Source organism: Salvelinus fontinalis, chromosome 32 (genome assembly GCF_029448725.1).
Source record: "Salvelinus fontinalis isolate EN_2023a chromosome 32, ASM2944872v1, whole genome shotgun sequence".
NCBI lineage: Eukaryota > Metazoa > Chordata > Actinopteri > Salmoniformes > Salmonidae > Salvelinus > Salvelinus fontinalis.
In genome coordinates this window covers 36,869,652-36,936,663 of record NC_074696.1, presented here as the reverse complement: position 1 = coordinate 36,936,663, position 67,012 = coordinate 36,869,652, and the positions used below count along the sequence as shown (strand labels likewise).

The window sequence follows — 67,012 nt, the reverse complement described above, 5'->3', positions numbered from 1 at the left end:
TCACTTTTATTGAAGTAATTGTCTATTAAAGTATCTTTATTTTTACTCAAATATGATAATAGGGTACTTTTTCCACTGCTGCATAGATGTTTGTTTATGCTGTTGTCAAGCACACCTCCTCTTCCGTCTAGGTTTTATTTGTACTTTAGGCTACTGAAACTCACACGTAGTTTGTTAACAAGCATAACCTGTCACGTTTACTACTGCTCCCCCTCTCTGGCACAACGTCGCCAGTTGTCTCATCATTACGCACACCTGTCACCATTGTTACACGCACCTGCGCCTAATGACACTCACCTGTACTCCATCACCTTCCTGATTACCTCCCCTATATCTGTCACTCCCCTTGGGTCTTTCCTCAGGCATTATTGACTCTGTTTCTGTTTGTACTCTACTCGTGTTTCTTGTTTTGTTCTATGTTCATTAATTAAAAAAATTCACTCCCTCTACTTGTTTCCCGATTATTAGCGTACACGTTTCATAACCAGTCCATGACAATCATTTCCAATGAAATAGAGATTTGTTTATTTGGTTGAACATAGTCAATCAATCAATCACATTTATTTATAAAGCCCTTTTTACATTGGCAGATGTCAGAGTGCAATATAGAAACACAGCCTAAAACCCCAAACAGAAAGCAATGCATTTGTAGAAGCCCGGTGGCTAGGAAAAACTTCCTAGAAAGGAAGGAACCTAGGAAGAAACCTAGAGATCTGAGGGGTGACCAGTCCTCTTCTGGCTGTGCCAGGTGGGATAGTACATGGCCATTAAGTCCAGATTGTTTTGAAGATTTTCAAATGTTCACAGTTACTCACTTCTGCTGAACTGACAGTCACAGAATACCCCATCTACACACATACACTAATTTGCATGACCCCTAAAAATTAGGCTGCAAGACATTCAAATGTGTAGACACATTATAGTATGTTATTGTTTTGGTCATATGTTATGCTAGATGTATGGTGTCATCAATAGAGTAAATCCTGTCTTCTGTTGTTACAAGAACTCACAACAGAAATCATCCCAGATACAGTATGTGCAATGAGGAATACAATTGGCTTGATTCAATATGAATTCCCTAAAACCAGAAGGGAGGACAGAGCTTGAAACACATTTTTGGAACTCTTTGGAAACTATTTTGTGATCTTTATCCAGCTAGCAAGTTTCTTGGGATGCTGTGTCATATCAGTCCAACCTGTGTAGAAGCTATAGGCGAGAGTCCACTCCAACTCAGCGATCCTCCTGGCTACAGACACATTAAACGGGCTCTGAAAATGGAGGCCTAAAATAAATTTGTGTGCCGATCACTTTGAACTCTGTCCCTGTGAATCTTGGCAGGAAGTGACTATCATTGGTGTAAAATGACCGTTTTTGGTCCTTCTCCCAGCCTGCACTGTTGGAGAGAACAGAGGGGCAGAATGGCTCTCTGGGTCACTTCAACATGGCAAGAGATTTAAAGAGATTGAACCCAGTGAACTTACTATTTCCTAGAGACGCATCCCTCTTTTATTTGGCTCTATAAACTCAAAAGAGCAAATGGAAGTTTCACATTTCATGTGGTTATGGCATTGCTGCATCAAGCATGAACAACGGTCAGTAAGGGGCGAATCCTAACTTCCACTCTGGTGAAATGTTCACTTAGTCTCCTATTGATATCAATGCATATGTTATTTACACTTTAATTAAACATTTTGTACTGCGGGTTTATATTTTTTAATACATACCTTTTTTCGCATTATGAAAAGCTACATTTGAATATTTTACTTGTTCAAATGGTAAGCATTGGACTAGAGATTCACATCCTGGTATAATGAAACTAAAATCTGACTGGTACACAATCTATCGATAACAAATCATGTTCATTGAACCATCAAACTACACTAAGACATTTCATCAAAGATACATAAATAGTTTTCCTTATTTATTTATTCCATAAATGATGGGATATAGCTAAAAAGATACATCTGGGATTGAGTTGTCAAATCTCAGGATTAAATTTTGTCCGTCGCGTATTTTAGCCCCCCCGCTCTCCCTTTTCGTATATCTGTAGCTACAACACAATGTTAAATGCTTTTGTCCCTCATCTTCTTGCTCTGAACAGTGTTTCTGGCCAATCACAAAAGGTGTCAAACGGGGGCATTGGACTTGGTCTGCCATGTTCTCCCATGGCTGACTTTAATCCTATTACTGTCAGCCATGACGCATAGATCACGGCCTTTCATCCTTCCCCATTAGGGTCTATGGGCTGTGCTGTTGACTAGGGGGTGTTGGTGTAGCTTTAATTACATTGTAAGCTATTCACCCCATCCGTGTGTCATAACGTGTTATCCTCTGATTCAGTTATAACCCGCCGTTTGGATTGTAGGGCTGAATGGGTTTCGCTTTTGGGGCGGTGGGGCATTTTCAATCTGTTTCTCATCATGTTAGTTTTGACAATTTTAACGTTTCAAACTTGGGACTTGAGTTCTGTAACATTTTGAACATTTGAATGTTTAGATTGGCATGATAACGGAACTGCAGATTTAAAAGCAGTTGATATGAAATGAATGAATCTAAAGGCCTGTGGAGGAATGGAGTTGCAGGCTGTCTAGTCGTGGTGGCTTGGTGTTGAAGCCAGTTCCTTACAGTTCATGTCTTCTAGGTTGGAAATAGCTTTTTGCTACATTGAACAATTGTGATACATTGGCCGCATTCTTTCCTATTGGATTTCCTATTGGATTTTTTATTCAAAAGGAACCGGAATTAAATATTTGCAAATAGTCAATTGTTTTCCCTGAGTTTCACTTATCTAGGCAAAGCGTTAGCACACATACAGCCTTCCGCGGCTCTCAATAGCCACATTTGCGTGGACATTGACCAGAGCTATGCATGATTAGATACCAGTGGATATTGGGCCTAATGCAGGGAGCCTCCTATAGAGTCCGGACAGTGGGCACCCTCACCCTCCTCGCCCCCCTTCTCTTGACCTTTTATCTCACCGCTCAGTTCAATGTTAACATCCAGCAGTGTCCAGTTGGCCAGCTCCAGCTCAAAATCGTTCCTTCCCTCTTTTCTCACCCTCGCCTCCTCTTGTGTGTTGTCCAGCTGGCTGTGACCTATGACCCGGACAACCTCACTCCTGACCCTTGGACTCGTTCCCACGCCACACCCTTTTGTGTGGACCGCGCCATGGCAACGCCTCGGTCACTGCTGCCACGGTAACAGATGGACAGGGCCCTTGGAAATAACTTCATTCGAGCCGCGGACAATCTGCCCAGGGGTACCCCACAAACACCCCAAAGCCCCCCACACACTCCCTCCACCCATGCACCCACAATCGTTTGATTAATTCCGCTGCGGTACTTCTGGTTATGCTATTTAATAAAGTCATTACCATGGCAATCTCAGATTTATCCTGACATGTGCGCTGAAAATTTTCATAGAAATAAAAAGAGCACGTCGTCTATTCAGTAAGCCGCAAAAGGCACGAACATGATACACAAATATCCTATTTCACAGTGCTGGTATTTATGGTAGGGAGTGGGAGTGGTAACTAACTTCATCAGCTAACTTCATAATTATTAGCTAAACCACTTTTATTAGTCCTATTGTTTCTCTCACATTCTGCAAAGGGTAGTTTTAAGGAGAGATGTAAAGAGACAGATTGGAGCAATAGGAATTTGTATGCTACTCCAGAACAAATGGAAAGAACAATAGTAGCAATAACATACCCAATAAGGTGCTTGCAGGACATTTTGTGAAAATTACTTATCACTAATTACATTTTTTGACTTGACCAATTAAGCTGGGGCAAAGGTGTTAAATAAAACAGGGATTGTGTTTAATTGTGTTGAATGGGCCTGTGACCATGTTGGTGTTGTGTTGTCAAAACACACACTTGTCCTTTAATGGAGCAGTCTGATCCTCAATGCCGTTTCACCTCCCACTCAGAGTAAACAAACAAACACACAAAATGGCTCCTATTGAAACTCCCGAATACTCCCAAATGCATCATATTTCACAAATCTGTACAATTAAGTTTGAAAAGGTAAATCTCATAGGCTGCATCTACACAGGCAGCCTAATTCAGATTTTTTCTCTTTTAGAGCTGATCTGATTGGTCATAAGACCAATTAATGACAAGAAGATCAGAATTGGGATGCCTGTATGAACGCAGCCGTATAGGCCTACATGAAAACAACAACACTATTAAAAACAAAATGATCTCCCAGTCTTATAAGAACAGTTGTATTTTTTATTTATTTTTCTAGCACTTTTATACAGGGAGAGGTTAGTTGGAAATTCAGCATAAGATTCAAAAGTGGGAGACGTTTTCAGCTCAGCCCAACAGACTGACTGATCAAGAGGCGCCAACGGCGACCCCAAAAGACAGACCATTGAAGCGAAATCACACAAGCGCAACCATTTATTCAATTTTGGATTTTGTATCCCTCTGTCCGGCATCTGCATCACTATCTTTCCCTCTCATTCCACCCCTCCCTGCACCCGCCACCCACTTCTCCCCCTCTGCCTCTCGCCCAGTTCATTGTACCAAAGGAGATTTTCTTCATTGAGGCCCAGTCTCTTAGGTAACCCCAGTGCTGCATGAAATGAAGAGAGAGAGAGAGAGAAAAAGAGAGAGAGGGGGAGTGAAGGAAATTGAAAGACAGAAGGAGGAACAGGCAGAAAGGGTCGGAGAACGCAAGAGAGAAGGATGCAGGAGCAGAGAAGGCAAGCGTTAAGATGCTAAAGTAGGACAGTGTGTCAGATATTGAACGCAACGCAGCTAAAACAAGAACACATTTGAGGGAAGAAGATAAAAAATATTTCAGGATGAATTTCTACACCTTTGAGCAGCAGGGTTTTTATTGGTTATAACGTGCCAATGTTTTTAGGCCTCAACTAAGTCTAGTTGCTTTTTTTTTGTCTTTAAGGTACTCAACATAGCTTGAATACATCGGTACACTTTAATTGTTGTGCCAATGTGAATGCAACCATGGTTGAGGTGGTCTATAGTGACCTGTTATGATACAAGAGCAGTAGTTAAGGTTGAATTCAGAGCTAGAGGTTGTATCTGTGGCACGGAGCCATGTCGTAGACCAGATGCAGCAGTTGGACTCTCGTTGGATTCCTTGCCGGGACAGTGGAACAACTTCACTGCTGCTCAACAGATTACTACCACTTTGAAGAAACTTCTCAAGATGAATGGGTAAAAATGGGTGACTAGCTTTTATTTTCCAGTCGTGGCTGATATTCAGGAAGGGAAATAAACTTTATTGAACCTTCTAAACATCCTCTGTGGGAAGAAATGTACTAAGTACTGTAAAAATCAAGATTTAGTTTTTGATATTTAAAAGAGGTTAATTTAACCCGTTTTTAAGCGAACCACTTTTTTTCTGTAATCAAATATTTCAGTTAAAGGGCATTTTCTGAATTCAAAAGAAAAACAAGTCTTCATTAGACTTTTAAATATTACTTTTTATAGTATCTACTCAATAGTATCTACTCAAACAAATAACTGTTAACTTTAACTTTAAGATATGGATATGAAATACTTTATTTCTCTTTGTGGGGCGTGCAGGGCTGCTCGTCAGTTGTGAGCAGCACATGGAGCATCAATGAATGGCTGAGGCCTTTTGAAAGCGGCCCATATTATTCGTTTTGACACAGCTCATATAGGAAGACAAATGTTGCATAGAGCAATTCAGTTTTGGGGGCTACTTTTGTTTCAACTTCTCACTTTTGTTTCCAGCTCTTACCTTGGCTGCTCATGTGTTAACACTCGGCTGCACTAAGTTATCATAGGGAGCTTTTGTCTCTTTGATCCGTGTGACCATGGGGAGCCCTTTTGTATGGGTCACATTGCTGCTGCCTTGGGGTGCTGCCCTGCAAAGTGACCCTGCGTTCATCATTGTGTCATGAACACACAGAAAGGGTGGTTGAGTTAGGGTTTCAGAGGCCTTCATTTCCCTATACGTTTCTCTGTACCCTATGTCTATCCAAACGTCTGCCCATCCATCCCTGCTATGTGCTGACCCAGGGGGTCCGGAGCTGATTGTCCAAACGCAATTCTTGTGTCTGCCTCCCTGAAACCAGGAGTTGTGGATGGACATCACGCCCCTGACCTCCAGAAATCTCCAGTAATGCAGACATGGAAGGGACAGAAGGAAACGTGTGGGTATAAATGGTCACCTTTACCACACTGGGCTTTTTCCCCAAAATTATTTGTACTTCTACTATTCTCCAGCTTCTCAACGTGGCTCACGGTGGCGGTTAAGAGCCAGAACAAGAGGTTGAGTCTACTTGGAGGCTGAAGTCATTAGAGGGAGAAATGAATAGCATTTATAATGTTAAGTACTGTTGAATGTGTCCGGTTTACACTTCAGTCCCTGTTTTCTAGGTTGCTTTTTCTTTCAAAGCTATTCAGAAAAGGTCTCACAAGATGCACACTTCTAGCAGGAAAGGGGAGAGAGTGAGAGAAAATTAGATTGAATGAATGAAGTGAGGTGTGTGTGTGTGTTTGCATTTGCCTGTGTTTGGCAGAGTTCAAGGGTTAGGCTACGGAATAATAGGGAAAACGAAAGCCAAAGTAAAGCACTGTAAAGGATTTGGAGATTGTAGGGAGAGACGGGGCTTGGGGCGAGAGACTGGGATTATCAGGGAAGGAGGGATTTGGGAAGAGAAAGAAGGAGGAGAAAAGGGCAATAGGACATTTTTGGAGGGAAAGACAAGAGAACAAGGAAGAGAGAAATGTGTAAAGTACGAAGGGCCCGAACTGAGCGCAGAGAGAAAGGGAAGTACAAAATAAGTTGAGAAAAAAATTGCCCGGGAGGAAGTTCGAGCGAGACTCGGGAAATAGCTATAGAAAGGAAAGAGAAAGAGAGAGGGTGGAGAAAAGAGAGAGACAGAGAGATCAAGAGGGAGGCAGCAGTAATATGCTAATGGGCTGGGTGAATGCACAACAGGCCCACTGACCAGGCTAATCACGGGTGGACACACACTGGGGCTAATCCTTCACGCAGCTCCCTCGCACACACCTCCGTGCACACACTGATCACACACTACTGAACACACACACACAACGCACCCACACATACACTAGTTGCACTGACCCACACAAATAACATAATTTGATGCTAATAATAGCAAAATAGCAAAAAGTCACAGGAACATATATGCACAATGCACTCTCACTCTCACCTTCACACACAAACACTTGTTCAGACAATATCACCATGGTTATTTAGCTCTCTGAAGCCATGATTGGACTCTGTGGGCAGAATGTGTCCTCTGATGGGGTTTCTACCACTCGTTTTGTTAGGGTTTTCTCTTTACTCGGAGCTGGAGTCAATGAAGCTACTAATATTTACTGAAGAGATTGGCTGCCATCTGTGTGTCTAACCCAGACTGAAGGAGTGGAGGTTTTGAGTGAGCACAGGGAAGTGATTCCAAACAATTCCTGTAATAAATGCTGTGTACATGTTTATTAGCTATCATGTAACGTGTTATATCATGTCTTTCACTTAAATAAAAAACGTTCAAATTAGTTGATGTGACTTTTCCCGTTTTTTTCTCTCAAGGTGATTAGTAGCTGTATATGAATGGAAACTCAATGCTTTATATTAAGTAACTGTCTTTGTTATCCATCTCAAGAGTTGAGTTTAAAACAACAAAAAAATGTCACAGATATAACCTGACAAAGGTTAAGATTTAGGTATTGTATTGTATTGTATTGTATCTTGTATTGTATCTTGAGCGCTCAGTTGGTTACCCAGGGTAAGAACAAGTTACCCCTCAAGTCGAGTGGGGCTTAGAGGGGAGCAGTGGAGACAGCTGGTGGTTGATATTAGAGCAGCACCTTGGGGCAACCTAGCCCTACACTGACATATATATGATCATGTCTCAGCTAAGCTAGGCTAATGCTAACTGTGCTCTGGCCAACTCTTATGTCTGGCAGCAATGACAACAACAACAATAGGAGTGTAGCCATAACAATAGCATCACCAATGGAAACTTAACACTCATTTAATTAGATTTGGATGGGGATTAAAGTTCCCTCAAGTCCATACCAGTCCCATCATATCTGGAAAACAAAAAACTGACCTGAGGTCAACGTCTCTACGGTCAACTTCAGTTAGTGCCACCCGGAAACATCGATACCCTAAACCTTACCATAACTATAACCCTAACCTTAACCCTTAACTTTTTAAAACATTAAATGTTTTAGATTTCAACTACATTTTAAACATTTTAACTTTCAATTTCAATGGGGTAACATCAGAGTTGGACATCCCAAGGACCCCACTTGGACTTTTCAGTCAACTTCACCCTACTCTATACCCTGGGCTACTCTCTCCTCTCCCGGTCCGGCTACAGCTCTAGACTTCAGAGAAACCATCTCCAAGTTCACCCCTTCCACTGGCTTCGGCCTCTTGGTGGTCTAAAACACAGCACCAAAAGTCAGTCATATAAAAATCACAGGTACAATACAATCCAACTGATTCATTCAGTGATTAAACCAAGACTTGCCTTCTAAAATACACATTTTGTTCACCTGACTTGTCACTTTTTAATGTCTTTACCTTGATGTACAGATAGGTGGTGGAGTTGGCTGTCACCGACAGTAGAAAGCTGTCAGAGGAGAGACTGCAACAGAAAGACATTTCATTAGGGGATTGTTAATCATCAGATTCGTCTGTGGAAAATCTGTTAATGTCAAAGTTATAAGTACGGTTCGTTTTCAGTTACCTGTGACAGTGAGGGAGAGGAGCTCACTCTCAGAAGAGAAGTCATGTAAAATACAGTACATCTCATGAACACAGCTGTAGTTCCCTTGGTGGAAGTCATCTGCAGCAGGGAAGAGGAAGGCAGCAGAGTGATAGACAGCTGGCTAGGTCTGGGTTGTTTTGGAGTCAGGGTACGTGAGGAGGAAGGAGACACCCGGGTGCTGTGGCTGAGTGGAGCAGGTGATGGTGAAGCTGTGGCCCCTGAACACCTCTAGAGTCCTTTGGTGGCCCCTGGAGACCCGTCCCATTGAGATGGTCATGGAGATATCAGGCTTAAGCGGGAGATCTATAAAAATAAAACACAAAAATAAAAACCTCTTTAAAGGGGCAATCAGCAGTTGCTACATCCGTGTTTTGACTTATAAGTTAATGCTATGTACCCATTGATTCTTGAAGAATATAACTTATAAACGCCTTGGAGTCACCAAAGTTGGCCCTGTGCCTCTTCCACAGTCCCTGAGCGCAGGATCAGGTCCATTACAGTACACTTCATCCATTGTTCATTTTCTGTTTGTTCTGTCTTCAATTTTCACACACCGATTCCCATTCCCATGATTACATGTTCCTTATTTAATCCTCTGTTTTCCCCCCATGTTTTTGTGCGTGATTATTGGTTGTACTCGTTTCGTTTGGTATGTCATTGTATTATCACATCGTGATTGATATAATTGTTTGAGTAAAGTACTGAATACTCATCCTTGTTGTCCTGCGCCTGACCCTACCTACATTTATCACGGAGAGACCTTACAGTTATAAATAATGGACATTTTTGTAGGAGTTAATTTCGTTTGGATAAATCAAGTCTGAAATTTCAAAGTGGAAATTAAAAAACTTTAGAAGCCTTTTAAAAACTCAAATACACAAATACAATACAAGTTTGCAGGAAAATTCTCAGCAACAAAAGAGTGATCAAATTAAGATCCTACATCTGTAGGAATCAAGAGTAACAAGAGAAAGGACATCATTTCTTCATCAGTTTAGATGAGATTCGATGTTAGTGCTGGAATGAATAACAGAACTCTTGCCATTCTTTCTTTATTCTCTACATCATGGCAAGCATTCAGGGTCATAACCTTTAATATTTATCCATTATGTATTCATCTATAATGAGTGATGCAGCGGTACATGAAACAGCAAAGACAATAAGGACTAATTAAGATGGGTTTATGAATTCAATTAATTTCAAGTTCATGTTGATATTGCAATAGTGAGTTTCAGAATGTCTGATATGCACTGTTTTATATTTTATGTCCCTGATGGGTTGCCATAGATGACTGTTGGGTATGAAGTTGCAGGTGAAATGAAAACACACCAGTGGTGGAATTATGATCCAATAGGAGATGAAAGAACTACAATGTCATCAGCCACCAGAGGGAACTGGGTAGCTTATGTTAAAATAGAAAGTGCAAGTAAATGTTCTTGATTATTGAGATGTTTTAATGAAGATACAGATGAATAAATCACAATATAGCTTGTTTATAGTTAAAAACAAATATCTGAATGTTAAATGTACAGTTGTGGCCAAAAGTTTTGAGAATGACACAAATATAAATTTTCACAAAGTCTGCTGCCTCAGTTTGTATGATGGTAATTTGCATATACTCCAGAATGTTATGAAGAGTGATCAGATGAATTGCAAGTAATTGCAAAGTCCCTCTTTGCCATGCAAATGAACTGAATCCCCCCAAAAACATTTCCACTGCATTTCAGCCCTGCCACAAAAGGACCAGCTGACATCATGTCAGTGATTCTCTCGTTAACACAGGTGTGAGTGTTGACGAGGACAAGTCTGGAGATCACTCTGTCATGCTGATTGAGTTTGAATAACAGACTGGAACCTTAAAAAGGAGGGTGGTGCTTGGAATCATTGTTCTTCCTCTGTCAACCATGGTCACCATGCAAGGAAAAACGTGCCGTCATCATTGCTTTGCACAAAAAGGGCTTCACAGGAAAGCATATTGCCGCCAGTAAGATTGCACCTAAATCAACCATTTATCGGATCATCAAGAACTTCAAGGAGAGCGGTTCAATTGTTGTGAAGATAGCTTCAGGTCACCCAGGAAAGTCCAGTAAGCACCAGGACCGTCTCCTAAAGTTGATTCAGCTGCGGGATCGGGGCACCACCAGTACAGAGCTTGCTCAGGAATGGCAGCAGGCAGGTGTGAGTGCATCTGCACGCACAGTGAGGCGAAGACTTTTGGAGGATGGCCTGGTGTCAAGAAGGGCAGCAAAGAAACCACTTCTCTCCAGGAAAAACATCAGGGACAGACTGATATTCTGCAAAAGGTACAGGGACTGGACTGCTGAGGACTGGGGTAAAGTCATTTTCTCTGATGAATCCCCTTTCCAATTGTTTGGGGCATCCAGAAAAAAGCTTGTCCGGAGAAGACAAGGTGAGCGCTACCATCAGTCCTGTGTCATGCCAACAGTAAAGCATCCTAAGACCATTCATGTGTGGGGTTGCTTCTCAGCCAAGGGAGTGGGCTCACTAACAATTTTGCCTAAGAATACAGCCATGAATAAAGAATGGTCCCAACACATCCTCCGAGAGCAATTTCTCCCAACCATCCAGGAACAGTTTGGTGACGAACAATGCCTTTTCCAGCATGATGGAGCACCTTGCCATAAGGCAAAAGTGATAACTAAGTGCCTCGGGGAACAAAACATCGACATTTTGGGTCCATGGCCAGTCAACTCCCCAGACCTTAATCCCATTGATCCCTCTTAATCCTCAAGAGGCGGGTGGACAAACAAAACCCCACAAATTCTGACAAACTCCAAGCATTGATTATGCAAGTATGGGCTGCCATCAGTCAGGATGTGGCCCAGAAGTTAATTGACAGCATGCCAGGTCGTATTGCAGAGGTCTTGAAAAAGAAGGGTCAACACTGCAAATATTGACTCTTTGCATCAACTTTATGTAATTGTCAATAAAAGCCTTTGACACTTATGTAATGCTTGTAATTATACTTCAGTATTCCATAGTAACATCTGACAAAAATATCTAAAGACACTGAAGCAGCAAACTTTGTGGAAATTAATACTTGTGTCATTCTCAAAACTTTTTGCCACGACTGTAGGCCTCACTAATGCTTACATAGCCTACACCAGTTCACTTGTTTTTTACCAGTAGGCTGGTCATTCAAATCCTGTCTATGACATGGGTCTGGCTGGTCTGCCATGTTTGAACTATAATGAGGGTTGTAGTTGTGTGTTTGCTTTTTCATACACGTCTGATTAGTGATGACAGAAACTGTGCCTTACAAGCCCTGCTGGTGACTGGCCTAAGGGGTCAAAGGTCATGTAACTAGATGAGAGGAGACCAGAGAGGACTACAGTATAGCCTCAGCATGTGACCAGGGTGCATGTTCTCTGTTTGGCTCCTGATTGAAGCTCCTCAAAGCTCATTGACAACAATATGAATCACAAAGACACATTTAGTATGTTAGCAACCATTTATTTCTGAAAATCAACTATATATACAGATTTATGATTGTAATCCACCTAAGAATTCTATACTAAACCACACAAAAGATTTTAAAAATCACCTCCAACGTTTCTGCTCACTTTCCTACTCATTGGCCTGATAGCAAAAACATACTGGCACTCAGGCTACATCCAATGTGTCTGTTACAAAACTGAAAATCTGAGAAAATAATTTGTACACCAATGTTAATAATTAAACAGGTATACGGTGATGTAGTGGAGCATTACTGAACACCATGGAGTATGTATCACAAAACCCCGGGACACATTTTTGGGGGGATAAAAATGTGGCATCATTTTAGTTGTATCACTAGTTTTACATTGATGTTAACACTTTTCAGGTTTCCATCTTTTTATTTGTATACCTGTGTAGCAGAAAGATCATCCTAAAGCTCTGAAGTTTTTAATATTGTCTATTATTAAGACAGTAGTGATACTCCTTATTCCAGGATGTTGACAGCATGGCACAACATAGCTTTAGCCCTTAGTTTGTAACATCTAACAACTTCAGTGTTACAGGTTAGCAAAAGTCAAAACCCCTTTTCCAGAATAATTTTCAGAACTTGTCATTTCTGTTCAAAAAGTGGGAGACATCATTACATCGGCATAGAGAAGACACGTCTTGATATTGATATTTACAGTATGTAAATTAGAATGAAACAAAAACAGAAATATAGAAAAACAACATTAATGAACCAATAGAAACAGATTTAGGTATAAATTACACAAATTAATTTGTCAGTAAAAAGCCATCAAACTATACAGAACAAAAATATAAACGCAACATGCAACAATTTCAAAGATTTTACTGAGTTACAGTTCATATAAGGAAATCAGTCAATTGAAATTAAATTCATTAGGCCCATTCATTAGATATGAATTTCTTGCACAGATATTGTGCATTCGGAAAGTATTCAGACCCGTTGACTTTTCCACATTTTTACATTTGTTACATTACAGCCTTATTCAAAAATTTGTTAAATCGTTTTTTCTCTGATCAATCTACAAACAATACCCCGTAATGACAAAGCTGTCACGACTTCCACCGAAGTCGGCACCTCTCCTTGTTTGGGCGGCGTTCGGCGGTCGACGTCACCGGCTTTCTAGCCATCGCCGCTCCAATTTTCTATTACCCATTTGTTTTGTCTTTTTCCCTGCACACCTGGTTTAAATTCCCAATCACACTGCATGTATTTATTCCTCTGTTCCCCCTCATGTCTTTGTGTGTGATTGTTTCATGTAGTGCTTGTTGCACGTTTGTTCTGGTGCACGTCAGGTTTTTGTCCCCATATTTTGACATATTTATTAAACTGCTAAGGCTATGCCTAATTGCTGCTATCCTGCGTCTGACTTCACTGCCAGCAGTTTTCGCATTCGCTACAGAATCACACACCAACCATGGAGTCAGCAGGATCAGGTACCCCGGTCAGAGGAGTCGAGGAACGTGTCCAGGAACACTCGGCCATGATCCAACGTCTCGGTGCCATGATGGATCGCGTTGTCCAGACCATGGACCGCTGGGAGAGACAGGAGGCCTCGACCAACGCAACCGGGGTTACCTCTACCCGTCCCTCCTGGATCCAGTCCCAGTGGCATGCGTCTCTCCCTTCCCAGGGAGTATGATGGGACAGCAGCCCGGTGCCAGGGGTTCCTCTTACAACTGGACCTGTACCTGGCCACCGTTCATCCAGCTCCCTCGGGAAGGGAGAGAGTGTCCGTCCTCGTCTCATTTCTCTCGGGGAGAGCTCTGGAGTGGGCAACGCCGTGTGGGGAGAAGGAGAAGCGGCGTTGGACCACTTCGAGGATTTCAACCGCCGCTTCCGGGCCGTCTTCGACCATCCGCCCGAGGGTAGAGCGGCTCTTCCACTCGAGACAGGGGACGAGGAGCGCCCAGGAGTTTGCCCTGGAATTCCGGACCTTGGCCGCCGGAGCAGGATGGAACAACAGGGCCCTTATTGACCATTACCGTTGCAGCCTGTGCGAGGACGTCCAACGAGAGTTGGCCTGCAGGGATGCCACCATCACCTTTGACCAACTGGTGGATCTGTCCATCCGGTTGGATAATCTGCTGGTCACCCGCAGACGTCCAGAGAGGGCTCTGTCGGTTTCATCTTCACGGGGTGGTCGCGAGAGTGCTCGGGGAGTTGTGTAGGGGTTTCCGTTGGTGCGACCACGGTGGAAAGTCCAGACCAGGTCTCAACTGTGCGCATTCCCTCCGAATATGCCGATTTGGCAATCTCCTGGTAGACACTGCACTTCCCAGGAGTCACGTGTATCCCCTGTCGCAAGCGGAGACGGTGGCTATGGAGACATATGTCTCTGAATCCCTGCGTTGGGGTACATTCGGTCCTCCACTTCACCCGTCTCCTCGAGTTTCCTTTTTGTGAAAAAGAAGGATGGAGGTCTGCGCCCGTGCATTGATTATCGAGGTCTAAATCAAATCACGATGATGTAAAGTTACACGCTACCTCTTATCGCCACAGCGATTGCGTCAAAGCACGGGGGGGGGGGCGAGCTTTTTCACGAAACTGGATCTCAGGAGCGGGTACAACCTGGTGCGTATCCGGGAGCCTCTGTATGCCTATGTAGATATTCCATAAACAAATCAGCCGTTTCCAGCTACAATAGTCATTTACAACATTAACAATGTCTACACTGTATTTCTGATCAATTTTATGTTATTTTAATGGACCAAAAATGTGCTTTTCTTTCAAAAACAAGGACATTTCTGAGTGACCCCAAACTTTTGAACTGTAGTGTACATACTGTACTAGTTTTACTTTATACTATGGTGCTCCATCTATGCCTCGTCTGGCTTTGCGCGTGTCAGTGTCTGACTGCTAAATGAAAGTGAAAGTGAAAGGAGAGTTTGCTGTAGAGACTTACAGGGGAAGTCCGAAGTCAAAATCGTATTTCTCCTCATTTTTTCTCATCCATCAGACTACAGAATAGTCGAGGACACTATCAAAGTGCTTAACTTGGACTGAAATAGGTGGCGGTGTTCAATTTGGGTGCCGATACTGTTTATATTTAGGTGCAGGAGCTCCACAATACTTATAATATTCTATAAGAGGAACAGGAGCTCAAGCAGTAGAACATTTGAGGTGCCGGCAGTAGCGGTGCGTGGGTAAACCACATTACAATTTATGTGTTGTGATAATTGCGTTGTTTGCTCTATAACCTGTTAATTCATATGCCTTGCGACCTTGATATATAGGCCTAGACGAAAAGAAGACACTGTGGCAGAATAAATTGAACCACACCTTTCAATTTAATTTAATTGTTCTTGTGCATGTGAAAATACAACTTAATATTGTTTTTATTTAATGTTGTTTAATTGTATATTTCTCTGTATAGACGGAATAGGCTACTTTTCATTAATATTTTATTAATGATTTTCCTACCATCACATCAGAGTTGTTAGATTAATTTGTCAGGAATGAGCAACAACGTTGAGCAAATGAGGACTATTTGTGATGGGATGTAATTAAGTCTTTGATCATCTTCAAAACAGCGTTGAATGAAACTAATAAGATTATGGAGATCAACAACTATCTGCTGTAGGGATCATGTCCGGCAGAGCTGCAGACTGCCAGTACTGGGAGAGACTGCTGGCTAAGGAGTGCAGGTCTGTTAAAATTTGTCTCTGTGGGATTGAGTCCCGCTATACAGTTACATGGTGTTAATATCATGATCATCTATGCCTGTCTGTCTGTCTGTCTGTTAGGTTTATGTGCAGGGGGAGGGCCAGTGAGGGTTGGTTGAAGAGAAGATGTACCAATCAATGTCATTTCCATACACTCAAAACAAATGCAAGGGACAAAGTAAGCTATCAGTACCAACCAGTGACATTGTAGTTACCATCTGTTATCTAGACAAGCCACCTCCCTATTCTGGTCTTCATGGTCTGTCCAAGCCACATTAATGCCTTTATGTTTCAGAGGTGTTTAAATGTATCTGGAAATAAACCAGTGTTTCAGCACTCTGACCGCCTTGTCTCATACAGTGACTGACCATCTCTTTGTGTCTCAGGCTGTACAAACTGAGGAACAAGCAGAGGATCTCAGTGTCTGCAGCCTCTAAGCTGCTGTGTAACATGATGCTGGGATACATAGGCATGGGCCTCTCCATGGGCAGCATGATCGTTGGCTGGGACAACAAGGTACAGGGTGGGAGTATAGTTTGTGTGTGTGTGTGTGTGGGGTGGTATGTGTTTATTTGAAAGGCTGATTTTATAGCTTACATTTTCATCCTGATGGTACCCATATTTCGGTTACTGGCCCAACGCTCTTAACCGCTAGGCTACCTGCCACCCCATAATTTCACACAGGTCATCAAAATATATATTACTTATTAAGCCCATATACAAAATTATATTGTTCCACTTCCAAAACCTGTTTAGAGCATATCTTACTGCAAACATTATTAAAAGGTCCAGTATGACACTTTCATTCAAATTGTGGACATTGAAAAGTGTAAGAACATTACAGAATGCATGAATTTGGTCTCTAATTTGTCTTGTTGTGGATCACATTAAATGTAATGAAATAATGGTGCCAACAGAGGGCTGCCTTGCTTCTAGTCCATAGGAAACTTTGCGACAAGCATTTCGCCACACCCGCAATAACATCTAAGCACGTGGTGTATGTTTTTATATTTATTATGGCTCCCCATTACTCTTCCTGTAAAATGAAGGCAGTTTATACAATTTTTAAACTTTACTATACATTTACAACACACTGTGTAGGCCTCTACTCCACCACATATCTACAGTTCTAGCGTATGTTATTGTGTGTGTGCCAATGTTTGTGTTGCTTCACAGTCCCCACTGTTCCATAAGGTGTTTTTTTGTTTTTAAAATCTAATTTTACTGCTTGCATCAGTTACTTGATGTGGAATAGAGTTCCATGTAGTCATGACTCTATGTAGTAATGTGTGCCACCCATAGTCTGTTCTGGACTTGGGGACTGTGAAGAGACCCCTTGTGGTTTGTCTTGTAGTGTATGCATGATGTCCGAGCTGTGTGCCAGTAGTTTAGACAGACAGCTCGGTGCATTAAACACGTCAATACCTCTCATAAATAAAAGCTGTGATGAAATCAATCTCTCCTCCACTTGTAGAATATGTGACCAATACATTTGACTTGCATTAGATTTGGTAGATCATTGCTTTATGTGTAGAGCATCCATAATGTACAAAGCACAAACACTTGCAATAAAAGTTGTTCAACTTGACCCATCACCAACTTATTCTACAGAACCTACTGGCCCAAAAAGAAAGAAAAATACCAGCACTTCAAGTGAAATATGTACAAATGTAACATGTGGATAGGCCTTGTCTAGCTTATAGTTATACAATTAAACAAGTTATTGTGCGCAAAGCTTTAACGTCACACAATTACTGTATCTTATACCACCAAAACATATATATATGAAGCTACACCAAACAAAATAATTATGTTTTTCCAGTTCACAGAAAAATTATATTTTAAATGTGATTGTTTTGGTGGCTTCAGTTAGGGGAAAATCAAGCTAATTTGTTTATTTGCAGAATAATATTAATTCACATTTTAAATTTACCTGTACGTCTGAGTGTTCCATTGGTTCTAATATACCTGTACGACTTGAGATACATCTCACACAGTGGTAATATTACATTGTATAATTCAACAAAATTACAGCACAACTTTTCAAAAGCCAAACCATCAATTAAATGAAAGTAAAATTTAAGGAAATCACCAAAGAATATTTCTGACAGCAGATCTTTTTTGAATATGGATTATGTGTTAACAGTGTGTGTGCGCGCTTGTGTGTGAGACTGATGTGTAAGTATATGTATGTGTTATGTTCTTGAGAAGTCAAACGTCTGTTGTTTCCATTACATTGCTGTCCTCTTCAGCTCCTAAAACACATGAGAAGAGAGAGGTTACACACATAAACCCATTCTAAACAGTAGCAGTGTGTTCCATAATGGTAGTGGTTGTTTCTCTAGTTTGGCCATTAATATGAGGACATCTTAAGTGACTTACTCTGATGTCACAGAAGTGCAGAGGTTTATCAAGTCTTCTGGGCACCTTTCCCAGAGTTAGTGTCAGAAGCTAAAACAGAAATAAAGAGATTGATTTGAAAGATAATGAGTTCAGGTTAATTCCCAAGTTCTTAATGCATGGTTCACAGTAAATAAAACCTTCCATATTAACTAAGTAGCTACATCAATTAACATTAAGTTTGAACCCGCATCACAATCTACATGGAAAAGAGAACCACTCTAAAATGGATACAGTCAAACACAACAAAGAAAAATCTGTGATCGTTTTAGAATAATGAACAATATTAAGGTCCCCACTTACTGCTGGCCGGAACAAAGCCTGAAACAGAGATAAACGTTGTGTTATTATTGATTCTGCTTTGTTGGAATATTACAATAGAAGAGCATGCTTGACAGTATTCTGAGTCCTGTATTCCTACTGCAGACATCACATACAACCATCACATACAAGTGACAACGTAATTCTTTATTTACATTAAACAGGTCAATTCAAACATACTTCTACCATCACTAATAACGCTGCACAATACTATTACTTGTAAACCAGTACTATGACTACTACTTCTAAACCACTAAGTAAATCACAGCTGATAATATCTAAGATGACAGGGTAGCCTACATATGACAATAGAAAGAGGTCTTTCCACACCTTTCTTGCTCTTCTTCTTCCAAATCACGACCCCAACAACAACAACGACCAAGAGGAGAGCCACCACCCCTCCAATGATGGGGACAATGTTGGGGGCTGGGTCACCTGTCATCATGAGAACAGAGCATTCAGACTACAGTGCTAGATCGAGTTCATTTTAGATCAAAATGTACTAAGCAACATCAATAAAAATTCTGGAGGTCAATGAGAACATGTAGTCAGAAAGGTAGTGTTCATGAGCAGGTGAGTAAACTTAAATTAGGAATATTTGGTAGGAGGGTTATGCATAGTGTATATTTGAATCTTTCTCCCTCTTACCCCAGTTGGTCTGGATCTCAGACTCAGTCAGAACCTTGATGAAGTCCTCCTTGATACCAGTGACCTGAACCACACACTGATACTTGTTGTTCTTCCACTCCTCAGACGTCACTGTGAGGTGTGTGCTTTTCTGGAAGGTTCCATCATCGTTGGGGAGAATCTCTCCATTCTCCACATCTTCATGGTGATCTTGTCCGTCTTTCTGCCAGACCACCATGACTCCACTGGGGTAGAAACCTGTAGCGTGGCAGGTCACTGGAGAGGAGGGGGTCTTCTGGAGCAGAGACACTGATGGAGGGACTGGAGAGAGAATAAAATAGAGGGGAAGGAAGAGAGACATACAAGCATAGTGATGAGAAACAATTACAGAGAGCGGAACAGCAAGAGATACAAATAATAAAAAGAACTTGAATATGACGTGCAGTACAGAAATGTAAATAAAAATACACAATATCATATCACTTTTCTGCCTGTAAATTCATATAGTCGCCTGTGTCTCTGTACCTGGCCTCTGCAGAGTACTCTTCCCATAGTCCAGATACTTCTTCAACCACTCAATGCAGGTCTGGGTGAGGTAGTGTCTCTCCATCTCAATGGCAGACTTGTCACTTTCCCACTTCATTTTGGAGTGGACTGCTTGCGGGACGAAGGCAATCCATGTCGCTCTCTGCAGGTCATATGCCAGGAGATCTTTCCCATCATATCCAACATGGTGAAACCCTTCTGTGAATCCTGTCTTATCATCCCACTCACAGCCATATATCTCCTGGTTAATGTGCATGCCTGAGAGTGAGATTACATTGTTAGGAACACTGACATAACAACATTAACTTTCTTTGCACAACACTCACACTGAACAAAACCACACGACTTTTTCATGGAGTAAATTCAATTATATCAAAATATAGTCAAACAGTACAATCACACAGACTGAGGTCTCTGAAGCTCACCCTCTGTATGATTGAAACGCTTCTGTGCTATCTGAATGTTGACTTTGGAAACTTGCTCTGCTTCTCTCAGGTTCTCTGTGGTGCTATCCCAGTATTGCTGGTCAAAAACCATCTCCATCCAGCTCTGCTTGGGGACCTTCCTCTTCGTGATGCTGTCATAGCGGCTAATGACCTGATCATTCACCATCCCCATGTCCACAAACTCAGGGAAGTCTGGGATTCCTGAGGAGGCTGTGTAGAAGTAGCGCAGGGAATGGGCCACTGTAACAGAGATATGGTACTTTAAGGTACTGTACATGGAACGTTAATGAGTGTTTACCCTTTATGCATTTAGCAGCAGCCCACCACCACTGCATGTATTTTATTAAAGGACCAACAATAAGTCTGAACTCTGCAAGGCACTCTTTTCTATTATTATTATTTTTTTACCAATGACCTGACACTGGCATTAAACAAAGCCTGTGTGTCCATGTATGCTGATGATTCAACCCTATACGCATCAGCAACCACAGCTAGTGAAGTCACTGCAACCTTAAACAAAGACTTTGTCAGTTTTAGAATTGGTGGCCAGTAGTCCTGAATATTTCTAAAACTAAGAGCATTGTATATGGTGCAAATCATTTAAAGTTATAGACCTGAATCTGGTAATGAATAGTGTGACTGTTTAGCAAGTTGAGAAGACAAAATTACTTGGTATTACCTTAGATTGCAAACGGTCATGGTCAAAACATTTATACTTAACAATAATATAAACGCAACATGTAAAGTGTTGGTCCCATGATTCATGAGCTGAAATAAAAGATTCCAGAAATTTTCCATAGGCACAAAACGCTTTTCTCTTTCAAATGTGCACAAATGCGTTCACATCCCTGTTAGTGAGCATTTCTCCTTTGCCAAGATAATCCATCCACCTGACAGGTGTGGCATATCAAGAAGCTGAATAAACAGCATGATCATTACACCTTGTGCTGGGGACAATAAAAGGAGTGTGCAATTGGCATGCTGAATGCAGTTATATCTACCAGAGCTGTTGTCAGAGAATTTTAAATGTTAATTTCTTTACCAGTAGCCACCTCTGTCATTTTAGAGAATTTGGCAGTACATCCAACCAGCCCAGGACCTCCACCCTCGTCTGAGATGAGCCACCCAGACAGCTGACTTATCAGTTATTTTACGAGGCAAGCTGACTGAGAACACATTCTCATTTACAGCAACAACCTGGGGAATAGTTACAGGGGAGAGGGGGATGAATGAGCCAATTATAAACTGGGGATTATTAGGTTACTGATGGTTTGAGGGCCAGATTGGGAATTTAGCCAGGACACTGGGGTTAACACCCCTACTCTTACAATAAGTGCCATGGGATCTTTAATGACCTCAAAGAGCGAGGACACCCGTTTAACATCCCATCCGAAAGACAGCACCCTACACAGGGCAGTGTCCCCAATCCCTGCCCTGGGGTATTGTGATATTTTTTTTAGACCAGAGGAAAGAGTGCCTCCTACTGGCCCTCAACCACTTCCAGCAGCATCTGGTCTCCCATCCAGGGACTGACCAGGACCAACCCTGCTTAGCTTCAGAAGCAAGCCAGCAGTGGTATGCAGGGTGGTATGCGGCTTTGCACAACCAAAGAATTTCTGCACAAACTCAAAAATACAGTCTCAGGGAAATACATCTGCGTGCTCTCATCCTTACCAGGGTCTTGACCTGACTGCAGTTTGGGGTCGTAACCGACTTCAGTGGGCAAATGCTCTCCTTTGATGGCCACTGGCACACTGGAGAAGTGTGCTCTTCACGGATGAATCCCAGCTTCAACTGTACCAATGGTGTCGAGTGGGTGAGCGGTTTAATTATGTCAGCGTTGTGAACAGAGTGGCCTTTGGTATCGGCAGGCATAAACTACGGACAACGAAGATAATTGCATTTTATCGATGGCAATTTGAATGCAAAGCGATAACATGACCAGATCCTGAGGCACATTGTCGTGTCATTCATCCGCCGACCATCACGGTAATGCACAACCCCGTGTCGCAAGGATCTGTACACAATTCCTGGAAGCTGAAAATGTCCCAGTTCTTCTGTGGTCTGCATACTCAGACATGTCACACATTTTTGGGATGCTCTGGATCGACCGCTTGTTCCAGTTGCTTATATTGCTTATATGAACTGTAACTCCATAAAAACTGAGCAATGTGTTAAATTCCAAATCGTTTGCATAGTTAACTTACACACAGCACTGACACTTTTCACAGTCCCCAGGTCCAGAACAAATTCAAGGAAACGTACAGTATTATACAAAGCCATGATTGCATGCAACTCCAATCTCATATAGCGCATGTGAACAGCAAACCTGATTTAACAAAAAATTAAATAACTTGCCCATGTGACCTACTTTTTCTGCGCGTGTCCTGAGAGATGCACACACTCTACAATTTACATACATTTAAAACATTAAAGTATTTTGTCTAAAGTATTTTTCGTTATGTGTCGGACCCCGGAAAGACTGTCGCCATTGGCGTCAGCTAGCGGGAATCCTAATTAAATCTAAAACATCTACAACAACAAAAAAGCTCAAATACATTGTACACAGCAACTGGCGGCCCCTTTTAAAGGCCATCGAAATCAATAACAGTAGGGTCTCAAATGAATAGTAGAATACAAAAGGTGCAATTTCGAAATGTGGTTGTGCAGCAACAGTTTTCTTATTATGGCAGTCACTGATAGTCCCTCAATTAGCCCATGTCCACCCCATTCATTCGTGACCACATCAAAGTTGCCCATCCCAGGCCTATAGTAACATAGAACAGACTGCGCGTCACCAAACACCAGGGCAAACGACATACTAAAGGTTAATATCGAAACTGATAAATGCACTTCACAGCCATTATAGCATACAAGTTCAGTGGACAGTCTGCCTCCACTCAAGAGCCCACATTGTTGGACATAATGAAATCAACACTTTTCCTTAATGTAATGTGTTTGTTTTATCGAGTGATGCTGTTATTCTATTCTAATTGTCTAACGTTACTCGTCTTATTAATTTATTGCCATTGGCGGACAAATTGTCATGTTTTTCATTTGAAATAAAACATCAGCGTTTAAATTGTACGAGTGACGTGTATATATCCTACAAAAAAACGAACAATAATTAAAACATACTAAACAATAATGTGGAAATCACTAACCTGACAAAGCTACATGAATACAAAAGAGGAGAATAAAATATGTCTTCATGGCGCTGTCGAGTCTGGTTTTCATTATCGTTTTCCGAATGCAGGAACGGTTTGTAACTATAATGCAGTAATGTAGCCAATTTAAACTATTACAATTTAAATTGCCTACATTACTGATTTGTTACACCAAACGTTATCACCGCTAAGGACACAACCAGTGATAATGCGTTTCAGCTAGTTGACAATGTACCTGATGGTGTCCTGGCAAGGCCAATTTATACGGCTCTTCTGTTTACCTGGATTAACTGTAACCCAATAGGAAATCAGAAAGATACTTCGTCACCAAACACCAGGAGGACAAACGTATTCAAGGTTATGATCGAAATTGAAGGTAAAGTCAATTCACTGTTGATGTTCAAAAACGGTTGGCAAAGGGAAAAAGGACTATAGGGTGACAGATGGATGACTGAAAATTGACTGGAAAAATAGGTTCAAAGCAAAGCCGTGTTCAAATTGTACCCTACTCTGTTTCTGCCGACACTCGGGAGTCGGCGATTTCCGAGTTCCCAGTTGTTTTGCACGCACCAAAACACCTCTGCTGTGTCCATGCACACCATGTGACCACCCTGAGAGAAATAACTAACTTCGCCATGGTTCGTTGGACAATGCCTATGGGGAAAATGAATTACGTTTTTGTAAGGATAAATGTGGAAAATAAATGATGTGGTAAACACAGGCTTTAAGAGATATTACGTTCTGTTCTATGAGATTATATTAACCAACTAACATAGCCTAACTTTGTGAATTTTGAATAATTTATGTAATAAAAAAAAAAGCACACAAATGCTTCATAATTCATAAAGGTCATGTTAACTGTGTAACGAGTGCGCTGAGAGTCGGGAAGCAAGTTCAGGGAGTGAAAACATTTAATTAATAAGTAAACAAAACAAGAAACATGAACAGCGCACAGACATGAAACAGGTACAGAAACAATGACTACTGGGGAAGAAACCAAAGGGAGTGACATAAACTCAGCAAAAAAATAAACGTCCTCTCACTGTCAACTGCGTTTATTTTCAGCAAACTTAACATGTGTAAATATTTGTATGCACAAAACAAGATTCAACAACTGAGACATAAACTGAACAAGTTCCACAGACATGTGACTAACAGAAATTGAATAATTTGTGCTTGAACAAAGGAGGGGCTTGAACAAAATAACAAAATAATTTGTGCTTGAACAAAATAACAGTCACTATCTGGTGAGGCATCTGCAAGTTCCCGGACATTTCTGGGGGGAATGGCCCTAGCCCTCACCCTCCGATCCAACAGGTCCCAGACATGCTCAATGGGTTTGAGGTCCGGGCTCTTCGCTGGCCATGGCAGAACACTGACATTCCTGTCTTGCAGGAAATCACGCACAGAACAAGCAGTACGGCTGGTGGCATTGTCATGCTGGAGGGTCGTGTCAGGTTTAGCCTGCAGGTAGGGTACCACATGAGGGAGGAGGATATCTTCCCTGTAATGCACAGTGTTGAGATTGCCTGCAATGACAACAAGCTCAGTCCGATGATACTGTGACACATCGCCTCAGACCATGACGGACCCTCCACCTCCAAATCGATCCCGCTCCAGAGTACAGGCCTCGGTGTAACACTCATTTGTTCGACGATAAACGTGAATCCGACCATCACCCCATGTGAGACAAAACCACAACTCATCAGTGAAGAGCACTTTTTGCCAGTCCTGTCTGGTCCAGCGATAGTGAGTTTGTGCCCATATGCAACGTTGTTGCCAGTAATATCTGGTGAGGACCTGCCTTTACAACAGGCCTACAAGCCCTCAGTTCAGCCTCTCTCCCACAAAATGGCGCTGGAAGAAATGGCAGCAGTTTTACGGGAGCCCAACCAATTGTGCTATTATGTGTTTTTTTCCCCTGAGCTAAAGGGTAGAGCTGCCGCTTTCAAGGTGTGGGACTCTAACCCGGAAGCTTACAAGAAATCCTGCTATGCCCTGCGACGAACCATCAAACAGGCAAAGCGTCAATACAGGGCAAAGATTGAATCATACTCATACCAACGCTCGTCTTATGTGGCAGGGCTTGCAAACTATTACAGACCTCAAAGGGAAGCACAGCCGCAAGCTGCTCAGTGACACGAGCCTACCAGACTAGCTAAAACACTTCTATGCTCGCTTCGAAGCAAGCAACACTGAGGCATGCATGAGAGCATCAGCTGTTCCAGGCGACTGTGTGATCACACTCTCCGTAGCCGACGTGAGTAAGACCTTTAAACAGTTCAACATACACAAGGCTGCGCGGCAAGACGGATTACCAGGACGTGTGCTCCGGACATGTGCTGACCAACTGGCAGGTGTCTTCACTGACATTTTCAACATGTCCCTGATTAAGTCTGTAATACCAACATGTTTCAAGCAGACCACCATAGTCCCTGTGCCCAAGAACACAATGGCAACCTGCCTAAATGACTACAGACCCGTAGCACTCACGTCTGTAGCCATGAAGTGCTTTGAAAGGTTGGTAATGGCTCACATCAACACCATTATCCCAGAAACCCTAAACCCACTCCATTTTGCATACCGCCCAAACAGATCCCCAGATGATGCTATCTCTATTGCACTCGACACTGCCCTTTCCCACCTGGACAAAAGGAACACTTACGTGAGAATGCTATTCATTGACTACAGCTCAGCATTCAACACCATAGTACCCTCAAAGCTCATCACTAAGCTAAGGATCCTGGGACTAAACACCTCCCTCTGCAACTGGATCCTGGACTTCCTGACGGGCCGACCCCAGGTGGTGAGGGTAGGTAGCAACACATCTGCCACGCTGATCCTCAACACTGGAGCTCCCCATGGGTGCGTGCTCAGTCCCCTCCTGTACTCCCTGTTCACCCACGACTGCATGACCAGGCACGACTCCAACACCATCATTAAGTTTGCAGACGACACAACAGTGGTAGACCTGATCACCGACAACGACGAGACAGCATTTAGGGAGGAAGTCAGAGACCTGGCCGCGTGGTGCCAGAATAACAACCTATTCCTCAACGTGATCAAGACTAAGGAGATGATTGTGGACTACAGGAAAAGGAGGACGGAGCACGCCCCCATTCTCATCGACGGGGCTGTAGTAGAGCAGGTTGAGAGCTACAAGCTCCTTGGTGTCCACATCAACAACAAACTAGAATGGTCCAAACACAACAAGACAGTTGTGAAGAGGGCACGACAAAGCCTATTCCCCCTCAGGAAACTAAAAAGATTTGGCATGGGTCCTGAGATCCTCAAAAGGTTCTACAGCTGCAACATCGAGAGCATCCTGACTGGTTGCATCACTGCCTGGTACGGCAACTGCTCGGCCTCTGACCACAAGGCACTACAGAGGGTAGTGCGTACAGACCAGTACATCACTGGGGCTAAGCTGCCTGCCATCTAGGACCTTACACCAGGTGGTGTCAGAGGAAGGCCCTAAAAATTGTCAAAGACCCCAGCCACCCCAGTCATAGACTGTTCTCTCTACTACAGCATGACAAGCGGTACCGGACAGCCTAGTCTAGGACAAAATGGCTTCTCAACAGTTTTTACCCCCAAGCCATAAGACTCCTGAACAACACAATGTAACTCCAAGTCAATCACACTTCTGTGAAATCAAACTGTCCACTTAGGAAGCAACACTGATTGACAATAAATTTCACATGCTGTTGTGCAAATGGAATAGACAAAAGGTGGAAATTATAGGCAATTAGCAAGACACCCCCCAAAAAAGGAGTGATTCTGCAGGTGGTGATCACAGACCACTTCTCAGTTCCTATGCTTCCTGGCTGTTGTTTTGGTCACTTTTACATTTACATTTACATTTTAGTCATTTAGCAGACGCTCTTATCCAGAGCGACTTACAGTAGAGTGCATACATTTTATAACATTTTTTTTTTATTTTTGTTTATTTTTTATACATTTTTACATATTACATTTCTACATACTGAGACAAGGATATCCCTACCGGCCAAACCCTCCCTAACCCGGACGACGCTATGCCAATTGTGCGTCGCCCCACGGACCTCCCGGTTGCGGCCGGCTGCGACAGAGCCTGGGCGCGAACCCAGCCCAGCCTGGGCGCAAACCCAGAGACTCTGGTGGCGCAGCTAGCACTGCGATGCAGTGCCCTAGACCACTGCGCCACCCGGGAGACCCCACTTTTGAATGCTGGCGGTGCTCTCACTCTAGTGGTAGCATGAGACGGAGTCTACAACCCACACAAGTGGCTCAGGTAGTGCAGTTCATCCAGGATGGCACATCAATGCGAGCTGTGGGAAAAAGGTTTGCTGTGTCTGTCAGCGTAGTGTCCAGAGCATGGAGGCGCTACCAGGAGACAGGCCAGTACATCTGGAGACGTGGAGGAGGCCGTAGGAGGGCAACAACCCAGCAGCAGGACCGCTACCTCCGCCTTTGTGCAAGGAGGTGCACTGCCAGCGCCCTGCAAAATGACCTCCAGCAGGCCACAAATGTGCATGTGTCTGCTCAAACAGTCAGAAACAGACTCCATGAGGGTGGTATGAGGGCCCAACGTCCACAGGTGGGGGTTGTGCTTACAGCCCAACACCGTGCAGGACGTTTGGCATTTGCCAGAGAACACCAAGATTGGCAAATTCGCCACTGGCGCCCTGTGCTCTTCACAGATGAAAGCAGGTTCACACTGAGCACATGAGCACATGTGACAGACGTGACAGAGTCTGGAGACGCCGTGGAGAACGTTCTGCTGCCTGCAACATCCTCCAGCATGACCGGTTTGGCGATGGGTCGGTCATGGTGTGGGGTGGCATTTCTTTGTGGGGACGCACAGCCCTCCATGTGCTCGCCAGAGGTAGCCTGACTGCCAATAGGTACCGAGATGAGATCCTCAGACCCCTTGTGAGACCATATGCTGACACATGCACATTTGTGGCCTGCTGGAGGTCATTTTGCAGGGCTCTGGCAGTGCACCTGCTTGCACAAAGGCGGAGGTAGCGGTCCTGCTGCTGGGTTGTTGCACTCCTACGGCCTCCTCCACGTCTCCTGATGTACTGGCCTGTCTCCTGGTAGCGCCTCCATGCTCTGGACACTACGCTGACAGACACAGCAAACCTTTTTGCCACAGCTCGCATTGATGTGCCATCCTGGATGAACTGCACTACCTGAGCCACTTGTGCGGGTTGTAGACTCCGTCTCATGCTACCACTAGAGTGAGAGCACCGCCAGCATTCAAAAGTGACCAAAACATCAGCCAGGAAGCATAGGAACTGAGAAGTGGTCTGTGGTCACCACCTGCAGAATCACTCCTTTTTTGGGGGTGTCTTGCTAATTGCCTATAATTTCCACATTTTGTCTATTCCATTTGCACAACAGCATGTGAAATTTATTGTCAATCAGTGTTGCTTCCTAAGTGGACAGTTTGATTTCACAGAATTGTGATTGACTTGGAGTTACATTGTGTTGTTTAAGTGTTCCCTTTATTTTTTTGAGCAGTGTATATGCATAGACACTTTAACTATACATTCATGTACATACTAGTGCTCCCGCACAGTGGCTATCCAGGCTATCTGCATTGTGTCCCACCCACCACCCGCCAACCCCTCTTTTACGCTACTGCTACTCTCTGTTCATCATATATGCATAGTCACTTTAACCATATCTACATGTACATACTACCTCAATCAGCCTGACTAACCGGTGTCTGTATGTAGCCTCGCTACCTTTATAGCCTCGCTACTGTATATAGCCTGTCTTTTTACTGTTGTTTTATTTCTTTACCTACCTATTGTTCACCTAATACCTTTTTTGCACTATTGGTTAGAGCCTGTAAGTAAGCATTTCACTGTAAGGTCTACACCTGTTGAATTCAGCGCACGTGACAAATAAACTTTGATTTAATTGAGTACAGTCTGAGCACTGATGGAGGGATTGTGCATTCCTGGTGTAACTCGGGCAGTTGTTGTTGCCATCCTGTACTTGTCCCGCAGGTGTGATGTTCAGATGTACCGATCCTGTGCAGGTGTTGTTACACGTGGTCTGCCACTGCGAGGGCGATCAGTTGTCCGTCCTGTCTCCCTGTAGCACTGTCTTAGGCGTCTCACAGTACGGACATTGCAATGTATTGCCCTGGCCACATCTGCAGTCCTCATGCCTCCTTGCAGCATGCCTAAGGCACATTCACGAAGATGAGCAGGGACCCTGGGCATTGTTACAGAGTCTATTTGATAGGTAATCGACTAACTGGACTGTTCCCCAGACTCATTTACATTTTTTTTTAAGTCATTTAGCAGACGCTCTTATCCAGAGCGACTTACAAATTGGTGCATTCACCTTATGATATCCAGTGGAACAACCACTTTACAATAGTGCATCTAACTCTTTTAAGGGGGGGGGGGGGTTAGAAGGATTACTTTATCCTATCCTAGGTATTCCTTAAAGAGGTGGGGTTTCAGGTGTCTCCGGAAGGTGGTGATTGACTCCGCTGACCTGGCGTCGTGAGGGAGTTTGTTCCACTATTGGGGTGCCAGAGCAGCGAACAGTTTTGACTGGGCTGAGCGGGAACTGTACTTCCTCAGAGGTAGGGAGGCGAGCAGGCCAGAGGTGGATGAACGCAGTGCCCTTGTTTGGGTGTAGGGCCTGATCAGAGCCTGAAGGTACGGAGGTGCCGTTCCCCTCACAGCTCCGTAGGCAAGCACCATGGTCTTGTAGCGGATGCGAGCTTCAACTGGAAGCCAGTGGAGAGAGCGGAGGAGCGGGGTGACGTGAGAGAACTTGGGAAAGTTGAACACCAGACGGGCTGCGGCGTTCTGGATGAGTTGTAGGGGTTTAATGGCACAGGCAGGGAGCCCAGCCAACAGCGAGTTGCAGTAATCCAGACGGGAGATGACAAGTGCCTGGATTAGGACCTGCGCCGCTTCCTGCGTGAGGCAGGGTCGTACTCTGCGAATGTTGTAGAGCACGAACCTACAGGAACGGGTCACCGCCTTGATGTTAGTTGAGAACGACAGGGTGTTGTCCAGGATCACGCCAAGGTTCTTAGCACTCTGGGAGGAGGACACAATGGAGTTGTCAATCGTGATGGCGAGATCATGGAACGGGCAGTCCTTCCCCGGGAGGAAGAGCAGCTCCGTCTTGCCGAGGTTCAGCTTGAGGTGGTGATCCGTCATCCACACTGATATGTCTGCCAGACATGCAGAGATGCGATTCACCACCTGGTTATCAGAGGGGGGAAAGGAGAAGATTAATTGTGTGTCGTCTGCATAGCAATGATAGGAGAGACCATGTGAGGATATGACAGAGCCAAGTGACTTGGTGTATAGCGAGAATAGGAGAGGGCCTAGAACAGAGCCCTGGGGGACACCAGTGGTGAGAGCACGTGGTGCGGAGACAGATTCTCGCCACGCCACCTGGCAGGAGCGACCTGTCAGGTAGGACGCAATCCAAGCGTGGGCCGCGCCGGAGATGCCCAGCTCGGAGAGGGTGGAGAGGAGGATCTGATGGTTCACAGTATCAAAGGCAGCCGATAGGTCTAGAAGGGTGAGAGCAGAGGAGAGAGAGTTAGCTTTAGCAGTGCGGAGCGCCTCCGTGACACAGAGAAGAGCAGTCTCAGTTGAATGACTAGTCTTGAAACCTGACTGATTTGGATCAAGAAGGTCATTCTGAGAGAGATAGCAGGAGAGCTGGACAAGGACGGCACGTTCAAGAGTTTTGGAGAGAAAAGAAAGAAGGGATACTGGTCTGTAGTTGTTGACATCGGAGGGATCGAGTGTAGGTTTTTTCAGAAGGGGTGCAACTCTCGCTCTCTTGAAGACGGAAGGGACGTAGCCAGCGGTCAAGGATGAGTTGATGAGCGAGGTGAGGTAAGGGAGAAGGTCTCCGGAAATGGTCTGGAGAAGAGAGGAGGGGATAGGGTCAAGCGGGCAGGTTGTTGGGCGGCCGGCTGTCACAAGACGCGAGATTTCATCTGGAGAGAGAGGGGAGAAAGAGGTCAAAGCACAGGGTAGGGCAGTGTGAGCAGAACCAGCGGTGTCGTTTGACTTAGCAAACGAGGATCGGATGTCGTCGACCTTCTTTTCAAAATGGTTGACGAAGTCATCAGCAGAGAGGGAGGAGGGGGGAGGAGGGGGAGGATGATTCAGGAGGGAGGAGAAGGTGGCAAAGAGCTTCCTAGGGTTAGAGGCAGATGCTTGGAATTTAGAGTGGTAGAAATTGGCTTTAGCAGCAGAGACAGAAGAGGAGAATGTAGAGAGGAGGGAGTGAAAGGATGCCAGGTCCGCAGGGAGGCGAGTTTTCCTCCATTTCCGCTCGGCTGCCCGGAGCCCTGTTCTGTGAGCTCGCAATGAGTCGTTGAGCCACGGAGCAGGAGGGGAGGACCGAGCCGGCCTGGAGGATAGGGGACATAGAGAGTCAAAGGATGCAGAAAGGGAGGAGAGGAGGGTTGAGGAGGCAGAATCAGGAGATAGGTTGGAGAAGGTTTGAGCAGAGGGAAGAGATGATAGGATGGAAGAGGAGAGAGTAGCGGGGGAGAGAGAGCGAAGGTTGGGACGGCGCGATACCATCCGAGTAGGGGCAGTGTGGGAAGTGTTGGATGAGAGCGAGAGGGAAAAGGATACAAGGTAGTGGTCGGAGACTTGGAGGGGAGTTGCAATGAGATTAGTGGAAGAACAGCATCTAGTAAAGATGAGGTCAAGCGTATTGCCTGCCTTGTGAGTAGGGGGGGAAGGTGAGAGGGTGAGGTCAAAAGAGGAGAGGAGTGGAAAGAAGGAGGCAGAGAGGAATGAGTCAAAGGTAGACGTGGGGAGGTTAAAGTCACCCAGAACTGTGAGAGGTGAGCCATCCTCAGGAAAGGAACTTATCAGGGCGTCAAGCTCATTGATGAACTCTCCAAGGGAACCTGGAGGGCGATAAATGATAAGGATGGTAAGCTTGAAAGGGCTGGTAACTGTGACAGCATGGAATTCAAAGGAGGCGATAGACAGATGGGTCAGGGGAGAAAGAGAGAATGTCCACATGGGAGAGATGAGGATCCCAGTGCCACCACCCCGCTGACCAGAAGCTCTCGGGGTGTGCGAGAACACGTGGGCAGACGAGGAGAGAGCAGTAGGAGTAGCAGTGTTATCAGTGGTAATCCATGTTTCCGTCAGTGCCAAGAAGTCGAGGGACTGGAGGGAAGCATAGGCTGAGATGAACTCTGCCTTGTTGGCCGCAGATCGGCAGTTCCAGAGGCTGCCTGAGACCTGGAACTCCACGTGGGTCGTGCGCGCTGGGACCACCAGGTTAGAGTAGCAGCGGCCACGCGGTGTGAAGCGTTTGTATGGTCTGTGCAGAGAGGAGAGAACAGGGATAGACAGACACATAGTTGACAGGCTACAGAAGAGGCTACGCTAATGCAAAGGAGATTGGAATGACAAGTGGACTACACGTCTCGAATGTTCAGAAAGTTAAGCTTACGTTGCAAAAAATCTTATTGACTAAAATGATATAGTACTGCTGGCTGGTGAAATAGGCTAGCTAGCAGTGGCTGCGTTGTTGACTTTGTTTGAAAGTGTAGCTGGCTAGGTAACCTCTAACTGGCTAGGTAACCTCGACAATTACTCTAGACTACACAATTATCTTGGATACAAAGACGGCTATGTAGCCAACTAAGATCAAACAAATCAAACTGTTGTACTGTAATGAAATGAAATGTAATACTACCTGTGGAGCAAAGCGGAATGCAACTACTCGCTCCAACCCGGAAGTGCGTATCGTAGAGGGAGAGGCAATAGAAGTGTTGTTTCTTGTATTATTGTCTTTTGTGTCTTTAGAGGACTGCTTCACCTTAATGTCCCCTTTCCTCCCTTTCCCTTTTCTTCTGTCCTTATTTTACTTGACTCCACGCGTAGGGATTTGTACAATGCTTAACAAGGCTGTTGAACTTGACATTGGTGTCTGTCTTTATTCCTTTATCCAACCTATCATACAGAAACATGGTATCAGAAGTGGCTCGGAAAACACACAATTGTTAATTTTGTAGCTAAGTATAGTATAGGCGCAGTTACGTTCCATATGCGAACACACGCCGTTTCCTACTCACAACACTGATCAACTCGTTGTTAGCTGGCTAGCTAGCATCACTACCTACCTCCATGACTGAAGGGAAAGACATCTCCTATTCCATTGCTATGGCAGCGAACATTCCGCCACCAAATCACATGGTTCTCACAGGGGACTGGAATACTAATTGGGACAACTTCAGGGATGAATTCGAGGACTATGCGCTGGCGACCGGTCTACATGAGAAACCCAACGAGGTACAAGCGGCAACTCTGAGGAGTTTAATGGGCAGCGAATGCAGACATATCTACCGGCACAATCTCACCCTCATGGCACGACAACAGTGTGATGCAAAGGCTATATTGGATGCATTGGAGAATTACTTCAAACCCGCCAGAAACGTCATTTACGAGCGGTTCGTTTTCGGAAGCTGCAAACAGGAAGAGGGTGAGTCAGTACACAACTTTGTAACCCGTTTGAGAGAGAAATCCGCCACTTGTGAATACGGGGGATTGAAAGATTAATTGATTCGTGACAAAATAGTACTGGGAATTGCAAATGAGAATACGCGCCGGCGTCTACTGAGAGAGAGAGAGAGAGGCTTAACATTAGTAACTGCCATCGAAATGTGCCGCACTGCTGAAGTCACTGACATGAGAATGAGAGCAATGGAAACGGAAACCCCACGCTCCGACGTTGATACTGTTCACGCTGTTGCTAGGCAGACATTCAGACAAAACCAATCGAGGCAGAGTAATTCACCATGAACGGTGAACACAGAGAGCCCCGTAGCATGTAAATACTGTGGGAATACACACACACGTGGCAAAGAGCACTGCCCTGCCTACGGAAAACCATGCAGAGCTTGTGGAACTAATAATCACTTTGCAAAAGTGTGTCTCAAAAGCAAAAGAAGGGTGAGTGAGGGCAAGATTCACTGTGTTGATGATGTTACTCAATGTTCAGAGCTGAACAGTGAACGTGACATTTACATGCATTAATCCATTGGGGCTGTACACTCAAGAGGGAAGAAATGGTTTGTGACACTACGATTACACAACAAGCAACAACAATGTCAACTGGATTCGGGTGCTACATGCAACGTAATGAGCTACAAAGACAAAATCAATCTGGCACCTGACACACATCTATTGCCCAGCGATACTAGACTAAAGCTGTACTCAGGAGAACTAATGAGCTCTATGGGCACCTTTGAGACCGAATGTGTTATTCGGGGACGCAAACACAAGCTGGAGTTTGAGATTGTGAAAACCAGTCAAAATCCTCTCCTCTCAGGCTCTACATGCGAACGCCTGGGACTGATGCAGTTCACTGTACCAAATGACCTGCACATTGTGGATCATGTCCAGCATGGACCCCTGTCCAAAGAACAACTACTCAGCAGATATGACGATGTATTCAACATGCCCGTTGAATCAGTGCCTGGGGAGGTACACTTTGAACTGGATGAGAGCATCACTCCAGTCCAGTGTGCTCCTCGCAATGTGCCCATTGCAATGAAAGTGGCTGTGAAGGCCCAGCTGGACAAGTATGATGCCAATGGCCACATGACATCTGTGACTGAACCAACTGACTGGATTAGCAATATGGTCATAGTGAAAAAAACAGAGAAGCTGAGGGTCTGCATCGACCCAAAGCATCTGAACCAAGCACTGAAACGATCCCACTACATCATGCCGACACTAGAGGTTGTCCTCTATAAGCTTCCCAAGGCCTGGATTTTCATCTTGGTGGATGCCCGAGATGCATTCCTTCAATGCAAGCTGGACGAAGAAAGCAGCTTCATGACTACCTTCTGGACCCCCTGGGGTCGGAAACGCTGGCTCAAGCTCCCGTTTGGTGTCTCAGTGGCGCCTGAGGTATACCAACGCAAGCAGCACGAGTTACTGGCTGGGCTCAAGGGCATTGAACCCATCGCCGATGATATCCTGATTGTAGGCTGTGGTGAAACAGACGATGAAGCAGAACGCGACCACGATGTGAAGCTCCTGGCACTGATGGAGCGCTGCCGCTTCGTCTTGGCCTGAAGAAGCTGCAGTTCAAGGTGAAAGACGTCCACTTCCATGGCCACATTCTCTCGGCAAAAGGCCTGAAGCCGGACCCAGACAAGGTCCAAGCGATCCTCGACATGCCAAACCCGTCTGATGCAAAAGGAGTACAGCGTCTCATCGGCTTTGCAAACTATCTTGCAAAGTTCATGCCACACCTATCAGCAGTCTGTGAGCCTCTGCGCCGGTTGCTGGACAAAGACACACCGTGGCACTGGCTACCCAAGCACGAGGCCGCAGTGCAGGAGATGAAATCTCTGGCTTCATCCATGCCAGTGTTGCGCTACTACGACGTCACGAAGCCTGTCACAATCCAGAGCGACTCTAGCCAAAGGGGACTTGGATGCTGCCTTATGCAGGAAGGCCAGCCCGTTGCGTTTGCCTCGAGAGCGCTCACCCCCACCGAACAAAACTATGCACAAATTGAGAAAGAGTGCCTCAGCATCGTCTTCTCCTGCCAGCGATTCCATCACTACTTATATGGTCGAGAGCTGGTCACCGCTGAAACTGACCACAAACCACTCATTTCCATATTCAGTAAACCTCTCCTCAATGCGCCCAAGAGGCTTCAAAGCATGCTCCTGACTCTGCAAAACTACAGCCTGAAGGTCATTTACAAACCAGGACCAGAGATGTACATCAGCGACACACTGAGCAGGGCAACAGCACAATGTACAGGTAGAGGCACTGCCTATCAGCGGCAGGCCATCTGTTCGCTACAGCAGGAACAACAAGATGTTCAACAGATCAATCAGGCAGACTACTTAAACGTCACAGATCACCGCCTAGCCCAGATCAGGCAACATACTGACAAGGACGAACACCTACAGTCACTGAAGTCCATGGCTCTCGCAGGTTGGCCATATCTGAAAGAGGAGACACCTTTCACAGTGAGAGAATACTGGACCTTTCGAGATGAGATCAGTGTGCAAAATGGCGTCTTGTTCAGAGGTCAGAAGGTCATTATTCCCAAATCACTACGTCCAGAGATGCTTACCCGCATACATTCCAGTCACGTTGGAGGTGACGCATGCTACCGCCAGACTCGTGAAACATTATACTGGCCAAACATGCAAGCAGAAATTAAAGACTTTGTCAGCAACTGTACCACATGCAACGAGTACGCTCATGAACAGCAAAAGGAAACCATGATGTCACACGAACTGCCCACAAGGGCCTGGCAAATCATCAGCATGGACTTATTCAGCCACAGACAAAAGGACTATCTTCTCATCGTTGATCATTACTCTGACTTTTGGGAAATTGAACTGCTCCCTGACTTGTCTGCAGAGACGGTCATAAAGCGCTGCAAGGCGCAGTTTGCAAGGCAAGGTCAGCCTGACAAGGTAATCACGGACAATGGCCCACAATTCACTGCACAGTTCAAGCGTTTCGCCTCAGAATGGGAGTTTGACCACGTGACCTCCTCTCCAAGACACCCAAAAGCAAATGGCAAGGCAGAATCAGCTGTCAAGATTGCAAACAACCTGTTAAGCAGGGCCTTGCGCGACAGCAACGACCCATGGAAAGCGATCTTACAGTGGAGGAACACACCCACCGAAAACATGGACAGCAGCCCAGCACAATGCCTTCTGTCCAGACGTCTGAAGACTACTATCCCCGTAGCTAACAAGCTACTTGAGCCCTGCGTCATGGTTGGCGTCACGGACAAACTGCGTCACAGAAAGCAGCTCGCTAAGTGCTTCTACGACCGGACTGCTCGAGACCTACCAGAGCTGGAGGTGGGTGAAACTATAAGGATGAAACCGCTGCCGGGAGACCACACAGGACTTTGGAGGCTGGGCACATGCCTACAGAGAGTTGCACCACGTTCTTACCTGGTGGATGTTGGTGGCTCCCTCTATCGTCGCAATCGGGTGGATCTGCGCGTAGCAGAGCAGACAAACCAGAACATGCCATACACTCACCTAGATGAGCTGGATCACAGTCCAGGCCTAAGGGTAAGGGGTGCGGAATTGAGACATGAGCCAACTGAAGGTGAGGCTTCTACCCCACCAAACTCTCCAGCTCGTGGCCCTAATCCTACACCTGTCAGAGCCAATACTTACTCACGGGTGGGTCGGCTGTGCAAGCCACCGGACAGGCTTACTCTGTAAGCAAGAGACTTAACTTGTCTGTTAATTTTTTTTTAAAGAAAAAAAAAAGGAAGATGACAACTAAAGTAAAAAGAAAATGTCATGCTTTTCAATTGTTATGACTTGACTGTTAGGAACTCAATGTTATGCCGTTATGTTTGCACTTTCTATTGAAAAGGATGATGTTACGGAGTCTAGTTGATAGGTAATCGACTAGCTGGACTGTTCCCCAGACTCCACGCGTAGGGATTTGTACAATGCTTAATAAGGCTGTTGAACTTGACATTGGTGTCTGTCTTTATTCCTTCATCCAACCTATCATACAGAAACAGGCATCTTTCTATTGGTGTTTTTCAGAGTCAGTAGAAAGGCCTCTTTAATGTCCTAAGTTTTCATAACTGTGACCTTAATTGCCTTTCGTCTGTAAGCTGTTAGTTTCTTAACGACTGTTCCACAGGTGCATGTTCATTAATTGTTTATGGTTCATTGAACAAGCATGGGAATCAGTGTTTAAACACTTTACAATGAAGATCTGTGAAGTTATTTGGATTTTTACGAATTATCTTTGAAAGACAGGGTACTGAAAAAGGGCCGTTCTTTTTGTTGCTGAGTTTATATAGGGCAGGTAATCAAGGAGGTGATGGAGTCCAAGTGAGTGTCATTATGCGCCTAACGCTGGTGACAAGTGTGCGCCCTAACGAGCAGCCTGGTGACCTAGAGGCTGGAGAGGGAGCACACGTGACAAACTGACTGCTATTTTCTCATAGAACATATAAGATCTCCTAAAACTGTGTTAACCTCAGACCTTATTTTCTGCGTTTATTCCAAATCCCTATAATTTTTTTCCACATGAGAGATTTCCGCGTTCCCAGTAGTTTTGAACGCAGCACCTATAAAGAGACCTGGCAGTGTGGTGCCAGGACAACAACTTCTCCCTCATCGTGAGCAAGACAAAGGAGCTGATCGTGGACTACAGGAAAAGGAGGGTCGAGCATGCCTCCGTTCTTATCGGGGCTATAGTGGAGAAAGTCGAACTTTTCAAGTTCCCTGGTGTCCACATCGCTAAGAACATCACTAAGAACCTATAATGGTTCAAAAACACAGACATAGTCATGAGGAGGACACGACAACGCCTATTCCTCTAAGGAGGCTGAAGAGATTTGTTATGGGGCCTCAGATCCTCAAAAAGCTCTACAGCTGCATCATCAAGAGCATCCTGGCTGGTTGCATCACAGCTTGGCATGGCAACTGCTTGGCATCTGAACGCAAGGCGCTACAGAGTGTAGAACATACGGCCCAGTACATCACCGGGGCCGAGCTCCTTGCCATCCAGGACCTCTTTACCAGGAAGTGTCAGAGGAAGGCCCCAACAATTGTCAAAGACTCCAGCCACCAAGTCATAGCCTGTTCTCTCTGTATTGTGAAAATATTTGCTCAATCATATTTCTCAGATACCGGAACTTGTGAATTCAAATAGACTTTATTACAAAGTAACAAGCCGAGCTGGCCCATGGACCATCTGCCGGACTCAGTCTCAGTCCACTCCTTTTATACAGTTTCATGCTTATACAAGTTCCATAGTCCCTCCATGTTATGCTAATAACTATATCCCCTCGTCTTTACTCCACCATTGTTTCCAAATCTAAATTCTTTCCTCTAGACAGGGTTTCCCCTCCCCTCTAGTTCATTGGATCAATTATATTGGTGGCACGCCTATACATTATTTCCAGAAAATAATAAGTACAGATTACTATAGGCAATTATAAGATTGCTACATGCCATTATCCGACTATAATATTACTACGGACCATTATAGGATTACGTACTGATAACTATAGGGCATTATAGAATTATACCAATAAGTACACGCAAATCCCAGGATTACACATAATGCCTTTGCTTACTCCCTTTAGTGCTACTTAGCCTTTTAACAAGAAACACATTCGCTTAACAGAAAACACCCTGCTATCGCACGGTACTGGAGCTTCAGTACTGGAGGCAGCTTCTACCCCCAAGCCATAAGCCTGCTGAACAGTTAATCAAATGGGTACACAGACTATTTGCATTGACCCCCTTTTCTTATTGTTATCTATTATATTTTTTTGCACTGACTCTCTTGCACAGGATGTACACTCACTGGACTCTAACCACACACCCACTCATACTACTCTGACACTCTCTCTCACACACACATCACACACATGCTTAAAGATGCCACACACACACACACACACACACACATTCATATTCCTTCACACTCTTTACACACACTGCTGCTACTCTCTGTTTATTATCTATGCATAGTTACTTTACACCTACCTACATGTACATATTACATAAATTACCTCGACTACCCCGTATCGAAGCACATTGATTCGGTACCGGGACCCCTTGTATAATGCCTCTTTATTGTTATTTTTAATGTGTTACTATGTTTCCTTTAGTTTATTTAGCACATTTTTCTTACTTACTCTGAAAAAAAACTCTGCATTGTTGGTTAAGGGCTCATAAGTAAGCATTTCCATTCCACTCTAAGGTCTACACCTGCTGTATTTGGTGCATGTGACAATCTATTCACAGAGAAGTATCAGGACCATAGACATGAATAAAGCATTTGCGTCTTTGGGTCTGAGAAAAGCCCCATAACAATGTTATGTATTATCTGACATATAAACACTGGTTATAATGACATAATTTGTGAGAAGTCAGTTGTGACAAGGTATATTCAGTTTACATGAGATTATAACTGTCAATCAGTCAACCTGGGGCGGTTAGCGTGTTGGGCCAGTAACCGAAAGGTTGCTGGATTGAATCCCGATCTGACTGTTCCCCGGTAGGCTGTCATTGTAAATAAGAATTTGTTCTTAACTGACTTGCCTAGATAAATAAAATATATATATTTTTAAAGATACAAAAAGACAAACATTTAGTAAAAAGAAAATAACTAATCAGTCAGCCCTATCTGTCTTGACATTTCCCTTCCTTTCTCTCTCCCCCCCTCCAATTTTTCCCTCTCTCTGCCCCAAGATGTCCAAGTGCATTTGATAGACAGACTTATTAAAAGTGTATAAATGTTTCATAGAATGGAAAAGGTAAGAAATGTACCGTGCCATTCAAGAGAACAGTCTTTAGAACAGTATTTGTGCGTGCATTATCACAAATAACCACCAGGGGTAGCTATCAGACTGAGCTATTTGCAAGGGAAATCGAAGTTGCTTCCCCACATATCCGGCGAAAAGTAAGAAAGATGGCTACAGAGAGATTCCAAACCTGTCGTCTTTGATTAATTATTGTCATTCTGGATGGAATATAGCGATGGTATCACCCCCTCAAAAATACATCGTGACGGAAAATAACCTTGTCACAGGTGGTCATAGTGGCACGAGCTTGAAAGTCTCTCGTTACAATCAAGTGTCCATAGCAAGCTAGCTAACGTTAGTTGTGCTGCTAGCGTAGCCACACCGGCCAGCTGTCCTTCGAATTCCTTGGTAAGTAGCAACTAGCTAGGGTAGCTAGTCCCACTAACTAGTTAGACAGCACGTCACCTTTTTTGGTACGCTAGCTACACAGGGATAGCATGACAATAGTGTGGCATTACGATTCTACCGGAGTCTGACAGTTTGCTCAATGATGTACATCATTGTGACAAAATAAGTTTAGAAAAGTAGTTCGCTAGTTACGATACAACAAAGGAAGACGTCAATATGCATGAAATGTCAAGGAGAGTGTAATGAAATGTACCAAGGTTTGCAACTGCGTTGCTTTGACATTTCACTGTTTTTAGAACAACTAGCTAGCTATCCCAAAACATCTTCCCTTGTTGTGTTTTTACAGCATAAGTATTACTATTACCACCTGTGTGCCCAAAGACTTCAGTCTCATTCTTCACTTGTCTTAACAGCTGTCAAACTGGGTTGCTCAGTTGTAATGCAATCTAACCCATACACAGATCTTCTCTCCCATCAGTCTATGTAGGCCTAATTACCTAAAACTAAAAGTAATGTGTGTAACATTTCTCGTCATCTTTCATGCGTTTCCATAGATAGGGGGTTTTAAAACACAAAATGGTGACTCCAGTCAACATCCAAAACCCCAGTAAGACGTGGGAGCTGAGCTTGTATGAGCTGCACAGGAGCCCACAGGTAATGATAATCACGTTCCACATAGAAATACTTACAAATGCATCCAGGTGAGAAGTGATATAACAGCATTGTATTCACAAAAACAGTTCAGTTCAGTCCTTTTAATAGTTTCTCAGTTAACAAACATTGGTGTGAGGAACAGTGGAATCATTGATCTCACCTACTTGTGAAATTTCCATGGAAAGGAAGGATGCTTTTTTGGGGAACTTGAAACCGGGCCAAGGTCAATCAGTTTAAAGCTGACCCTTGAAGGACATAGATGGCCCATAGAGTTACTTGTATTGCCTGACACATTCCCCTCCCTGACTGTAGGAGGCGATCATGGACAGCACAGAGATAGCAGTGTCCCCCAGGAGCCTCCACAGTGAGCTGATGTGCCCCATCTGTCTGGACATGCTGAAGAACACCATGACCACTAAGGAGTGCCTGCACCGCTTCTGCTCCGACTGCATCGTCACTGCACTCCGATCAGGGTGAGGGACACACACACAGCTGTGGCGATTTGAGGATGACCCTTCATTCTCTACTCTGGAGTGTGCGCCAGTTTAAATCTGAAGAGAACCTCCATATTAAACGTTATAAAATGAAAGCTTATCAGACTATATGAAAGCGTATCTTTAACTCACCCTCATTCCTCTCCTCCTCAGGAACAAGGAATGCCCCACGTGCCGAAAGAAGCTGGTGTCGAGACGCTCGTTGCGCCGTGACTCCAACTTCGACGCCCTCATCTCAAAGATCTACCCCAGCCGGGACGAGTACGAGGCCCACCAGGACCGGGTGCTGGAGAGACTCAACCGACTGCACAACAAGCAGGCCCTCAGCTCCAGCATTGAGGAGGGGCTGCGCATGCAGGCACTTAACAGGTAGGAGATGAGAGGGGATGGGGAGTAGGGTTTATAGGTTTCCCAGAAATCCCAGTTGAAAGATTCTTGGAATCCGGAGAGAGTTGTCAGACTTAGTATGTGGACAAACGAACAACACTGCACAAGTCAGGGAAAGTCCCTCCTTTATTAGGTATTGGAAGTGTAAAATGGCCTCTCGCACTCTGCTCACCCTTGACCCCCTAGAGCCCAGCGAGTGCGCAAACCGGCGCAGGAGAGCGACAACACAACCTTCAGTGGTGGCGAGGACAATGGGGACACACGGTCACACCTCTCCCACGACTCCGCTCCCTCCCATGCGCCCCTCCCCCCGAGCCACACCCCCTCTGAGGCCGGGCACACCCGGAACCCCAAGCGGCCCAGAGAATCTAACGGGTCGGTCCCGGAGGTGGGCAGCCCCACGCCACCAGTCAGCTGCCACAAAGAGAGCCCCAGCTCTGAGATAGAGCTGGTGTTCCGCCCGCACCCCATGCTGGTCAACACACAGGACTACAGCCAGACCAGGTGAGGGTTCTGTGGGGGGGGGGTGTTGTATGTAGCTATGAGGTGTTCTGTTATAACTTATCTCAAATGATGGAAATTTCAATTCGGAATGTCTTTTTGTTTGGTTTTTATTGACACCCATTCCTCTCAGATATGTGAAGACCACAGCCAATGCAACAGTGGACCACCTGTCTAAGTACCTGGCTCTGCGTATCGCTCTGGAGGACAGACAAAGAGACATAGGGACAGAGAAAGAGGGGGGTGCTAAAGGAGAAGCAGCAGTAGAAGGGGCCAGCCTGAAGAATATCAGTGAGAAACAATACACCATCTACATTCCCACATCAGGGGGCCAGTTCTCTGTGAGTACACAAGCGTATCAGTCATCTTTTTTCAGGGTGGTGGGAGCTATTATCAGTGAATTAGGTTAAAAATGGACCCCTCAGCTGTCCTATTTATCTCCTGCTCTACTTTCATCCTCATCCATTGCTTTGACTTGTACCTCTGACTCACGTTTCTTTTGTTCTCTATACCTCAGACTCTCAACGGCTCCTTGACTCTGGAGCTGGTAAATGAGAAGTACTGGAAGGTCAGAAAGCCTCTGGAGCTCTACTATGCCCCCACCAAGGACCAACAGCCCCAACCATCACAGCCCAAAGAGGGGTGAGGAGCACTCCCTCTGACCATGCGTGTCAGAGAGACTAAGAGTTGTGTGCTGCGTGTAGCTGCTTCGAAGGTAGTCATTGGGAACATTCCATAGATTGCCGGTCTCAACATTCTGTTTTCAGTAGCCTCAAATCAAACGAGTGTAAAGTTCAGAAATCCTACAAAGTAGACGATTCATCATTGATACAAGGGTTGACTTAATGCTGTCTGGACTGGCACACAGACAACATACGTAGTCCAACCTTTCAAGTATTGATGCTTGGCATTGCACCAAGACGGTTGATACATTTCAGATCCGTGTGAGAATTTTATTGGAAGATTAACCTTTGAGACTTGGGATGACCTGAGGTCATGAAGGATTAAATATTATGCAAGAATACTGCATTAGATTTCTTTGTGGAAATTTGAAAATGTAATAAGACATGACTGGAGAACGTCAAGTAGTAACTGTCAGTGGAATGTATCCTGACCATAGGGCTAGTTCCATGACTTATCTGATGCACTTTGAGGTAAGCGAACCCATGCCAGAAGAACAGTGTTATCTTTGTACAATTAAAGCAATATCCCACTTGGAACTATTACTCAGTTTATATATTGCAATCACTCTTGATGTTTCAGCCTTAAGATCTAGTGAGCACAATGATTGCATTGGTATGAAATTAGTGCTGTGGTGTCACAGGATTGAGTCAAAGAAACTTGGTTGCATGTTGAGGGTGAACAGGGTAGCATGCTATTCTACAAACTTAAACAGGTTGCAACTGAACTTGAGCTCCTCCTAGGACTCATGACTAATTCTCCTGGTCCCTTCAACTTTTTCAAATCATACCACAATGTATATGAAGAGTATACACCTTTTCAAATCCTGGAATTGGTCTGTTTACAGTGCTCGTTCAGTCCCCTCTTAGATCCATTCAGAGTTGTGCACAACATTGGGACATTTAGATAAATTGACATGCCTCTGACATGGTAAAATAAGGAGTTACAAATTCCATTCATGACATTACAACAACCTTTTCTTAAAGAATACAGCCCAGGTGATTGAAATCTCTGGCCAATAAGTGACAACTACCTACCTACATGGGAGCAAAGAAAGCATAAAGTGCTGCTGATCGGAGTAGACTATGCAACAACCGCACCAAAACAACTCAGTATGAAGAGATGAGCAAACAATCAAATATATGAACTGTGCATTTATTGACACATGGGGAGCAGGGAGACTTTACTTCTTCTTGGACACACCAACAGTGCGACCACGACGACCGGTGGTCTTCGTGTGCTGGCCACGCACGCGCAGACTGAAAGAGGGACAGCAAACAGTCATTAAAATGTATCCAGAAAGTCAACGTGTAAGAATTCCCATCCTAATGAAAATTAATAGTCTTCATAGGACAAAATTATTTTAACACTGACAGCAGAAGTTGACAAATGTGCTGACCATTATACCATAATTGGTATGCTTACAATAATCACTTAAGGAACTTGTGCTACAGAGTTACTGCAATTGACTACAAAATAAGTTGGCTAAATGTCTCCTTGATACACCTCAGCAGTAGAGATCAAGCTAAGCATAGTTTAGGTTCAGCTTTTACATAGAACATATTCAAAGCATTTTCTCTAGTGAAAGTGCTTTAGTCCAGTATGCACAAAATATTAGGAAACTACTGTCCAAATAAAGGGTTTGAACTCATCCAACAAACTCGTTTTCATTTTCCATATGCCTTCAAAAAAACAGAACTAAGCCGTATGCATCTGGAAACCAGGCCTTGGCAGAGCATTGGGATTTGCCTTTAAAATATTTAGTCATTAAAATACAGAAAACAGCCATGCAATATAGCGGGACATCAGAATAGCGCTTACCCCCAGAAGTGCCTGAGTCCACGGTGAGCCCGTATCTTCTTCAGCCTCTCAAGATCCTCTCTCAGTTTGTTGTCCAGACCGTTAGCAAGTACCTATAACATACAAAGACCATTGTAAGGTTGGATTATTGGGAGACATTTGTACATTTAGCTTTCAGAAATATTTTTGCATAAATTTGTATAAACTGCATCACGAAGACAAAGGTTTACTTTAACTAGCCAATATCAATGTGACAGCAACTCAGGTAGTTATGTTACAATTTTAGAAAGAAGTCAGACGTCTCAAGTCTGCTGCAGTCACGTACCTGGCTGTACTTGCCATCCTTTACGTCCTTCTGTCTGTTGAGGAACCAGTCAGGGATTTTGTATTGGCGAGGATTCTGCATAATTGTCACCACCCTCTCAACCTGGGGACAAATACATCCACTCAGATGTAATGCAGGCCGAGTTCACAGATGACTGGGCCACACCACAATAACTCATTGAGTGATGCAAGGAGATCCATGAAAGGAGTTTAAGGCCAGGGTTCAAATCCACCACCCTGTGATTTATTTGAATCTCAGCCCCTCTGGCTGAGTTTGTACAGGCATTTAAATTCTGACCTTTGTTTGCTAACCGGTCTTTTGACCAATCAGGTCAGCTCCAAAAAATATCTGATGTGATTGGTCAAAAGACCACCGAAAAAATATCAAGGTTGGGCTTCCGGTCTAAACACAGCCTATGATGCATCCAGCTTTCATGTTTAGATAAATTATATGTCCACAACTGCCCCATACAGTCCTCTCACCTCATCATCAGTAAGTTCTCCAGCCCTCTTGCTGAGGTCGATATCAGCCTTCCTCAGGACAACATGGGCATATCGCCTGCCAACACCCTGTGAAAGAAATATACATGAACCATTACTTTAGGTCTTAGTCCCGTATTAGCCAACTGTGTAGTCATCTCTACATAGTCCTGAGAAAGTCATTCTTAACAAGCATAGCTACCTTGATGGCTGTAATGGCGAAGGCAATCTTCCTCCTACCATCAATGTTCGTGTTGAGAACACGAAGGATGTGCTGGAACTTCTCAGGAATGACCAGAGACTGCAGAGAAAAGACAGAACCGGGTCAATAGCGATTCACTTAGCTAGCTAACGTTAGCAAGCTAACTACGTCGTTGCTTCCTGAGGCCTGGCAGTGACCTTTCTTGCCAGCCAGCAAACAGTGTGACTGTATTAATAATTTGTATATCCACAACTAATGCCGTGAATTAACACCTAGTTTCAAAATCTTGAGTTCAAATGTCAGCCGCCACCTGGCCAGCTTGTTACCGTAGTGACGAGGACTGACGTTAACTCCGTAGAATTAGACAACGTTAGCAGCAATGAGACCAGCTTACCATGGACGGCTAAAAACTGTTTAGCTTATAATAACCACCAGCCCAACGAAGTGTGAAACTGAGGTTTACAACAACCTATTATGAAAACACCAAAGCCTATATTGACAAAAGCTGTACTTTCCTGCAGCGTAGTGTCGGCGCGAAATAGGTATTTCAGCATAGGGAGTTAACTGTACATTTGCGTCAATCTATGCAACTTCAATGTGATAAATAAAGGATAAAAGTTCTCAAACACAATGTTAACAATAGTATCATAGTCGTCCAATTTACAGAATGAACCTAAAAGCGACGATGAATGCAGATATTGACAATAATTTTGGTAACCCAACTCGGCACTTACCATCTTGGAAGCAGGTTCCGTTCAAAGAGGAAATTCCGAGACTCTCGCGATGGCTTTTGCCTTCGTTTCGCGAGTTCCCTGAGGAAGTGATTACATCGGCATAACTTGTCCGTCTAGGAACATGAACCGATATTAAATAGCTTTTTAAACAATATACAAATGAATACAATATAAATTACATTTAAAACAGTGTATATTTGTATAGTAATTGTATTCGACATATACATATGTATACATATTTTAAACAGATTTCAAAATTATCTTTTCTAATCGTTTTTACTCAGGTATCCCGGGGACATTTGGAAATAGCACACTACGTTTGTGTCTAGTTTTTTTTTTAGGCTATGGTGGAGGGAGCAGTGACTGTAGCTGTGTTCGATGTAAACATAGCTGGCAACTCGACGGCGAATGGCATGTCATATTTACAAGATGAGGTGATGTTCGATAATGTTTCTGGCATACCAGATATATTTATGATAACTTGAATGTTCCGACTTCTGTTGTTGTCGTTTTGCCTTATTGTGTTTGCATCAGATGCAAGGCTAGCTAGCCAGAGTCACTGATTGCTTGTTAGCAAGTTAAAAGCTCTTGTCGATTGCGTCGTTCCTGCACCAGAACTAGCATGCTACCTGCCAAGGTGACTCATACCTCAGAAGTCCCCTCTGGCCCCAAGTCAGAGTAGGCCAGAGCCCGATACTTTTTTGGGGGCCAGGCCTCAGAGGTGGGAACATAAAAAGCACCTGTCTAAAACCTGCAATGGAAAAGGCCTATTTAAGTCTTTACTCCCACGAATGGAGTCAGTTAGCTAACTCATTGAATTGTTATGTCTTCCTGTACATAGTACACCAAAGCCATGTTGACTTACTGTCATTCTGCAACAGATGCAGCCTGACACAGATGCCATGGCCCCTCTCAACCTGGGTGACTTGGACTTGACCACAGACGAGTTCATCTTGGATGAAGTGGATAGTAAGTCCTTCGGCATTGTAGTCTTTTGAAGGAAGTATTGGTCCTATCATAAGGTAAAATTGGTTCATAACCAAATAGTAATTTAGCTAATTAGTTCAGTGTTTTGGATAAATGTAAGATCCAACCTTTATGGAGATTAAACTAGCTACACCCCCCCACCACCCAGTTCACATACAAGCTAATCTGGAAGATGACTTGGTGAAGGAGGCACTGAAAACGGTAAGACCATGGTACCATGGCTGCACTATGCATGTCCCTAAACATCAACACATTTAGTTTCAATTTTATTTCCTGTTTTCATTTTATATATTGTATATAAGGCTACATTCCTGCAACTGATGGCTTCCTTTCATCTGAATCTCTGTTTCTTTCAAGGAGTTGACCTCAGGCATTACTCTAAACAGGTGGAGGGTGAATTCCAACGAATTGAACAAGCTTCCATCAAAGACTGTATCCATTCATGTATTAATGTTTCGAATGATTGTGTGAACGAATTAGTGCATTATTTATGGTAATTCCTGATAGATTCAGTAGTTCAACCTGATAGGTAATCCTTGACCAAGCTTGTGTCAGATATCAAGGAGAGCCAGAACATTGCCTCTCTGCACAACCAGATCACAGCCTGTGACTCCATACTGGAGGTGAGTGGATGATGCCCTCAATCAAAAGTATCAAGTGGCTTCATAAGTCCATTCTAAATGGATCCTCATTTTTGCATGTGCAGAGTCTGAAAGAATGCTTTTACCCCCCCCCCCCCCCCCACCTTTATTTAACCAGGTAGGCAAGTTGAGAACAAGTTCTCATTTACAATTGCGACCTGGCGACCTATGATGTTTTAAGTGGTGTTATGGGCAAGCATGTATTCTAATAATTGTTCCCGACATTTTGTCCGCCTCCAGGGTAATCGTGGATAGCCCGGTTACGGAGCAGGAGTTCCTTGAGCAGCTCCATGAACTCAACAACAAGATCAATTTTGCCAAAGAGCTCAGCTTCAGGGAGACTTTGGCCTGCTCTGACATCCAGGACATCGTGGACCGCCTGAAAATCAAGGTGAAGATACACGGAGGAAGAGAGAGAGAGAATGGGATAGGAGAAGGAGATATAAGTGAGGAATAATGGTGTGGAAGGTAATGTAGCAAAGATATTGTGTATAAAACTGTCTTTTATTTTGTTCCACAGGCTGTCACAAAGATCAGAGAATTTATCCTGCAGAAGATTTATTCCTTCAGAAAGCCCATGACCAACTATCAAATCCCCCAGAACACTCTCCTTAAGTACAGGTAATGATATAGGCATATAACGGACTGATTCCTTGCTTCAAAACCTTCCACGTGTTTGGATACTGTAAAACAGACTAAAAAGCACCACCACAATCATGTATCTACAAAAATCTTACTTTTTTCTTCGTACTTTAGGTTTTTCTATCAGTTCCTCTTGGCAAACGAAAGCACAGTAGCTAAGGAGATCAGGGATGTGTACGTGGACACCATGAGTAAGATCTACTACAGCTACTTCAAGTCCTACAGCGGCAGGCTGCTCAAAGTACAGGTGAGTGAATGACAAGGTGCTAAATCAAATCAAATGTTATTGGTCGCGCCAACCTATTTTGCAGATGCTATTGCAGGTGCAGCGAAATGCTTATTTTTCTAACTCCAACAGTGCAGCAATACCTAATAATACACACACATCCCCCAAAATAAAATAAAGATATTAAGACACATCAGAATGAGCAATGTCAAAGTCTGAAGGAGTGAAGGAGGCTACATTTTGAAGTAAAAAAAAACTTATCTTGGTTTATAGGCTCAATATAACTTAATTCAGGTTGTTACTTTAAAATGTTCTGGTAAAGAATCCTGTTTCAAAGTGTCACTATAACGTACGTTAGGGGCTATGTTGTGTTTGATGGTACAACAATTTCAACAGTGTTTGATTATCAAATCAGTGAATTAGCAGATAATATTTAATACTGTTCTCGTAATATCTTTCTCTGTCTCTTTCTGTTGACAAGTATGAGGAGGTGGCAGACAAAGATGACCTGATGGGAGTGGAAGACACGGCCAAGAAAGGTTTCTTCTCCAAGCCCTCCCTGAAGAGCAGGAACACCATCTTCACCCTGGGCCAGCGAGAGGCCGTGCTGAGCCCTGCCGAGCTGGAGGGGCCCATCCTCATCCCCCACACTGCCCAGAGAGGAGACTGCAGGGTGAGGCCACTGGCAGTGTTGTACAACCCAAATCAGACCACCCAAGCTATACCATATACTACCGCACAAGTGTAACAGACATTTTGAATTAAATTACCCTACCTTATTATAAGACGTTAGGTACTACTTTGAAATCTATTTGAGCATGCAGAGTGTACGGTTGTGAGGCAAGACACCAAGCCAACCGTAAACGTGTAGATATCGTTAAGCTGTACTGCTCCAATACACCTGTGCTTCTCTCACTGCCTTCTTGTCACCACACTCATCTCAGAGGAATGTACAGAGTTATAATATTAACATTCATGTAGATTATCAAGTCACCCAACCAACCTTCTTCCTCCTCTCTCAGTATCCCTATGAGACGCTGTTCCGCAGTCAGCACTACGCCCTCTTGGACAACGGCTGTCGAGAGTTCCTCTTCCTGTTTGACTTCTTCATGGTGGCTGGAAACTCTGCGCTGGATCTCTTCAACAGCATCATGGGAAAGACACTCAGCTTGTTCCTGGTACGATAATACTTCTCATACATTGCTGTAAAAAAAAAATGGTAAAGGCATAACCCAGCAGGTAACAGTGGAGTCCTTCATTTTGGAAAATGATGGTCTCTAATTATGATATGACTCTTTCTCTATCATGCCTATACCCACCTCTCTCTCCCTCCTTTCCTTCCATCCTCCCTCCCTCCCTTCCTCCCTCCTTTCCCCTGCAGAAGAGCATGTCCACCTATGTATCGGATTGCTACGATAGCATTGCTGTGTTTCTGTGTATCCACATCATCCTGCGTTTCAGAGCCATCACAACCAAGAGGGCCATCCCAGCCCTGGACAAGTCAGTAACAATCTCTGTGCAAATACTCCATGACACTCCATACATTTTTAACTCTTGAGCATAATACTATATATGACATATCCTATTTCCTGCAGTATGCTATACACTCACCGGCAAGTTTATTAAGAACACCACCCAATGCACGAAAATGGATCGCTCCTACAGACAGTGAGTCACGTGGCCGTGGCTTGCTATATAATGCAGGTAGACAGGCATCGATGCATTCAATTACTGTTTGATTGAGTGTTAGAATGGGCAAAACGAGTGACCTAAGCAACTTTGAGCGGGGTATGATTGTCGGTGCCAGGCGCACAGGATCCAGTATCTCAGAGTCCGCCCTCCTGGGCTTCTCACGCACAACAGTGTCTATCTAGGGTTTACCGAGAATGGTGCGACAAACAAAAACCATCCAGTCAGCAGCAGCCCTGTGGGAGAAAACAGCTCGTTGATGAGAGGTCGAAGGAGAATGGCAAGAATCGTGCTAGATAAGAGGCGGGCCACAAACAGACAAATAACGGCACAGTACAACGTTGGTGTGCAGAACGGCATCTCAGAAGGCACAACTCGTCGGTCCTTGTCACGGATAGGCTATTGCAGCGGACGACAACACCGGGTTCCACTCCTATCAGCTACAAAACAACAAGAAGAAGCGGCTCTAGTGGGCACACAATCAACAACACTAAACAATTTGAGGAGTAGAAAAACATTGCCTGGTCCAACGAATCCCAGTTCCTGTTGCGTCATGCTGATTGGCAGAGTCACGATTTCGCTAAGCAGCGTGGGTCTATGGACCCATCCTGCCTGATACAGGCTGGTGGTGTACTGGTGTGGGGAATGTTTTCCTGGCACACATTAAGTCCCTTGTTGCCAATTGAGCAACGAATGTTTCCAACGCCTTGTAGAATCCAGGCTGTTCTGGAGGCAAATGGGGGTCCAACCCGGTACTAGATGGATGTACCTAATAAACTGTCTGTTGAGTGTATATTCTATATGTAAGGGGAGTCCGTTGATTGTAAAACCTATGATACAGTAGTCTTTTTACTGTATGTTCTGTGAAATAGAATGTTTGATGCCTGACATAAGACATACTAATGTAATTTGTTTAATGAAAATCAAATATTCATGTCAATGGATTTGGTACAGATTTGTTAAAAAAAAAAAAACTCACTAGGGTAGGGGGCACTATTTTCAACTCCGGATCAAAAGCGTGCCCAAAGTAAACTGCCTGTTACTCAGGACCAGAAGCTAGGATATGCATATAATTGGTAGATTTGGATAGAAAACACTCTAAAGTTTCCAAAACTGTTAAAATAATGTCTGTGAGTATAACAGAACTGATATGGCAGGGCGAAAACCTGAGAAAAATCCATCCAAGAAGTGGGATTTTTTTTATGTTTGTAGTTTTCCATTGACTGCCTACACAGTATCCAATGACTTAGGACTCAGATTGCACTTCCTATGGCTTCCACTAGATGTCAACAGTCTTTAGCAATTGTTTCAGGCTTGTATTCTGAAAAATTAGGGATTAAGACCACTCTGAGTGAGTGGACCCTGGTAAGTCCCAGAGCTGTTTCTGCGCGCGACCGAGAGTGCGCCTTTCTTGTTTCTCTTTTATATTGACGAAGCTATTGTCCGGTTGAAATATTATTGATTATTATGACTAAAAACAACCTGAGGATTGATTATAAACATCGTTTGACATGTTTCTACGAACTTTAATGATACTTTTTGGATTTTTCATCTGCCTGTTGTAACTGCCTTTGAGCCAATGGATTACTGAACAAAACGCGCCAACAAAACTGAGGTTTTTGGATATAAAGAGGGACTTTATCGAACAAAACAAACATTTATTGTGTAACTGGGAGTCTTTTGAGTGCACCCATATGAAGATCATCAAAGGTAAGTGATTAATTTTATCGCTATTTCTGACTTTTGTTACTCCTCTACTTGGCTGGTAACTGTTTGTAATGTTTTGTGTGCTGGGTGCTGTCCTCAGATAATCGCATGGTATGCTTTCGCCATGAAGCCCTTTTGAAATCTGACACAACGGTTGGATTAACAAGAAGGTTATCTTTAAGCCGATGTATAACACTTGTATGTTTTATGAATTTTTATTATAAGTACTTCTGTTTTTGAATTTGGCGCTCTGCAATTTCCCCGGATGTTGGCCAGGTGGGAAGGTAGTGTCCCGCAAACCCTAGAGAGGTTAAAATAAAACACATCTTAACTCAGAATCGACCCTTGATGCACATTTTCATAGGTCTATTATGTATTTGTTTCTCCATGGGGTGCCAGGTACTGGGAGGCGGTTCTGGAGCTGCTGTGGCCCAGGTTTGAGCTCATCCTGGAGATAAACATTCAGAGCATCTGCAACACGGACCCCCAGAACCTGGGCGTGTTGGACACCAGACCACACTATGTATGAACACACACCCGTTTTTGACGTATTTCACGTATCAGTGTCTAATAATACCAGACAGTTGTTGACACCAGTTGTGTTCATGTTTCAGATCACACGTAGATACGCAGAGTTCTCTTCTGCCATCGTTAGCATTAACCAGACATTCACCAGCGAGCGAACCAACACCCTCCTTGGCCAACTGCAGGTACACAACTAAACAACAATAAAAACAGTTAAATAGTGGGGATCCTACAATTAGCATGAACATTTGACATAGTGGTTTGTGTGATTTTTATAGCTACCACTGGTATTTTCAGGTTGAAGTGGAGAACTTTGTCCTGAAGATGGCTGCAGAGTTCCCTTCACGCAGGGACCAGCTCATCTTCCTCATCAACAACTACGACATGATGCTCAATGTACTCATGGTGAGAATAACAAGTCTAAAACCATAAACATGAACGATTAACTTATTACCCACCTGAAATGACTCCTTTGTTCAGTTATTTACATTTAAGTCATTTAGTAGATTATCTTTTTCAAAGCGACTTACAGGAGCAATTATGGTTAAGTGCCTCGCTCAAGGAGATGTCAAGAGATGTTTCACCTAGTCGGCTCTGGAATTCGAACCAGGTACCTTTTGGTTACTGGCCCAACGCTCCTAACCGCTAGGCTGTCTTCTGAATATACAGAATTAGAAGATGTCATGCTGTTTTCCTCTCTATGTCATAGGAGAGGGCAGCCGATGACAGTAAAGAGGTTGAGGGCTTCCAGCAGCTCCTCCAGGCCAGGAGCCAGGTAAAAATGCACAGGGATTCTGGGAAATGTAGTTTTGTCATATGTCACAGATAATCAGAGTTTACTCAAATGAAACACTCCCCTCTTGCTTTTTCCTTTCATCAGGAGTTTATTGAGGAGATTCTGTCCTCCCCCTTTGGTGGCATGATAGCGTTTGTGAAGGCGAGCGAGGCGTTGATAGAGAAAGGCCAGCTGGATAGACTAAAGAAGGATGAAGGCGAGTAGGGAGAAAAATATTCAGACCTTTTGATCATTTTAATTGTTTTCTGAATTTGGCCTTGTCTTTTTCACTGTAACCTTCTTTCTCCTACTTTCTTCCTGTCCTGACTTGTTCTTTATTTACAGCTACTGTTTGGTTTTCCAGCACATGGAAACAGGCTGTGGAAGCTCTGAGTCAGGATGTCATGAGATCCTTCACCAACTTCAAGAACGGCACTGGTATCATTCAGGTACTGCCTTCCTCTATGCTTTTCTAACAGATGCATTTAATCTAAACAATGAATATTAATGTACAGTATGTAGTTAGAGTATACAGAAGTTTTGCATCAAGGGGGGCCCTTGAGCCAAAAGGGGTCTATTAAATTGACAAATATTTTTCATTTTAAGATGTATCAACTATGAGCCATGGGCTGTTATGAGTTAATTTTTCCTTCTGAAGCTTTTCATTCAACTTTAGATTTTCTACTCCTGTCCTCCTATCCTCCAGGGGGCGCTCACTCAGCTCATCCAGTACTACCATGGCTTCCACAAGGTGCTGTCCCAGCCCACCTTCCGCAGCCTGGCCGTGCGCTCGGAGCTCATCAACCTACACCACCTCATGGTCGAGGTCAAGAAACACAAGCCCAACTTCTAACTGGACACTTCCAAGGGTAGAGACTGAGGAATGATGGGGATGTGATGGATTAAATGAAGATGCTCAAAATCAGACATGGCCTGATTGGAAACAAGTAGAAGAGTATATCCCTTTGCTTGTGACATCGCTCCACTGATTAAGGACAGTGTATTGCACGTGGGATCCTGTCGTTTGTGATTTGACATTGTATCAATGTATTTATGCCAGCAGCATACCACCCTGCATACCACTGCTGGCTTGCTTCTGAAGCTAAGCAGGGTTGGTCCTGGTCAGTCCCTGGATGGGAGACCAGATGCTGCTGGAAGTGGTATTGGAGGGCCAGTAGGAGGCACTCTTTCCTCTGGTCTAATAAAATATCCCAATGCCCCAGGGCAGTGATTGGGGACACTGCCCTGTGTGTAGGGTGCCGTCTTTCGGATGGGACGTTAAACGGGTGTCCTGACTCTCTGAGGTCATTAAAGATCCCATGGCACTTATCGTAAGAGTAGGGGTGTTAACCCCGGTGTCCTGGCTAAATTCTCAATCTGGCCCTCAAACCATCATGGTCACCTAATAATCCCCAGTTTACAATTGGCTCATTCATCCCCCTCCTCTCCCCTGTAACTATTCCCCAGGTCGTTGCTGCAAATGAGAACGTGTTCTCAGTCAACTTACCTGGTAAAATAACGGTAAAATAAAAATAAAAAAATAGGTAAGGTCTTGTGTGAAAGTGCTACCTTTTTTTTCATGGGTGCTGGGTTCTTTGCTTTCGGGGAGGGGATAGGGGAAGGTTCAGTGGTTATATGGATTGACAGGAGAGATCACAGAAATCAAAGGCTGTAAGAAGAAATAGAGTAGATGGTCTATTCCAGACAGGGCTATACAACTCAGGCCCTCAAGTTGCTGGTTTTCATTTCTCCCTAGCACATAACTGATCAATTACTTTCCCAGATAAAATCCAGGTAGAATCCAGTCTTTGGATTCACAGTCATACCCACAGTCTATTATGATTGTGAGAGGGAGGAGCAAGAGGTAGGAGGTATCATTGAAGTTCAGTGTGAAAAGGAAAAGAGTGGTATCTCCCAGGCCCTTGTTCTGTGTTCTCACACATGTACACTGAACAAAAATATAAACGTTACATGTAAAGTGTTGGTCCCAAGTTTCATCAAGCTGAAATAAAAAGATCCATACATTTTCCATACGCACGAAAAGCTTTTATCTCAAATGTTGTGCGCAAATTTGTTTGCATCCCTGTTAGTGAGCATTTCTCCTTTGCCTAGAAGCTGAATAAACAGCATGATCCTTACACAGGTGTGTGCACCTTGCGATGGGGACAATAAAAGGCCACTCTAAAATTTGCAGTTGTCACACAACACAATGCCACAGATGTCTCAAGTTTTGCGGGAGCATGCAATGGGCATACTGACTGCAGGAATATCCACCAGAGCTGTTACCAGAGAATTTCATGTTAATTTCTCTACCATAAGCCACCTCCAACGTTGTTTTCGAGAATTTGGCAAAACGTCGAATGAGCCTCAACTGCAGACCGTATGTATGGCGTTGTGTGGGTGAACAGTTTGCTGATGTTAGCTTTGTGAACAGAGTGCCCCATGGTGGCTGTGGGGTTATAGTATGGGAAGGCATTAGCTATGGACAACGAACACAATTGCATTTTATCGATGGCAATTTGAATGCAGAGATACCGTGATGAGATCCTGAGGTCCATTGTCATGCCAGTCATCCGCCATCACCTCATGTTTCAGCATAATAATGCACAGCCCCATGTCACAAGGTCCTGTAAACAATTCTTGGAAATTGAAAATGTCCCAGTTCTTCCATGGTCTGCATACTCACCAGATATGTCACCCATTGAGCATGTTTTGGATGCTCTGCATTGATGTGTACGACAGCATGTTCCAGTTCCCGCCAATATCCAGTAACTTCGCACAGCCATTGAAGAGGAGTGGGACAACATTCCACAGGCCACAATCAACAGCCTGAACAACTCTATGTGAAGGAGATGAGCGCAGCATGAGGCAAATGGTGGTCACACCAGATACTGACTGGTTTTCTGATCCACGCCCCTACTTTTTTTTTAAGGTATCTGTGACCAACAGATGCATGTATGTATTCCCAGTCATGTGAAATCCATAGATTAGGGCCTAATGAATTTATTTAAATTGACTGATTTCCTTACAGTTCATATAACTTAGTAAAATCTTTGAAATGGTTGCATTTATATTTTTGTTATATGTATATACACAGTATATCACAAAAGTGAGTACACCCTTCACATTTTTGTAAATATTTGAGTATATCTTTTCATGTGACAACACTGAAGAAATGACACTTTGCTACAATGTAAAGTAGTGAGTGTACAGCTTGTATTAGTGTAAATTTGCTGTCCCCTCAAAATAACTCAACACACAGACATTAATGTCTAAACCGCTGGCAACAAAAGTGAGTACACCCCTAAGTGAAAATGTCCAAATTGGGCCCAAAGTGTCAATATTTTGTGTGGCCACCATCATTTTCCAGCACTGCCTTAACCCTCTTGGGCATGGAGTTCACCAGAGCTTCACAGGTTGCCACTGGAGTCCTCTTCCACTCCATGACGACATCACGGAGCTGGTGGATGTTAGAGACCTTGCACTCCTCCACCTTCCGTTTGAGGATGCCCCACAGATGCTCAATAGGGTTTAGGTCTGGAGACATGCTTGGCCAGTCCATCACCTTTACCCTCAGCTTCTTTAGCAAGGCAGTGGTCATCTTGGAGCTGTGTTTGGGGTCGTAATCATGTTGGAATACTGCCCTGCGGCCCAGTCTCTGAAGGGAGGGGATCATGCTCTGCTTCAGTATGTCACAGTACATGTTGGCATTCATGGTTCCTTCAATGAACTGTAGCTCCCCAGTACCGGCAGCACTCTTGCGGCCCCAGACCATGACACTCCCACCACCATGCTTGACTGTAGGCAAGACACACTTGTCTTTGTACTCCTCACCTGGTTGCCGCCACACACGCTTGACACCATCTGAACCAAATAAGTTTATCTTGGTCTCATCAGACCACAGGACATGGTTCCAGTAATCCATGTCCTTAGTCTGTTTGTCTTCAGCAAACTGTTTGCGGGCTTTCTTGTGCATCATCTTTAGAAGAGGCTTCCTTCTGGGACGACAGCCATGCAGACCAATTTGATGCAGTGTACGGCATATGGTCTGAGCACTGACAGGCAGACCCCCCACCCCGTCAACCTCTGCAGCAATGCTGGCAGCACTCATACATCTATTTCCCAAAGACAACCTCTGGATATGACGCTGAGCACGTGCACTCAACTTCTTTGGTCGACCATGGCGAGGCCTGTTCTGAGTGGAACCTGTCCAGTTAAACCGCTGTATGGTCTTGGCCACCGTGCTGCAGCTCAGTTTCAGGGTCTTGGCAATCTTCTTATAGCCCAGGCCATCTTTATGTAGAGCAACAATTCTTTTTTTCAGATCCTCAGAGTTCTTTGCCATGAGGTGCCATGTTGAACTTCCAGTGACCAGTCAGTATGAGGGAGTGTGAGAGCGATGGCACCAAATTTAACACACCTGCTCCCCATTCACACTTGAGACCTTGTAACACTAACGAGTCACATGACACGGGGAGGGAAAATGGCTAATTGGACATTTTCACTTAGGGGTGTACTCACTTTTGTTGCCAGCGGTATAGACATTAATGGCTGCGTGTTGAGTTATTTTGAGGGGACAGCAAATGTACACTGTTATACAAGCTGTACATTCACTACTTTACATTGTAGCAAAGTGTCATTTCTTCAGTGTTGTCACATGAAAAGATATACTCAAATATTTACAAAAATGTGAGGGGTGTACTCACTTTTGTGATATACTGTATACACACACTATAGTGGCACTGTAAATGAAATCATTCCAATATGTTATAATCTATGTTTGATATAATCACAAGGCTGTAAATCATTCAGTGCTTTATTTAACATACATTAAAGATGACATTGTTACATTTTATTACAGAAATCACATTTTCATAATGTATTACTATTATGAGTAGTATGTAATAATCAAAATCTCTGAACTTCCATACTAAACATGAGCTCCTGTTTTCATATCAATTAAAGACTTGCCAACATGCCCGCATTTTGCGTACCAACTACGCAATTTTCTGTCCATGTACGCGGGTACCAGATCAGAGATAAAGTATGCAGAAATGAATAGGGCCTGGTTTATTTTTTACATTTTAATATAAAATATAAAAAATTCACTGAGTAAATCTAACATCCCGATTCTCGAGCTGCAACACACAGACATGTACGGAGTTTGTGTCAACGGACTTGGAGATTAATACATCATTATTCGACGTAGCTACCCCGTGTCAGCCCCTCCTGTTTGTTGTGATGCTGATTTTTTCCGACTGTCAGCTGTACGTAAACACGAACAAATCCCTTTTCCACTCCGTGTGTTGTGGAATCACTCACTCATTGTTTCAAGCTAATGTTAGCGAACATAAGATAGACATTCAGTGGGGTCTAAAGTGCCAGCAGTTCACTTGCATTTGCTAGTGAAATAAATTAAATGCAAACACGAAAAATAACTGGTCCCATTCATGTGAGTGTGATATACATTTCATTCTGCGTCCCATTAGTTCTATTTTCCACGTAACATTACGAGGATCACGCAACCTGATAGACTCTAACTGTAATTATGATCCACGTCACAAAAATCTCCCTCGGTACAGACATTGAGTGCCCTCGTTGCCAAGAGGGTTTCAATGACTGCCAGAGGAACTGTTTGCCACGAGAAGTCTATATGTTATATGTTGATTGATAAGGCTAAATCTGCTAGCTACCAGGCAAATCTGTCTAGGAAATGATTTTAATCTCCAGAAGATTTGTTCTCATCCACTGTTTCCTATCATAGCTTTTTCGTTTTTAGTATGGTTAACATGTTTGACACTGAAGCTCTGCTTCAAACATTTGTTCTCATCATTCGAGTTTAAATCGTGGATAAGACGTTTGTACATTTTCTCCCTAAGCAACTTACTTGTTTTATAGAATGTAAAAATTAAAAAAAACTCCAAGAATAAAGGCCCTTTGTGAGTTCTTTCTAATTAGATCTTGTTAGTGACTTTTACCATATGTGTAAATGGAATGCTGTCAAGAAAGTATTCCAACCTAATAAAGACTTGAATTGGTACAATTCTATAATTGCGATCAGACACACAAACAGTGCGCGCACGAGCGTGCAGGGGGAAAGAAAACCCTTGAATCTCCAATTTGCCGTTCGCGTCTGGTACTCTAAAAAGCTGGACAGGGTTGGCAGGTCTGCAATTTAATGATGTAAAATGAACAAACAAAACTAGGTCTACGTAACTTCCAGAAATTAAAACTAGTCTTTAAATATAGAGACTGACAATTGACAGGACAGTCTAAATTCTTACAGAATTGGAATGACCCAAACTCTGTATAATACATGGACAGTAAGGTATAGACCTACACTACTGACATTAGCAGAGAAAGTAGCATCACACTGAATGGGATTTTATTTTCTTGACACAGATTAAGTCTAGTCCTGGCCTAGAAAGCAGTGTCAATGGATATTCTCTATTGAGCTCGCTATTTAGTCCATTAGGAATAGGGTTAATATGGTCCTGGAAACTTGCTCAATCTTTATTATTTATAATTGTATTAAATTCCCTGGAACACAATGGCCAGACTACAGCCAAAATCTTTTTAGCATTTAAAAAAAAAAAATCTCTATTGAATTTCATAATTTCACTGTTTTCACGGGGGAAAGCACCCAGGCACTCTGATTTGTGATTTGGCTTTAGGTGTAAAAAAATATTGCAGACGGTCTGGGAAACCAGCCAAATAGGTTTAAACCTTGCTTACATGGCAGATCGTTGTTAGAGGAGATGTTGAATCAGGGGACTGAACAGCAGGACAAATAACATAAGCAGAGAGGAGGACCTGTTATATGTTGATTTACCTGGAGAGAGAAGATTGAAATAACTTGTTCAGACCTGTCCATCACTCTGCAGTATCATCAATTTGGTATACTTTCCTTGCACAATAAGTATCTTGAATTAACGGCATTTTAACCTCTGTGTCTTACCTACAGGTGCTGGCGTGACCTGGATCTGATGAAATTTTTGAGTTTCAACCTGACATGCTAATGGGGGAAAAATGTAGTAGTTAGAGATCCCAAACATTACTTATATTATTAACCAAGTTCTTCATAAGTATACCCAGAGAGGGCGATTTTGTTGCCACCATGGCTCAGGTATGTTACCTTCCACTGTGAGATGAACCGTGCTAACCGGCAGCCCATGGGAATCCAACACGGTATAGGTCCCACAGTTGTCTATTTTCAACCCTTTGAGGACCACAAACCCTTCAGCCTCCTCAAGACGACCCCTGTTGACCTCCTCTTCACCCCTCATCCACAGGACCGTCAACTCTGTGCTGTTCCTCCCCTGGAAGACCACTTTCATGGCCTGGGGAGTGTGGAGCTTCAGGGCCAGGTTTTCACCCACCCTCAAGGACTCCTCGGACGTGTAGTCTGGAGAGAATTACAGAAGAAATTAGGTAAGATATCGTGAGGAAAGTGGAATGCTGGACCAATCTGAAACTGTGACTTCTGCACTTTTCAGGTGGTCTAAATGAAGTGCAGTGCCATAAAGTTAACTTCTGATCACTTTCACCTGGCCTTATAGCCCCACCTTGTAGTAAAGATAGTTCTACCCTTACCATGGACTGAGAGCTGGACACTCTGGATGAACACCCGCCTCTTATTACGTGCCCTGTCAACCACCATGAAGCTCTCGTAAAGGCCCACATCCCCAAACTGCACGTCATGCAAGATCAGAGAGCAGTCTCCCTCCCACAGCTTTTCCTCAGGTACCTCCGCCCGCCCCTCAAACTCGGTTGCCTGCCACCGTAGCGCCCCCATCTGTTCAAACACGGTCTCGTCAGGTGTCTGCCACTGGACATGGCAAACTGGGACGTTGTCTAGCTGGGACTTCCACTTGCAGGGAAGGATGGCTTGGCTTCCCACATTGCAAGAGATGGAGACAGGAATGGAATGCAGGGGGGAGGAGGCTGTAGGAGAAAGTTGGAACAAATGATTGGCAAAAAAACTACAAATCCATGATTTCCCAATGTTCATGTTCTAATTAAGCAATTAGAACATGAACACAGGGTGTGGTATATGGCCAATATACTACGGCTAAGGGCTGTTCTTATGCATGACGCAATGCAGAGTGTCTGGATCCAGCCCTTCGCCATGGTATATTGGCAATATACCACCAACCCCGAGGTGCCTTATTACTATTATAAACTGGTTACCAATGTAATTAGAGCAGTAAAATTACATGTTGTCATACCCATGGTATATTGTCTGATGTACCACGGCTTTCAGCCAATCAGTATTCAGGGATTGAACCATCCAGTTTATAATTGTGGATAGAGTTAATTTATACTCACCAACATAGCCGACAATCCACAGACAATGAAGATGTATGAAATGTCTAAAAAAAGAAAAGGAAGAAGAAGCAGGATAAGAGGAAAGCATATATATATATATATATATATGCTATTGATGTAAAGCATTATGGCCCTCGCTACATATTCGTCAGACCCACTGGCTCCAGGTCATCTATAAGTCTATGCTAGGTAAAGCTCCGCCTTATCTCAGCTCACTGGTCACGATAACAACACCCACCCGTAGCACGCACTCCAACAGGTATATCTCACTGATCATCCCCAAAGCCAACACCTCCTTTGGCCGCCTTCCAGTTCTCTGCTGCCAATGACTGGAACGAATTGCAAAAATCGCTGAAGCTGGAGACTTATATTTCCCTCAAACTTTAAACATCAGCTATCTGAGCAGCTAACCTAGCTCTGCAAACTGTACATAGCCCATCTGTAAATAGCACACCCAACCTACCTACCTCATCCCGATATTGTTTTTATTTACTTTTCTGCTATTTTGCACACCAGTATTTCTACTTGCACATCACCATCTGCTCATCTATCACTCCAGTGTCTATTTATTGCCTTACCTCCTCACGCCATTTGCACACACTGTATATAGACCCAATTCTTTCCATTGTGTCATTGACTGTACGCTTGTTTATTCCATGAGTAACTCTGCGTTGTTTGTGTCGCAGTTGTAAATGAAAACTTGTTCTCAACTAGCCTACCTGGTTAAATAAAGGTGTGATAGAAAATAAAATGTAAAAACTGTTGTCAAACAAAAGTCACAATTATAGAAAAATAATACAATTTGTTTTACTTTCATATACTGCAAAGCGATCTCAAATAATTTAAAAGTTTGAAACAACATCACTAGCATATCTGACTCTAATTGATATTATAGCTTTAAAATATTAAGATTTTGTCAACGGCATGAAATCAGTTTCGTTTCTCCAAACCAGTTAGGATTCTATTGAGTTCCTTTAATAAAGCGGCTGGCTGTGCCCTTCTCTGAAAACGAAACTTAAGAATATTGCGGTCCTAATTGCACGCGGTGCATCTAATTTAGTAAACAATCTTGTCCATACATGATGTCATCCACCAAGAAATGCGTACATCTATCTTCTCGTTTAAATTAGTTGCCCGATGTGAGCGCATAGCCTAGTGATGCACAGTGAATACAATAGGAAACAAGCATTTTGTCTGGGCAGATTCAATTAGAAGAAAAATAATTGTTTAGATAATTTGCTAATTAAAATAAATACATATGTGTCGCTTACCGGTCCTTGTCTATGCCATACATTTTCATTGAAACAGACTGCGAGTAGGCTGACTCCTCGAACTTGTAACAAACTGACAGTAGGCTGACCTCTAGAAATGTGTGATTGAGCAGTGGCAGCAAGCATACAGCATAAGCCTCGGGAGCGTCAGCGGAGTTACCAGAAACGAAACCTGGGGAAGAAATAGGCCTGCCTACTAATTAGAGATTAATTTAATTTTAAGAACGGGGAACTTCGCAGCAAAAAACAAGCCACACTGTCTCAATCGCAGCTCAGTTTTTGCACAACAAATGTGGTGGTCTCTTTCAGGCCCATAAGTACCGCCGTCATTCAGGACAGGTGCACCTGTTTTGAGTCCCACATTTTTTAGCCCAAAAAAAGATACAATTATGTCAAATCACGTTATACGTACAGTAGCTTTGATTGGACTGATCATGTCAACATCATCCTTTCAAAATCTTAGCAGTCATTATCATGAATCAAGTCGACAATCTACTGGCAAATCCTTTTCAATCCTTGTCATATGAAGACAAGTGTTGTAGGAAAACCCTCAAACGGATCACTAATACCTTTGACCTTACACAGCTAGTTAAAGGGCCAACCAGGGTGACTTGTTGCTCTAAAACACAGATTGATTTGGTGTTCAGGAATAAACCAGAGAGAGTGACTAAATCATTCAATATGGTTACTGGGCTATCTGATCATAATCTGACACTTATAGCCAGAAAGCTGTCTAAGAGCAGGTTTAACCTCTCTACTGTTAGAAAGCCTGATCAACTAAGAATACCTAAGAGTGAATTAAGCTATTTTGATGATCTCTTGTCCTATGCAGACGTGGAAGCTGATAGTCAAGTTTTTCTATCCACAATCCAGACTACATTAAATGGTTTCCTAAAGAAAATCAAATCCAAACCTGGCCAAAAGAGCACTCTTCCTTGGCTAAATGGAGAAATCTGGAAATTGATGAAAGAACAAGATTATTATCTAAAAATAGCCCTAAGATCCAAATTAGAGCATGACAGACGTAGGTTTACCATGTTGAGAAATAAGGTGATGAAAGAAATCAGACAGGCCAAGGCAAACTTTTTTATTAAACATAATTGGTGAAGCAAAGGGAAATTCTAAACTGATCTGGGAGAATCTAAAAAAGTTAACAGGGAAAGACCATAGTAACACTGCAAAAAGACTAGAAATCATGGTGAATAACAATCTAACACAGGATGCAGTCGAAATAGCAATAGCCTTCAATTCCTACTTTATTGACTCTGTCAGGGTACTGACACAGAACCCCTCCACTGGTTTCTTGGGCTCAGTGCTAGTAAATGATGCTCAACCTGTCTTCATCATAAGGGAGGTTTCTGAGTCAAAGGTGGACAAGGTGATTAGCTCACTAAAGAACTCTAAAGCCAAAGATGTGTTTGGGATGGACTCTACCTTTCTTAAAAACTACAAAGAGTCACTCATTGGCCCCATTACTAAGGTCACGAACACATCTATTGGTCTCGGGGTGTTTCCAAGGGTATGGAAGTCGGCCATAATAACGGCCATCTTTAAATCAGGCGACCCTGCTGACGTGAGTAACTACAGGCCCATTAGTATACTACCTGTGGTGTCAAAGGTTGTTGAAAAGTGTGTAGCAGAACAACTGATTGCCCACCTCAACAACAGCCCCTTCACATTACATTCCATGCAGTTTGGCTTCAGAGCGAAACACTCCACAGAAACGGCCAACTGCTTTCTTCTGGAAAATGTGAAGTCCAAGATGGACAAAGGGGGTGTTGTTGGGGCTGTGTTTCTGGACCTAAGGAAGGCTTTTGATACTGTTAACCATGAGATTCTCATCACAAAATTGTCCAAGTTCAACTTTTCCCCCGATGCCTTGAGATGGATGAAATCATACCTTGAAGGCAGAACTCAGTGTGTCAGAGTGAGCAATGAGCTGTCGCCCACTCTTAGCTATGATGTGGGTGTGCCCCAAGGGTCAATACTGGGGCCCCTCCTGTTCAGCCTGTACATTAATGATCTGCCTTCTGTCTGTACTGGGTCTGAAGTTCAAATGTATGCAGATGATACAGTGATATATGTGCATGCAAAGAGCAAACAACAAGCTGCACAAGAACTCACTACTGTAATGGTCCAGGTTACAAAGTGGCTCAGTGACTCGTGTTTGCATCTCAATGTGAAAAAAACTGTTTGCATGTTCTTCACAAAGAGGGCAACAGATGCTACTGAGCCAGATGTCTATGTGTCAGGGGAGAAGCTACAGGTGGTATCTGATTTTAAGTACCTTGGCATCATACTTGATTCCAACCTCTCTTTTAAAAAGCATGTGAAAAAGGTAATTCAAATAACCAAATTCAACCTAGCTAATTTCCGATTTATACGAAATTGTTTGACTACAGAGGTAGCAAAACTGTACTTCAAATCTATGATAGTCCCCCACTTAACATACTGCTTGACTAGTTGGGCCCAAGCTTGCTGTACAACATTAAAACCTATTCAGTCTGTCTACAAACAGGCTCTCAAAGTGCTTGATAGGAAGCCCAATAGCCATCATCACTGTCACATCCTCAGAAAGCATGAGCTCCTGAGTTGGGAAAATCTTGTGCAATACACCGATGCATGTCTTGTATTCAAGATCCTAAATGGCTTGGCTCCCCCTCCACTCAGTATTTTTGTTAAACAGAAAACCCAAACATATGGCAGCAGATCCACAAGGTCTGCCATGAGAGGTGACTGTGTAGTTCCCCTAAGGAAAAGCACCTTTAGTAAATCCGCTTTTTCTGTGAGAGCTTCCCATGTCTGGAATACACTGCCATCAGACACACATAACTGCACCACATATCACACTTTCACA

General features: G+C 43.7%; 5 protein-coding genes across 9 annotated transcripts; 2 read left to right on the top strand and 3 right to left on the bottom strand.

Moving 5' to 3' along the window:
• Positions 1 to 16,895: 16,895 nt before the first annotated feature.
• On the bottom strand, positions 16,896 to 23,662 carry LOC129831226 (class I histocompatibility antigen, F10 alpha chain-like). Of its 3 annotated transcripts, none has more exons than XM_055894400.1 (8): positions 23,640 to 23,662; positions 20,217 to 20,477; positions 19,771 to 20,049; positions 19,267 to 19,566; positions 18,949 to 19,053; positions 18,601 to 18,618; positions 18,280 to 18,348; positions 16,896 to 18,152 (listed from the first exon to the last, which is right to left on the bottom strand). In XM_055894400.1, exons 2-7 carry the CDS (start codon positions 20,407 to 20,409, stop codon positions 18,308 to 18,310), a joined length of 936 nt encoding a protein of 311 aa, XP_055750375.1. In that variant the 5' UTR covers positions 20,410 to 20,477; positions 23,640 to 23,662; the 3' UTR covers positions 16,896 to 18,152; positions 18,280 to 18,307. The 3 variants fall into 3 exon arrangements, with proteins under 3 accessions (XP_055750375.1, XP_055750373.1, XP_055750374.1); XM_055894398.1 differs by lacking the exon at positions 23,640 to 23,662 and adding an exon at positions 23,402 to 23,633; XM_055894399.1 differs by lacking the exon at positions 23,640 to 23,662 and adding an exon at positions 21,912 to 22,278.
• Positions 23,663 to 40,743: 17,081 nt separating this feature from the next.
• LOC129831224 (E3 ubiquitin-protein ligase RING2-A-like) lies at positions 40,744 to 44,363 on the top strand. Of its 2 annotated transcripts, XM_055894395.1 has the most exons (7): positions 40,744 to 41,107; positions 41,662 to 41,761; positions 42,074 to 42,234; positions 42,409 to 42,624; positions 42,829 to 43,146; positions 43,277 to 43,484; positions 43,661 to 43,882. In XM_055894395.1, the coding sequence occupies exons 2-7, from the start codon at positions 41,684 to 41,686 to the stop codon at positions 43,787 to 43,789; spliced, it is 1,110 nt and encodes a 369-aa protein (XP_055750370.1). In that variant the 5' UTR covers positions 40,744 to 41,107; positions 41,662 to 41,683; the 3' UTR covers positions 43,790 to 43,882. The 2 variants fall into 2 exon arrangements, with proteins under 2 accessions (XP_055750370.1, XP_055750369.1); XM_055894394.1 differs by lacking the exon at positions 41,662 to 41,761 and having other exon boundaries at positions 40,808 to 41,107; positions 43,277 to 44,363.
• A 600-nt stretch (positions 44,364 to 44,963) lies between these two features.
• On the bottom strand, positions 44,964 to 47,471 carry LOC129831225 (40S ribosomal protein S18). The gene is made up of 6 exons (XM_055894396.1): positions 47,365 to 47,471; positions 46,631 to 46,729; positions 46,432 to 46,518; positions 45,950 to 46,051; positions 45,646 to 45,737; positions 44,964 to 45,083 (listed from the first exon to the last, which is right to left on the bottom strand). The coding sequence occupies exons 1-6, from the start codon at positions 47,365 to 47,367 to the stop codon at positions 45,008 to 45,010; spliced, it is 459 nt and encodes a 152-aa protein (XP_055750371.1). The 5' UTR covers positions 47,368 to 47,471; the 3' UTR covers positions 44,964 to 45,007.
• On the top strand, positions 47,467 to 56,585 carry LOC129831223 (vacuolar protein sorting-associated protein 52 homolog). Of its 2 annotated transcripts, XM_055894391.1 has the most exons (18): positions 47,467 to 47,798; positions 48,246 to 48,333; positions 48,500 to 48,552; positions 48,709 to 48,783; positions 48,907 to 48,974; positions 49,233 to 49,383; positions 49,513 to 49,613; positions 49,749 to 49,881; positions 50,342 to 50,533; positions 50,883 to 51,038; positions 51,242 to 51,360; positions 53,656 to 53,779; positions 53,871 to 53,966; positions 54,079 to 54,186; positions 54,491 to 54,556; positions 54,662 to 54,773; positions 54,902 to 55,005; positions 55,263 to 56,585. In XM_055894391.1, the coding sequence occupies exons 1-18, from the start codon at positions 47,709 to 47,711 to the stop codon at positions 55,407 to 55,409; spliced, it is 1,983 nt and encodes a 660-aa protein (XP_055750366.1). In that variant the 5' UTR covers positions 47,467 to 47,708; the 3' UTR covers positions 55,410 to 56,585. The 2 variants fall into 2 exon arrangements, with proteins under 2 accessions (XP_055750366.1, XP_055750368.1); XM_055894393.1 differs by lacking the exon at positions 48,500 to 48,552 and having other exon boundaries at positions 47,708 to 47,798.
• Positions 56,586 to 59,356: 2,771 nt separating this feature from the next.
• On the bottom strand, positions 59,357 to 64,412 carry LOC129831222 (uncharacterized). Its single transcript, XM_055894390.1, has 6 exons — positions 64,156 to 64,412; positions 62,885 to 62,928; positions 62,150 to 62,500; positions 61,692 to 61,961; positions 61,515 to 61,571; positions 59,357 to 61,388 (listed from the first exon to the last, which is right to left on the bottom strand). Exons 1-6 carry the CDS (start codon positions 64,182 to 64,184, stop codon positions 61,306 to 61,308), a joined length of 834 nt encoding a protein of 277 aa, XP_055750365.1. The 5' UTR covers positions 64,185 to 64,412; the 3' UTR covers positions 59,357 to 61,305.
• Between the last annotated feature and the right edge of the window lie 2,600 nt (positions 64,413 to 67,012).

Bases quoted from the DNA above. Each gene is read 5' to 3' on its own strand.
- LOC129831226 (XM_055894398.1), bottom strand. From the start codon at position 23,474: ATGAAAACCAGACTCGACAGCGCCATGAAGACATATTTTATTCTCCTC. The intron at 20,478-23,401 runs GTTAGTGATTTC...TCTCTGTTACAG, and splicing joins TATTCATGTAGCTTTGTCAG to TGGCCCATTCCCTGCGCTAC. The intron at 19,054-19,266 runs GTAAGAGGGAGA...TCATGATGACAG, and splicing joins TGAGATCCAGACCAACTGGG to GTGACCCAGCCCCCAACATT.
- LOC129831224 (XM_055894395.1), top strand. From the start codon at position 41,684: ATGGTGACTCCAGTCAACATCCAAAACCCCAGTAAGACGTGGGAGCTG. The intron at 43,147-43,276 runs GTGAGGGTTCTG...CATTCCTCTCAG, and splicing joins CAGGACTACAGCCAGACCAG to ATATGTGAAGACCACAGCCA. The intron at 43,485-43,660 runs GTGAGTACACAA...TCTATACCTCAG, and splicing joins CATCAGGGGGCCAGTTCTCT to ACTCTCAACGGCTCCTTGAC.
- LOC129831225 (XM_055894396.1), bottom strand. The intron at 46,052-46,431 runs GTGAGAGGACTG...ATTTGTCCCCAG, and splicing joins GAGAACTTACTGATGATGAG to GTTGAGAGGGTGGTGACAAT. The intron at 45,084-45,645 runs GTAAGCGCTATT...TCCCTCTTTCAG, and splicing joins GGACTCAGGCACTTCTGGGG to TCTGCGCGTGCGTGGCCAGC.
- LOC129831223 (XM_055894391.1), top strand. From the start codon at position 47,709: ATGGTGGAGGGAGCAGTGACTGTAGCTGTGTTCGATGTAAACATAGCT. The intron at 49,614-49,748 runs GTAATGATATAG...TTCGTACTTTAG, and splicing joins AACACTCTCCTTAAGTACAG to GTTTTTCTATCAGTTCCTCT. The intron at 54,187-54,490 runs GTGAGAATAACA...TCTATGTCATAG, and splicing joins TGATGCTCAATGTACTCATG to GAGAGGGCAGCCGATGACAG.
- LOC129831222 (XM_055894390.1), bottom strand. From the start codon at position 64,184: ATGAAAATGTATGGCATAGACAAGGACCG. The intron at 62,929-64,155 runs GTAAGCGACACA...TTCTTTTTTTAG, and splicing joins TATGGCATAGACAAGGACCG to ACATTTCATACATCTTCATT. The intron at 61,572-61,691 runs GTAACATACCTG...TTCCCCCATTAG, and splicing joins GGTTCATCTCACAGTGGAAG to CATGTCAGGTTGAAACTCAA.